The sequence below is a fragment of the Phyllostomus hastatus genome, unplaced genomic scaffold (genome assembly GCF_019186645.2).
Source record: "Phyllostomus hastatus isolate PE091 unplaced genomic scaffold, TTU_PhHast_1.1 phas_contig_80, whole genome shotgun sequence".
NCBI lineage: Eukaryota > Metazoa > Chordata > Mammalia > Chiroptera > Phyllostomidae > Phyllostomus > Phyllostomus hastatus.
The window spans coordinates 26,245,812-26,317,900 of record NW_025333960.1 but is presented as its reverse complement, the minus strand read 5'-3'; the positions used below and the strand labels follow the sequence as shown (position 1 = coordinate 26,317,900).

The 72,089-nt window shown below is 36.2% G+C and overlaps 1 protein-coding gene across 2 annotated transcripts; it reads left to right on the top strand.

Moving 5' to 3' along the window:
- Positions 1-43,404: 43,404 nt before the first annotated feature.
- DSC1 (desmocollin 1) lies at positions 43,405-71,155 on the top strand. Of its 2 annotated transcripts, XM_045850013.1 has the most exons (17): positions 43,405-43,709; positions 46,457-46,541; positions 47,800-48,002; positions 49,643-49,762; positions 50,844-50,999; positions 53,561-53,705; positions 54,852-55,018; positions 55,420-55,554; positions 56,953-57,138; positions 60,470-60,729; positions 60,880-61,022; positions 65,349-65,561; positions 66,023-66,265; positions 67,542-67,663; positions 68,399-68,653; positions 69,401-69,446; positions 69,527-69,655. In XM_045850013.1, exons 1-16 carry the CDS (start codon positions 43,647-43,649, stop codon positions 69,434-69,436), a joined length of 2,532 nt encoding a protein of 843 aa, XP_045705969.1. In that variant the 5' UTR covers positions 43,405-43,646; the 3' UTR covers positions 69,437-69,446; positions 69,527-69,655. The 2 variants fall into 2 exon arrangements, with proteins under 2 accessions (XP_045705969.1, XP_045705968.1); XM_045850012.1 differs by lacking the exon at positions 69,401-69,446 and having other exon boundaries at positions 69,527-71,155.
- Positions 71,156-72,089: the final 934 nt, after the last annotated feature.

The following is a 72,089-nucleotide window of genomic DNA, read 5'->3' as shown; positions in this document are numbered from 1 at the left end:
TTCAGTACGATGGTGAGTCTAGATTTTTCTTAATGTTAAGTGAACACTTAAAAAGTCCCAGATGTTAAGCTCCAATTAGAACATGTGCAAATGGCAGTCAACCTTCCTGCACTGCTAACCTCAGTTAGACAGTGGTCAGGTGGCTGGACCCAGTTTCGTTTTCAGTCACTGTCTTGGAAGACTTTTAAGTAACGTCTGTTGAGCTCTTACAGACTCTGAGCTAGATAACTTCCACATTTATTTTATGATAACTGTATCTTATTTTATTATTTTTCACTTTATATATGAGAAGACTGAGGCTTAGAAAGAGTAATTTTTCCAAGGTATATAGAATATCAAAGTGGTAGAATAAGATTTTGAATCTAGGCAGCTTTACTCCTGGATTTGTTACCTTACTGGGCAATGGGCTGGTTGCTATGGGGAACTTTCATGGTAATAACTGAAACTAGTAGGACACAGTTCTTAACTCCCCACACCCAAAAGATAAAAAAATAAAATACTATTTTGAAAATTGTTATACTAGGAAAGATTTTAAAAGCCATCTACCCTAACTTGAAGATGAAAGATTACAAAGGCCATTAACCTCAATTTGAAGACGAGAAAGTTAAGATGAAGAGACATTAAAATAATGCTCAAAGTCATACTGTTAGTAAGAGCCCAGATAAAACAACTGTCCTGATTCCCAATGTGGTATGATGTTTCAACAAGGTAACTTAGATATATACAAAGGTAATCAGGAATATATAGGGGTAACATGGATGTAACAAGTGAAGACTTTTGGCTATGTAAGTGAAATTCAGTCTGTATCACAGGCGGCAAACACAAGGCCGAATCCAGCCCTCCACCTTGTTTTATCCAGCCTGGCACCTTGTTTCTACCTGGCGGCAGTGCTGAGCTCTAGTTTAACTATTAAGGAGTAGTTATATTTATACAGTCCAAACATTGTGTTTGGCCCTTTGAAGGCAACCGCGAGGCTGATGTAGCCCCTCGTGAAAATGAGTTTGACACCCCTGATACGTTAATAAACAAAGTAGATACTAAAGGTCCATGTATTATTCAAGGCTAATGTACTGAAGGGCAATGGCTGGAATCTTAAATGTATGTGATCACTCAAAAAAGATACGAAGACTTCCAGTTTTCTCATAGGACGCTGAAAGCCGGAAAGAACATTACTCTTATTTTTACAATTGTGTCACAGAAAGTCAGACGAACTACAAATTTATGACTTGACTTTAAACGCAGGAAAGAGCTGAAGTCACAAGGCAAGTAAGTAACCTAAAAGATAAGAAGAGGAAAAAGCCCTGCAGGGTGAGGGGACGTGAGCAGTATGCCTGGTGTAGATGCAGCCAGGCACACTGAGAGAGGCCAGCTAAGGAATTCAGTTAAGGAATTGGTGGAATCCAGGACTTCCCACCTGCCCGCAGGCTCCTCCGCAGGCATTTCACCTGGCTCTCACAAATAGATTGGTGAAAGTCCTGAGAAAGAACTTACTGGTGTAGGCCTGGGGAAGGGGAATAGACATCCATGTAGGAAAGGTAAGAAGTCCTGTGCAGATCCTTCTTGCTTACCGCTCCTATGGCCTAAAACTGCAGGCAGAGGGCCAACAACATTGCTGCATTATGTCACTGGGGAAAACCATTCTAGCTGTGTGTGGGGAACAGAAAACCCTCTCTAGCCCTGGAGAAGGCCAGGGCCACGTGTAGGGTCCAGAACTATAACTTGTAGGTGGTGGGGCAGAACCCTAAAAATGTCACATCCTCAAGCTCCAGGGACACAGTGCTTCTATAAAACTAAGGATTAACCAGAATAACAGAGACTCCCCCTCCCACCCACCAAGCTAACAAGCATTGAGCAGCAAGTAATAGTGGAATAATGTTGGGGGAGTTGCAGGAGTGTGAAAAGTGAGACTTTCTCTGAGGCACAGCAGGAAGGGAAGACCTCAAGCTAAAGATGAAGCAAGTATGGAGAAAAAACCCTCTACAGATTAGTCACCACTTGTAGGGTAAGCGGAGGCAGTCTGGCTTCTTCATCTAGGTGTCTGGGAAATGAAGGGAAGCTGTGTTCCCATAGTCTTGGAGGGGCCTGATAAGTAATGTTCTCATAGCCTTGCGACTGGGTCTGATAAACCGTTCCCATAACATGAAGTGGGCTCGCATGCACAGAATTATGCTTTGTTATATAATTTTCTGGCTTTTTGCTGGCATTGTTTGTTTGAGTATCTAAGTGGGGCTAGAGGCTCCCTGTGGGTTACCATGCTGGGGTGCCATGCTGGGGAGCAAGGGTCATGACATGTGTCACACAGAGACATTCGGGGAGACACGCAGCTTGCAGCATGTGTGGCTTGTCCACCCATGAATCAAAGGCATGCCAGACATCCCAACAGCTCCATAAATATTTTGTGTCTGCATGAATACCATGACCCTGAGAGACCTTGAACAGTCACAACATACCACCCTAAATGCAAGATACCTTTAGGACAGTGAATGCTGTGTTATACTGATTGCAGTCATAGCATAGAAAACCCCAGAACCAATGCAACATCTTCCTAGATTGACTTAGCAACCTGAAATAAAGTTCTGGTACAATTAAAGGTATATTGCATGCAAGCAGAGAAACTACCTTGGTTTCTGTTTTTATACAAACTGTACAACTTTCAGCAAAAAATTATAAGGCATACAAAGAGGCAAGAAAAAGCAGCAAACTACCAAGATAAAAGCAGACAATAGAACCAAATTCATGTATGATAGAGATGATGGGACTATCAGAAAAAGAATTTAAAGTAACTATGATTAATATGTTGAAGACTCTAGGAAAAGATTGACAGCACACAAAAATAGATAGGCAATTTCAGCAGAAAGATGGAAACTATAACATGGAATAAAATAGAAATGTTATAAATGAAAAGAGTAGTAATAGAAATGAAGAATAACATCATAAGGCTCATTAGAAGATTTGATACAGCTAAGGGAAGAGTTAGTCAATAAGATAATTGGCATTAGGACAATAGATTACTCAAACTGAAACACAGAGATCTAAACTGTACTTCTCTGGTAGTGAGAATGCAAAGTGGTACAACTCCTTTGGAAAACAGTCTGTTCATTTCTTATAGAGTTATGCATACACTTACCATATGATCTAGGAATTCCACTAATTCTCCATGAGAAATAAAAACATATGATCACACAAAAAGCAATGTGGGAATATTTATAAGATTAATTAATAATTGTTAAGAATTGAAAAAAAACCACAAACATCTTTAATCAATAAACAAACCATGGCACAATGGAGTAAGAAGGAACAAACTCGATACACAAACAGCAGGGCTGAATCTTGAAAACATTTGGTGAGAGGAAGAAGCCAAATCGGCACACGAGCATACCACAGGATTTCATTTGCATGAAAGTCTGAAAAAGGCCAAACTACAGATTTGGAGAATTTATCGCTGGTTGAGAAGGGTTGTAGTAGAAGTTTACTATAAAAAGGCAACATGAAGAAATTTGGGGGGGTTGATGGAACTGTTTTCATAATTTTGATGGTAGAAATATGACTGAGTGTATTTGTGAAAATGCTTAGAACTCAAGACCATAAGGAGTAAATTTTACTCAAAGTTAGAAAATATGTTTGAAAAATGATGTAAATTGTTTGTGTTGCTGTACACAGGGTTTGCAATTCGAGTAGTTTTTAGGGCTGGTGATGTTTAGCAATTATATTCAACATAAAATACAAATTTGTTCTTACTTTTAAATGTTTGAATGGTTCCAGGGTGAAAACCCACGAGAATGCTTTCTCAAACACTCTGCCCTAATAGACAACACTAATTTAGAACTGGAATGAATTTCTCTCTTGTTCCATGACCTACCCAGATTCAACATAATGTGCATTATAATATTTACTAATTTAAAAATTAATAGTTTGTTTCTTAACTAATTAACATTTAGATTAATCTTTTCTTCTTCCTCACAAACACTCACTGTTACTATCTCTCTCTATCATTTTACGAGGCGTCTGATTGTTAATTCATTAGAGATTGCATGTGGGTGTGCTAAAGAGCTATGAGGTGTCTTGGAAACATGCTGTCCTTACCTAAATTTGTTCCAAGTGACATACTTACATGGCTTAGCTATTCAATTGACATTGCTTTGCTCCCCAAAGGAATAATGGTGAAAATTTTAATTATAATCAGCTTTATTCACATTTCTAAAAATCCTTTCAAATACTTCCTTGAATAATATGCACACATAAAAAAAGAATAAATGGATAGAAATTTCAAGCACTGTGGGAGCTGTTTTTCAACAAGTGTTCATTTTGGGTTCATTACTGATAATGTTATCCTACTGTCACTAATCAATAGCTTTGAAATATAGACAGATTAATGGAAATGCTCCATTTAAAGTGTGGAGGTGGTTAATGACAAGAGCCTCAGGTGTGACTCTCTTTTTTTCAATCTGTAATATGTAAATGTTACTAAAACCTTTTGGAGAAAAACCCTCTACCTACTACTTAAAGCCAAAGGGAATCACAGAAATAAGTTACAAAAAGGGATTCCAAAGATGCCAACAAGTTCCTGCTGATTGAAGCATAACACAGTTTTCTTTTTTAGTACAGGATCTAGGATTTAATTTTTAGAATCAACACACAATTAAAAAAATGAGACAGTTCTAGAACGATCATGGCAAAATTTACATATGCTTTTTCATTTTGATAGGTATATCGAGTTATGTCAGTAGCACCAAAATTTGTTATCTCAAGATTTAAGGATAAGTGAGGTTAGAACTACATGTCCAAAGCAGAATTCTTGTCTTTCTGGATGAAGTGCTCTCTTAGTCTTTCTTCTTTGTTGTTATGAGCACCTTCCGCTTCACTTAGACTCAAAGCCACACCATCTCTGACTCATTCTTTTCCCTGCTTCCTTCACCGCCACCCCTGTTTGTCATTAAGTTGCTCCTGTCCTGTAACTGCAATATCTCCTCAATGAGTCCATTTTTGTCTGATGCTCTTTCTGCCACTACAACATTTCTTCCCTCAAAACTTTTCACCTCTCTCTGAATGAAGCTTTGTCTTGGTTTCCTGCCCAGTGTCCTTTCTTCTGGAATTGAGGTCTTCTAGATTTTTTTGTTCTCATCCTGAATTTGTGTGGTTGCATTCTGTTCCCAGCCTCCCCTGTGATAGTCTATGACCACTGAGGTAAATATGACAATGCCTATATCAGATATGATTTATAGTTTTTTTTAATACCAGGGTAAACTGTTTCATGTACTCAAGTGGCGGAAGAAAGACACTGATCTTTTCTTACGTAGGAGGAATGTGTAGCAGTGTGAGGATTGCACTTGGAGAAAGAGAGGGAGGCAGTCTGAGTCTGGCTAATCTGAAGGGCATACGACAGTTTGGGGGAAAGGTAATGCAGGCCTGAGCTAAGGTGGCTGCAATGGGAAAGGAACAAGAGACAGGCCGAAATCTTGTTCAACAGACAAAATCTATAGGGTTCTGACAAGGACCCTAGAGAGAGAGTGATTAATAAGGAGGAGTGATTAATGACTATGAGGTTTCTAGTCTTTGTGATAAAGAGGATTGAAATGCCAGTGACAGATGAATGGAAGAGCAGATATTGGAGGCACTGAGCAGCACAGACAAGCTTTACATTTACAGAGATTGGGTTTGCATCTTTTCAGTCCCTTTATTCCACATGATAACAAACAGGTGTAATTACATTTTTCCTTTGTGCGTGCATCTCTAAACTGGGGTAAAAGTACCTACCTAAACAGGATTGTTATGAAGACTTGAGTGAGCAACTACATGAAATGCACCTGCCACACACACAGTGAGTTCTGGACCAATAAATTGAAGTTATTATTATTATTGCTATTATTATGATTATGCTAAGGAACTAAGCAGCATCTTAATTATTAATCAGTAGCTAATGACTGTCTATGTGTACTAGAATGGACACTGTGCAGCATTTCCATGAGGTGTTAACATTCTGGGGGGACTGACTTGGCTAATTAGGAGTCTAGCAGCCCATTCATGTAAGAGGATCTGTCTTTGTGAAGAGCCTTCCCGAAGGTTTACTCAGTTCATCTGGTTTGCTTGTGACTTGAAGTAATGTGGAAAGGATCCATAAAACCAAAAAGGAAAATGCAGAAAGACAGGTTGAAAAATCTAGGTGGGAACTGTCTGTGGGAGTCAGAGAGGACACATTAATGAGAGGCTTCATTAGGAGATGAGCTGGGAGACGAAGGGTGTGGGCAGAGAGAATCTGCTGAAGTCAGAGCTAATGCAGTAGACAGGGTGTGGTGTGTGAGCTGGCCGTGGACAGGTGCAATCACCATAAAAAAGAGGGAGGTGCCTGGAAAAGGCTGGCAGCAGGAGGGTGGGGATGTGGGAGGGACAGGATTGGAAACTACAAATGGGAAATTGCTGGGCCTCTGGGGTGGAGTTCTCCCTGTAAAATCATTTGCCGTTGCTGGGACTGGCTTGGGTGTCTGTCTTCCTTTATATTGTGGCTCTATTAAAAGGGCACTGCCTTCTTTCAGTGTTGGCTTTAGTCACTCCATTACTCACCTGAGGCAGCTAGAAGGCTTCACGCCACTCTGACAGTGAGAGGCTTGGAGCAGTTGTGTCTGTTTTGCTTGAGCAAGCACAAGCAGGATTGCACATCTCTGGGACATGGAAGATGGTATCAGGAATGGGACAAACATAATATCAGGGTGGGACAGAATTATTACTTGAAATAATTATATTGCAAAAATGTGTTACCCATGAAATTAAAGTGCATGATACATACATAAGCATGTATTTAGGCTTTTGTGATTAAAAATCTATTTTTAATTCAGTATTTTAAATTATAACCTATAGCACTGTGTGGTTGGTATGTAAGAAATAAGAAGAGGAGAGAGGACCATTGGGATGAAGACCATGGCTTCACTATATAAATTGAACTGGGTTCAAATCCCAGCTCTGCCGTTTAGCTGTGTGGCTTTAGGCAAGTTACTTAATCTCATTAGGCCTTACTTTCCTTACCCACTGAGAGTGACAAGTAATACCTATTAAAGGGCTGTTATGGGGATTAAATAAAATATGTAACGGAGCCAGGTGCAGTGCAGACTTAACAAATGACAGCTATTGTTATTTTTTAAGTTTTAAGTTAGTGCCTTTTCTTTCTTTTTTTAATTTTAATTTTTTTCCATTACCATTTAACCCCCCATACTCCCCTCTCCGCTGCAATCACCCCATTGTTGTCCATGTCCATCAGTCCTTTTTCCTTTTTTCTTGGTTCCTCCACCCCCTAACCTCCCCTCCTTAGCACTTTTTCTTATAGTTATCTCAAATGTATTTTTAAAACTATCAAAGCAGGAGTGTGATCTCACTTTCACAGAGGAAGGGCATGAGGTTATATTGGTTAAGCTATTTGCTGGAATCATAGAACTGATGGGCAGTAAAGCTAGAAGTCAAGTTCAAGTCTTTTGACTTTCTAGCCCAATGTCCTTCTCACACGTGATACAAAGACACTATTAAGAAATAATCAAGACCACCATTCAGCATTTATTCAGTCTAGTGTTCCATTTATCAATATAATATAAAAAGCACCACATATTCTAACTCTGTGAAATGGAGTCTGGTTTGGGGGCAGTCATTTCGGTTTGAGAAGCTTTTCATAGACCTGCTCAACCTTGAACATCTAGAACAACGTCCTCTTCATTCACAAAGAGGGAGGTGCCTCAGCACACAGGCATACCAGGGAGACGGCCAAAGACATGTGGCAGTGGGAGAAAGTATGAGCGGGTTGAAGACCTCTCCTGCTGCAGTCAGTAATCATTTCGAAAAGCAGGGAGTTGCTGCAAAGACGGTTTTCTTTTTCACCTGTGAAATGACTGCAGTGACTATTATCTGTGCATGCTCACAAAGAGACCCAGTACAGATAGATGCTGGGCACTTTTGTGAAGGCTCTGCCTACGTGGAAGCTTAATCTAGCTAGTTTAGGAAGTTTGGAGCTCACTGCCCTAACAAAAAAAGCCTAAATGTTTAAGTATTGCTAGAAAAACTCTGCAAAACTGGCTCTTCTTCAGCTATTCATCTTCATCTTTTTGTGCTATCCCCGTCAAACTCTATGCTTAAGCCAGATCAAGGTACTTAATGTCTACACAGCAGACATGTGCTGTTTCCTCTGCTCTTTTTTCCCTTGGTAATTCTTATCCCTCAGAGAGCAGTGTGAAGGTCATTTCCACCAGCTGTCTTCTGGACCACCCTCCCTGAAGCCGGGGCTAGACTTCCTGGTGTGTGCTCTGAGGCCCACTCCCTTTTCCTGGCCACGGCCCCTCACGTGCACTGTAGTGGTGTTTGCTCCCCCCCCCCAACCCCCACAAGACTCCTGTTCCTGAGGGCAGGACTCCCAGTTCTCCTGTTCACCACTGTACCCTGGGGCCTAACTCCATGCCTGGCATACGACAGCTGGATCTCCATAAATATTTGTTGAATGAGTAACTGTATGCATAAAAGTGTACTTCCACCGTTTGTGAAGCTGGTGTCTCAAAGAAGAAAATGGAATTTATAAGTTGGGCTTTCCAGAAAATTGTAGTCAGTTATAATAGTGCAAACATGCATGTTATTATCTCTACATTTTTTCTTTTAAATGATAATGAACATTTTTGCTCGTCTTGAGCATTTGTGCCAGTTTGGGAAAGCAAGCAATATTAAACATGACAGTAGGTGGCTCCTGTGTAAAAGCTGTGACAGTAACATTCTAGAATTAAAGGGCTTGCTTGGGCAGTTCTAATTTAAATACAATATAATGTAGAAAGTGAAAAAGTAATTTTAACTTAAAAATAAAGAAAGAATATAATCATCTTCAAAGTATAGATTAAATGAATATTGTGTTTGGTCCACATATGATTAAATTTGGAAATAATTGCAGGACATATTTTTAAGAAATTGATAAAAAACCAAGCATGTGTCCAAGCATCTGGTTATGGAGTATGTTTTACCCTAAATAGTCATACTTTGTCTTACTTGTAGATTATTTTGCTTCAGAAAAGTATTTTTGAGTCATGATTTCTTTTTTTTATTTAATCCTGACCCAAGGACATTTTTTCATTGCTTTTATAGAGAGAAGAAGAAGGGAAGAGAAAGAGAGAAACATTGATGTGAGAAAGAAGCATCGATTGGCTGCCTCTCATAAGCTCCCCGACTGGGGATTGAACTCACAACTGAAGTGTGTACACTCACTGGAAATCAAACCCACAATCTTTTGGTGTATGGGACAACGCTCCAACCAACTGAGCCACACTGGCCAGGGCTGAGTCATTATTTCTGAAATATTACATTCTTTCAATGTCTAAGGCTCATGTAAATTAAGCAGGCATTTAGTTTCATTTCTCCCTCATGAATCAGAAATGTCCTTTAGAACATGAAGATGAGGGCATACAAGCATGTGCTGGTTATGCTTTCATATTTGTTTTATCCTCCTGACAACTTGAACAGGGTGCCACAGTTAGTTTTCATTTTACAGAAAAGCACAGAAAGCACAGAATAGCTAAGCAGCTTGCTCAAGCTGACAGTCAGTTTGGGAGGGTCAGGCTGGTCTACTCACTCCTGCTCTTTCTAACGTACCAAGGATACAGCAGTTGCCTTTGGGTTAACTGTGTCCAGGTGTCCAAGCCCCAGTTTATTATTCTACCTGATGGACTGTGTTTGCTTTATTCAAATACACACCAGTACTGTCCCCAACGAAACCTGGCTATCAGCAACATTTATCATAGTGGCATATTTCTGGGAACAGAATGCCCAAGTCTGAATTCTGTCTCTATCTTTTATTAACTGAGTTAACTGAGCAGCTTACATAATCTCTGCCTCTCAGGTTCCTCACCATTAAATAGATATTAACTAACTCACTGGGTTCTTCTGAGGATTATACATCATAATGAGTGGAAATTGTTAAACCCAATATTGAACACAAAGTAAGTGCACCTCAAAATCAGATATTTTTTACATAAAGCTTGATCACATGTTTTATTTATCCATTATTAATAGTTGAATGTAATTATATTAAAATAATATTTTATTAAACAAATAACTTCAATTTACAAATTTATACATGACACTGAAACTTCTGGGCCCTTGATTCAGAATCATTAATTGGCTACTGACACTTTAGAATCTGTAAAATATACATACACATGTTTGCCATTTTCACAATTTGGAAGTGAATTTTCCTATGAGGCATAGTAAGATTTAGAAAATGTTTGAGACATAATATATCTTCTTGCATGCCTTTCACCTTTGATTACTCTTTTTCTAAAGGAAGAAAATAAGAGTAGATATTTTCATCTTACTGGAACTCATTTTTTTAAACTGTCCATGCTTTGACAATTTTAATTCTGTGACTAAAATATATAGCTATTAACTTGAGCCTAACTTACAGCAATCGCTATGGCTGATTCTACTTCTCACAGAGACCTCATTCCTGTCAAGAACCTCTTGCTTTGCTCTGCTCCTAATTTAAAAAATTTAAAGGTAAAAGATACGATAGAATCTTCCCATTCCTTCAAGCTGAATTTTTATAAAATCTTATTATAATTTAGTTAGACTCACCCAAAGAAATCTTATTGTATGGTTGAATGCATAATTTAAAGGGAGATGAGCACAAATGCAAATACTTCCCTGCTTTCCTGTGGTGTCTGAGAAATTCAGTTTGTTCTAGAAAGGAGAAAATTAGACAACTGTAGCTGAATTTCATTTTTAGGTGAAGTAAATAAACTCTGTAGTTCAATTCCTGATTTTGCCATGAATAAGATAAGAAGGCTGGGTGAACTTGCTCACCATTTTAAAATTAAATTCTGCATGCCTTTTTAAACTCCACTCTCAGATTCTAAACTGGCTTGCATCTGATGCCAGTAAAAAATGAGATTTGACTCCCTGGTCTCTTTGCCTTGTTTTTCCACCTGGGAGAAGTCTAGCTACTGATTTTTCCCACATTCTCAAGGCTGCAAATCTTCCCCCCGCCCCATTTTCAAAATATTCTTAATATGTATCTGAATGACAGCAGTTAGGATACTCATCAGCTAGAGCAACTCCACAAATTTAAAATGAGAACAGCAAAAAATTTACCAAACCAAAAGTGATCCAAAGACCTAGTTTTCATTTTAAACTTATTTTTTAAAAGCGGATATATGTGCATTCCTCTCACAGGACACTTACTTCTAACACAGAATACACATGGCGTAAAGTTCCAGAAATTTCTTCAAGCAGTGAAAGAGTCACAGATGGAGATACCTTCAACACTAACTTCTCTTGCTGTGCATTTTGCAGTTTTATAATATCAAGCATTCTCATGTGAGATTTGTTTCCTCCAGGAGGCAATAAAGTGACTTTTCTCTGCTAAACTAAAAGTCAAGCCCTGATGTAAACAGAGCTGTCAAACTCTCATGGTAAGAGACTTCCTGAAGTTTGTAGAGTTTAGACTTGCCAGACAAATCAAACAGTGTCAAGGTAAACAAGAGGGGTTTTGATACAGATACCAGTATGGGATCCCTCCCTGAATAATAATCAGTATACCGCCATCACTGCCCAGCTGGCATATTGCATAATGCAATCAAGTTATTCTGGATTATCTCAACCAGCAATCAGGACTTTCGCCTGAGTTAGTCTGTCCTCAGAGGACAAATGGGGCGAGTCTCAACATGGAGAAGCTCTGGGCTCAGATGCAGGGGTGGGGAATTTTACATAAACGGGTCCACAGAAACCATCTCCAGCAGGAAAACTGGGAGACACCCGGGGGCTGCTGTAACAGCTTGATTGACGCTTCTCTCTTCAGAAAACGGGCCTGACAGCAGGCCAGAAATATAACCTGCCCCAGTGTATGCAAATATTAACCATACACCTAAATTTTGCATTTCATTTTTAAACTTTATACATGCATTCTATTCATGTGTCAAATATTTTTGCTTTGGTGTAGCCTAAAAGTTTTGCTTTTAGAAAGTGCAATTAGTAAACGTGCATTTTTATTTTGACCAGCTGGTAGTATGTATACCTCAAGATGGGTTTGAAGGTGTCAACAGACTATTCTTGCCAAGTGGGAGAGGTGGCCTAATTCTTTGACCTGGCAACCCTGTGGTTGTCACCACTTTGTGAGCTTTATAATGAAGTCAATCATGAAAATTCAGCTGGAGTCTTGGAAGAAAATCAAGTTTCATCTGCTTGTATAAATCTGCAAGTCAGTGTCAGGTTTCTGAGCTCTTCAGATCAGGGAGATATCTGGGCTTGGAGTATAAAGACCCAAGAGAGGAGAGGAGGAGCTGGTGATACCAGAGCTGCTCTGAGGCCACAAGAGGACATCTGCGATTTGTATAGCAGGATCAAGGGGGAGAGAACATTTTCAGTGTCATTGTCTTGCTGAAAGCAATTTATTTCCAAGGTCCAAAGTTAAATTTGCAATAAAGAACCAGATTCTTGTTGAATAACTCAAAAGGAAGTGACTTTCTCCCTCATTTAAAGTAAATCAGAAATAGAGACAACATAAATAACATCTTGAAGAGTTTGCTTAGATGAAGCTATTTATCCTAAATAAAACACATGGTAATTTCTCTTCTTCTCCACTGTGGTGTTGATATCTGCATAATAGCATTAAATAGGAGATTAATGGAAGCATGGTACCGCTGTGGGCCTTTAAGGGTACAAGACAGTAAAGACAAAATAATGTCAGATGTTTAGAAAATGGTGTGTAATAATGCCACCTGAAATTGTAGCAGTCACTACTTAATACAACCATTTCCTGATGGGACAAAAAAGTAAGTATGTTCGGTACAGTTTAAGAATAAAAACATAAGAAAGCAATTCAGTAACTTAGAGACTTTTATGACAAATAATGTTTTGGGGTTGAAGATAAGCCAACCAATACAGGATTCTGAGAAGTTAGGTATGTAGTCAAAATGATGTTTCTTTTGAGAAGCAATTATCTTCATCTGTAGTTTGTGAATTTATGTTTTCCCATGATAATAAGTGAGGGAGAGACCAAAGCGAGAAAAGCAAAGGTATGTTTCAGCTGAGAGTGTGCCACATACGCAGTGATTCAGTGTCCTAGTCAGACAGGTGTGACTTCTTCTAAAAAAAAAAAAGGTTCACCCCACCCACCTGGAAATCCTCCTTTGCCCAAGCTCAGCATGCTGACTACTTTCTAGACATGTCACCGTATTTCTTCTGGATTGGCAAGGAAATTACATGAAAATGCTGAGCAGTACAGGTTAAATCATTATACAACTATAGTGCTGGCCTTGTCAGATAGATTCAGTTATGAGTGTAATATTTTTTCAGTTCAAGAACTAAACTCATGTATATATGACTTTTTGATTTGTTCTACATTTTTTCAGCACTTTATATGACCCATATATTTTTGAGGAAAATTGCCATGAATGTTTCTACTTACATTTCTTTTTTAAAAAGATTTTATTTATTTACTTGAACAATGATTAAAAAAAATAACAGCCCTAAAAAAAAAGAAAAAGATTTTATTTATTTATTTTTAGAGAGGGGAAGGGAGGGAGAAAGAGAGAGAGAGAATCAATGTGTGGACGCCTCTCACATGGCCCCCAGTGGGGACGCGGCCTGCAACATAGGCATGTGCCCTGACTGGGAATCGAACCTGAGATGCTTTGGTTCGCAGCCTGTGCTTAATCCACTGAGCTATGCCAGCCAGGGCCTTACATTTTTTTTTTTTACAACTAACTTTTCATTGATTTTTTAAAGGTTTTATTTATTTATTTTTAGACAGAGGAGAAATGAGGGAGAAAGAAAGGGAGAGAAACATCACTGTATGGTTGCCTCTCATGTACCCACTACTGGGGACCTGGCCTGCAACCGATGACCTTTTGGTTAGCAGGCCGGTGCTCAATCTACTGAGCCACACTAGCCAGGGCTACAACTAATTTTGTAGAATTACTTAGGTTAAATATATTTATGGTTTCTAGAAACTTTATGACTCATCTCATTAGTCACAGGTGAGAAAATAGAGGCCTATTCTACCACCACATAGTATTAGATTTTTACTAGGACAAAAATCCAGTCTCTACTACTAGTACTCCATTTTTTAAGAACAGAATTATTTCATGAGTTACATAAAATGAATAGAATTTGCAAATTATCACTAATAAAATCTGTAGAAAGATTAGGCATTTGAATTTATTTTATTTTTATCTACAGATAAGTAGATACCACCAGATAAGTATTTTATTTATTTTATTTTTTAAAATTTTTAATCATTTTTTAATTTTTCAGTTAAGGTTGACATACATTATATTAGTTTCAGGTGTACACCCAAGTGATTAGGCACTGTATAGCTTACTAAGTGATCATCAGATAAATCTCATACCCATCTGACACCATATATAGTTATTAGAATATTATTGACTGTATTGCCTGTGCTGTACTTTACATTCCCATGACTATTCTAGGCATTTGAGTTTAAATTCATGGTTTCCCAAATGACAGTAATCTGAATCACCTGAAAAATTAAAAAAAAAAAAACCAAGAAAATAAAACAGTTAAAAGACCCAAAACAGACTTACTGACTCAGAATCTGGTAAGGTTGGCATATTAAAAAACTCTCTAGAGGTTTCTGAAGTCTTAAGTGTGAATTCACATCTGGGAGACAGTAAGTGCTAAACGGGCCTGTGTTTGCTTTCCAAGTCAGTTCAACAGAAAGTAGGCTGAAGTAATGAGCTAAAGTATCGAGCAACTTAAGGAATATAATTGTAAAATTTTAGCTTGGCAAAAACCCAGTAATTTTTATGTTCAGGCTATTTCTTTCAAGGTTTTTTGCTGTCATTATTTCATTTGTGGTGTATGTAAAATAATCTTTGATCTTTATTAAAAGTCAAGTCTACTGAGTTACTATGTAGGAATTTACACTGACTTCATGATTAAAATAAATGTTAGAAGATTTTAAATTGAGAACCATTTTAACAAAATTCTGAGTAAATATGCAATAGTAATTAATGAAGTCTACATTTTTCAAATTACATTTTATTTAGTATGCTCTTACAGTTGTCCCAACATTTTCCCCTTTGCTGCTCTCCATCCAGCACACCCTAGTCCCTCAGGACATCCCCACACCATTGTTCACATCCATGGGTCATGCGTACAAGTCCTTTGGTTACTCCATTTGCTATACTGTACTTTATATCCCCATGGCTATTCTGTAACTACCTATTTGTACTTCTTAATCCTCTTACCCCTTCATCCATTCCTCCACACCCCCACTCATTTGACAACCATCAAAATGCTCTCCATATCCACGATTCTGTCTGTGTTCTTCTTATTTGCTTAGTTTTTTTTTTTTAGATTCAATTGTTGATAGATAGGCATTTATTGCCATTTTATTGTTCATAGTTTTGATCTTTTTCTTAAATAAGCCCCTTTAACATTTCATATAATAACAGTTTGGTGATGATGAAGTCCTTTAGTTTTATCTTGTATTCGAAGGCCTTTATCTGCTGTTCAATTCTAAATGATAGTTTTGCTGGGTAGAGCAACCTTGGCTGTAGGTTCCTGCTTTTCATGACTTTAAATATTTTTTGCCAATCCTTTCAAGCCTGCAACATTTCTTTTGAGAAGTCAACTGACAGTCTTATGGGAACTCCCCTGTAGGTAACTAACTGCTTTTTTCTTGCTGTTTTTAAGCTTCTCTCTTTATCTTTAATGTTTGGCATTTTAACTATTCTGTGTCTTGGAGTTGGCCTCTTTGCATCCATCTTGTCTGGGACTCTGTGCTTCATGGACTTGCATGTCTATTTCCTTCACCAAATCAGGGAAGTTTTTTTCATTATTTTTTCAGCTAGATTTCCAATTTCTTGCTCTTTCTCTTTTCCTTCTGGCACCCTTATGATGCAAATGTTGGACATCCTGAAGTTGTCCCAGAGTTTTCTTATTCTATCCTCATTTTTTTGGATTCTTTTTTTCTTATTGTTATGATTGGGTTTTTTTTGCTTCCTTGTCTTCCAAATCATTGTTTTGATTCTTGGCTTCACCCATTCTCCTGTTGTTTCCCTGTAAATTGTTCTTTATTTCAATTAGTATATAGTTTGTTTCTGACTGGATCTTTTTAATGCTTCTAAGATCCTCATTAATTTCCTTAAGCATCATTATAACCAGTGTTTTGAACTCTGCATCTGATAGATTGCTTATTTCCATTTTGTTTAGTTCTTTTTCTGGAGTTTTGATCTGTTGTTCTATTTGGGCCATGTTTCTTTGTCTCTCATTTTGGCAGCCTCCGTATGTGTGTTTCTGTTTATTAGGTAGAGCTGCTATGACTCCTCATCTTGGTAGCATGGCCTAATGTAGTAGGTGTCCAATAGGGTCCAGTGGCACAGCATCCCCGCATCCCCTATCACCCAAGCTGGGTAGTTGAGGTACACCCTTCATGTGGGCTGAGTATACCCTCCTCTCATAATTGAGCCTTTGTTGCTGCTGGCAGGTCAATGGGAGGGATTTACACAGGCTGGTCAGTTGCAAGGACTGGCTATGACTAGTGACCACCAACCTCCACCCTCCATGCAGGATCAGATATTCAGGGCAGGGTGGTGGTGCTCCACTGTGGTCTGTAACTGTCCACTGGGTGCACAGGCTCTGAGGTTTTCTGGGTTGTGTAGGCCAAAGTCAGGCCGTACCTGTGTTTTTCCTGGGGCTACCCTGCCTTGGCTAAAAAGCAATCTGAGATGGCTCCTACTTGTCCTAGGCTTGGAGATTCTCAGGCAAAGCCAAGCTGTTGATCTAGGCTGGCTTCTGTTAGTGCTGGGCCTGGGGTCACTTAGCAAAAGGTATGGGCGACTAGGGGCCCACTGAGGCTGGCTGTTGATTGTTTGGTAAGATTTAGGAAGTTGTGAAGCATAAGCCAAGACCTGCCATTCATTTGGAAAAGTCACGGTTAACAGTTTGGGTGAGCCCCTAATTTGGGTGGGACAGAGTCTCTGAAGATCTCCAGAGTGACACAAACAGTGTTAGCCAGGTTGATGGAATCTCAGATATGGCACCCACCTGCTGGCTCTGTGGCTTTCTGTGGGGAGGGCTCAGAAAAGAGACAATAACCTCTTCCATCTTTTCTATCTGTGAGAAAGCTGTCCCCCACCTCTCACCTTGATGCCAGATACTTCAGTTCCTCTCCATATCCCATGGTGCCTTTCAAGCTGCTACCTCAGTGCTGGAGCTCAGAGGGAGTGAGTCTGAGTAAGTCCATGTGCGGGTTCTTTAAGAAGTCCTTGGAACTCCAGAAGTTTCTTCTACCAACATAATCCCTGCTGGATTTTACAACCAAAAGTTATGGGGACTTATCTTCCTGCCACTGGACACCTGGGGTAGGGAGTCTGGTGTTGGGCTGGGACTCCTCACTCCCAAAATATCCCTTTAAAATTTTTATCCTCAACACATGGATGTGGGACCAGCCCATTCTGCATCTGCTCCTCCTACCAGTCTGAATGGATGTGGTTTCTTTAATTCCATAATTGTTGGGCTTCTATTCAACTTGATTTCTGAAGGTTTTGAGTGATGGTTGTTCTATATTTTAGTTGTAATTTTGATGTAGTTGTGTGAGGTGGTGACTTGTGCCACCATCTTGACCAGAAGTCCCCCCAGTTACATTTTTTTATTACTAGTATAAAGGTGTCTGTAGCTGACTGGTGTCCAAGAATAATATAAAATAAACCCAGATACCACAGCACCTTAGACCATGTTATTGATGAAATGGCATCATGGGTACAGACTAACTCACAAGCCAAGCTTGTAGGAAACATATTTCACATGGGATTTTATAAACCCCAGCATTCCAAGATCTTTTCCATTCTCTTTCTAATTGTGCCCCTGCTCGTTGCTTCAACAAGCTACATAGTTAAACAACCAAGAAAAATGGCTCTGATGGTGTCTGTTATATTTTAAGGTCCCAAATAGGCTGGAGCCAAGATACCTCATTCCTGAAGGACAGTTATGAATTCTAGGGGACAAGCACAGCATTCTCTCTTCAACACTCCTTCATTCTCCTGGGAGCAATGCTCCCATTCCTCTGGGAATTACGGTTCCTTTCCTTTTAAGCTTGCATCTTTAGAGGGAGATTTTAATCATAATATTCTTCTCATCTGGGCACAGGGGTAGACATATGACTGACAAATGTCTGTACAATATCTTGGGATTAAAGTTAAAAGGGAAAGAAAACCTTCTCATGTCTGCTGGTGAAGAAACAAGACAATCTTTTGTAGAAAGTGAAGGTGAATAGAGGCATGAAAAATAGGGCAAGGTAGAGAGAGTCCTGAAGGTGTTGGAGTCCTACCTTATCATCCTGTGAGCCATCTACCCCTCTTCTCCATCCCCAGTTCTTTGTTTTGGGGACTCAATAAGCTTTTCTTTTTGGCCTCAAAACCCAGTTTTTACTGGGTCTCTATAACTTGCCACCAAAAGAGTTTTAATTCAATAAAAATTCAACACTCCTTTAGATTTCATAGAGTGTTTAGGGAAAATCACATTATTTAACTTTCTCATATAATGCACTTTAAGGAGAGGGGATGGCAGAGCAATTTTATTACTGGCTAGTCTCACATAAATTTTCATTGCTGGCAATTCTCTGGGAAAAATAGGAAGTTAAAAACAGCAGCAACAAAAAAGCCTCTTCAAAAATTTAGGGTTAAGCCAAAAGAGAGTTAAATTAAACTATGAGAGTTAACTTCAAAAGTTATTGCTAAAATATACTTTGTATTTATCATTCACATAAATGTTAATATTTGCAGACCTCAGTCTCTTGTAAAGTATATTTGATACTGTATTTTGAGTTCAAAATACCAGCAATTTTAGAAAAAGCTTCCCAAATAAGTTAAATTTAATACTCAAACATCTGTAAATTCTGATAAGATGTTAGATATCTCTTTCTTCAAATGGACTTTATTTTAAATTAATTATATTGTGTTAAAAAATCTTCTGAGTAATTTGAAATGATGAATGACTTTGTCAAAGTCTGTCACATTCATCTCATTTTATCTATAATCTCAGTTTGTATATTATTTGACCTAATATATGAAACATTTTAAAACTTTCAAAGAGCAAAATATCCTCAGATGTCTTATATTCTGAGCAATTTTAATCATTTTACTTGCATTTTTATTAATTTATCAGGCTTGACTTTTAATGTTTACTATAATGTAAAGCATATTGTATTTTTATCTATCTGCCTAATTAACACAGACTTTTGTCATTTCGATCTAAAAATTTGAGTCCTTATCAAAAGACCAGTGCATTTTTTGAGTTTGCTAAGTGCCATGTTTCTTGCTTCATGTGAAGTCATGAAAAACATGTTGTAAGGCCACAGGTGAGGCTGACTATAATTTGTCTTTGTGACAGTCATGGGAAAAATCTCTGCAGGAATGTGTCTGCATTTCTCAGCAGCAGATACTTGCTGAGCAGCCACTGTAGGCTCAGTGTTTGAGATAGGAATTGTGAAAGAGTCAGGACGCGTGTAGGACATGGTCCCTTGGAGTTAATGTGAATAAAAAACATGAGACGACAACAAGGACTATGTTATACTTTTCATTAGAAGTTCAGAAAAGGAAAACTATAGGCCAAATCTGTTTCCTTTGAAAATATAGGAACTACACAGTACCAAAATAAGTGGCATGTATAGACAGAAAAAGGGAAGAAGAAGATATTTCCAGTACTTGGGCTAACCCCCTTCTAAAGAGGAACCCTCCTGTATAATACCCTAATCAAATGATTAGTTCATACCCATATATGTCCTCATTAGTGACAAGGAACTTGCCTTGTAGGGAAACTCATAATCAGAAAATTGTTTCCCCATGTTTGAGATTAGTCTGGACTAAAAGTTTTGGCACCATCTTATAGCTGGGCCTCTACCGTCTGCAGGCTGGTCATAGAATCAGACATCCCCTCAGGAGGAACTGAGCTCCTGTCTTCTCATTTACATTTCTTCAAACAAGGAGTGTTAGGGACCTTGAAGCTTCCTGGAATTGTATGAAAATTTCTGTGTCCTCGAAAGCTCTACATGGTGAAGAAGATGCTTTTACTCTTTTCCATCTCTTTGGAACAATGGAATCCATCTTAGACTTTTCTTTTGGTGTAATAAAGGGAAAAAGGAATTGAATGGACTGAGACCTGAACTTCTTGAGCACTTACTGTTTCCTTCAATGGGTTGTATAGTTGGGAGTACTTTACTTATTTTCCTGCACTTAATCCTCATAACAACATTGTGAAGAAGGTGTAATTATCTGTATTCTTTATGAGAAACTGAATGTTCGGGAGGATTATCATTAAGGGTTAAGCATTTTCTCTTCACCCACTCTGGCTTTCTAGCTCCTTTCTTTTAAGGAAAAGTCTTTAAATATAGAACTATGCACTTGTGTTAAGGTGATCTTAGTGATTGCATGTATCTCACCCAATCCAGATGACTTTGGGGATTGAAGTTGTAATTATGTTCCAACAAAACGTATCAAGTGGGATTGTCTGAGCAAATCTGGACCTGTGGTTGCCACAAGTTAAGGTCACTCCTAAGCCATCAGGAGGTCCCAGCTAGGAACACTGTAGCTTAAGGACTTGATCACAGTAATTACATCTTTCATTTCTAGCTTTCATGGCTCCTGTCTCTATGAATAGCAGTAGAAAGAATATATCAACTTACATCAAGATTTATTCAAGAAGTTTTTTCATTGTTTTCTCAAAAGATGTGTTTTTACCTAAATTCACCTGAATTCCTGAAAAAGTTGTGAACAAAAGAGGATGTCTTTAACTCCTTCAGGGTAACAGTTGAAGTGAAGCTCAGTCCTGCATGGCATTGTGCCCACCCATGATTAGACAGCTCACTGTTGGTCTCCCATCCACTCAGTTTCTCCAGGGTTGAACAGGTTGGAGCTGTTCTCCAACTCTTTGTTCAGTCCTGTGCAACTGCTATCTCTACTTATCTCAGGAAAAGGTGAAATTAGTATTTGTAGAGTCCTTTTAAGATCCCTACTGAAAGATGGTTTGACATTGTAAGATATTAAAATAAACATACCCTGGGACCCTCTCTGAATGTGAATACCACTGAAGAGATGAACTTCAAAAATCCACTTGGTAGTGTCTTCTAATGAATTTCATGAATTTGGATCAGCATATGTTTAGTCAACCCATAGTGAGAAATGCTCTCTGTGATTGTTACTTAACAAGAAACTAAAACTTGTTCTACATGTGCAAATAGACTGACTCATATTTTGAGTTGGGATAAGCACCAATAATACAGGTGGAAACTTGTTCAAATTGTCTTGAAAGAGCTGACTACCAAACAAAAGAACACTGAATTTGTCAGCATTATCCAAAGTGATTCAAGTTTGGAGAAAGCCAAATTATCAGAATCTTGTCCAGTTTTACTTTACTCTCTTAAAACTTACAAGTTTTAGGAACAATGCTGCCATTTTATGTTAAACTAAAGAACAAGGAAGTTGATGCTAACTATATTCTATTAAATAAGTTTATTATTATGTGATTAAAATACATGCAATTATGAAATTCAATGTGAAAAAATGATTTCAATTTATCTCTTTTACTTAATTCCCATCAATTTACAAATTTGAGACATTATTCTTTTGGCTCAATTATATTTTAGAAGATCTGATGTGCCCTGATACTATGAGAAGTGGTACAATCACTATGCATGGGTGGGCAGAATTAGGTTTATAGTTATAATACTATAAATTACTATAGTTATTTAGTATAGTATAAAAAATACTATAGTATATAGTATTTAGTATATAGTATATAGTATATATACTAAATATATAGAAATATATTATATACTATATAAATATCATATTTATATAATTATAATTATAAATTATTTATATATAAATATATAAGTATTTCTATAATTACTATATAAATATTAAGTATTAATAATATAGTATTATATAAATACTATAAGTATAATAGTATTTAAGCATACTTAAATACTATAAGTATTTATATAATTATACATTATATAATTATATATATAATATAATTATATATATAGTATATAGTAACTATACTGTCTTTATTTAGTACAGTATATTATAAAATACTATAAATAATTTGTATAAATACAAATCAATAATACAATAATTAATAAATAATGAAAGAGTAAACCCTGTTTTGCATACTCACAACTATAAACCTACTTTTGCCCACCCCTCTATGTTACTGAACTTAGTAACAGATACTTATGATCATGAATATTTTTTTATAGCTTGGAATTTGCAAATGTATTCTAAATCACAAAGCCTACTTCCAAAACAAAATACTTGATTGTGAGGAAATACAGTGAGATATTTATATAAACATTTCTTGCATAAAAGGAGAAAGATACTTTAGAGCACCTACAAATACCACACAAATACCACATGGGGTCCACTAGGAATCTCTGTGTGAAATAGAAAAAGAAGTTCTTTGTTGTGGCAGACACAGCTCAATGCCAGGGCACACAGCCGATGCAAGAGGTCTATGGTTGAACTTCATCACCCGCTCACTCTTCCCTAGGTACACTTATTCAGGGCACAACCCAAATAAATGTATGCAGTAGATTTTTGGAAAGAGAACTTATTAGCAACAACAACCACAACCACAATAAAATATGATACAGTTAAGATTGACCTGAATAAGATATATGCACAATCTATATGAAGAAAATTATAAAAATTTACTGATAAATACAAAATTAAAAATTGAAAGTTATAGCTTATACCTAAGTTGAAAAATTAAATACTTTGTAGACATCAACTATCCATTTACAGACTTTGGAAACTCCACCATTTGGAAAATACAGTGCTCTATAGCAGAGGCCAGGGAGTCCAAAATGTGTTTCATAGATCAGAAAACACAACCCCACAGAAATATATGACCTCTTAGACTTTCCAAGTTTATATAAACAATATTCACTCCCAACTGGGGACAACATTTAGGCACTAAGAAAAAAAGGTAAGAAAGCTGAAAGGCAGAGTCATTTATTACAAATAGACTGATACTGTTCGTAAGATGGAACTACTATTAGCAAATGGACCTATATATTACTGTTTATTTTTACCATCACTATCACCACCACCACCACTCTTCATCCCAAATTTCCCTAGTCTTCTAATCTTATTTCTTTTGAGGACTTTGACCAAATAGCCTGGCCATTTATTATTGCTGCCCAGGAGTTCGTGAATATTCATAGCTCAGACCACTTCTTCCTCTACACAATGTAAAGAAAAACAAAAACAAAACAAGTATACTGCTCTTGGCTTTACCCAGTGGGAGAATTTGCCTTCACCACCTGGGCCACCTCTGAGCAGGGCTGTGATATGGCAGCAGCATCCTTAAAATTAGCTCTAACATATTGTTCCAACCAGTGTGCCAGGAGCTGATTTTGTTTTTGCTTCTGTTTTTCCCCTATGTTATCAGTTGACCATAATTAACCTCCATGAGGTTATGTGTATTAGTTGGGGAAGAGATATGAATACAAAAGTAATGAATGCCATGAGAATCTGTGCCATCTGTTCATATAATTTACTTGTGTCTTCTGGGCCTCCTGGTGCCCAATTCCAAATATATAATATCCATCTAATGATTTTTCATGCTTTCACAAGTGAGACCAAGGTCATATGTCCTGGTGGATTTTAAAACATCCAGAAAGGCCCAATTGCATTACAGAGTCCTTCCTCAAAGAGGCCAAATTTACCCTTCAATCAATGGACTCTGGATCTGTAAGCTCACTTACATCTCAAAACTGGATGAGGAACAATAAATTTTCTATTATCAGGACCATCAGCCTTTTGCTCATCACGTCTTGATGAAGCAGTGTCCTGATGGCTCATCATCTACCTCAACTCTCAGAAAACCATCCTCTATTATCCATCACTATAGATATCAGTGTCCAGGCACCTTAATTATCACTCCAGCCTTGCTATGCATAATAACTATGTCCATGTTATATCTGGTTTCTGCTAGCATGAAATTTAATTAATTATCCCCATTGCTAGTAGGAAGTTGTGGGAGCATCTTGCACTGTAAACTCCAGCCTATTGAGGACAATCACTATCAATTTCTTCAGAGCCAGTGTCCCTGCATCACTGCACTTCTCACTTCCCGAGTTTCAGTAGTGCTCACTAGTCCTTCTCAAGGGAATAATTAGATGATGGACTCTACTATCTCACATAATAAACCCATTAAAATACTCCCAAATCCCTAAACTTCTGACCAACCTTCAACACCTCCAATTCATGTACCGTAGACCATTCCCATTCTCAGTAGCAGATTAGGACTGGTTCCAAGTATTCTTGAAAAACATTAAATCCTTAGTCATAGAAGACTGCTCTCCCATAAAAAATTCTCTCTTATCCAGTATCATATTCTACTTTCTGTAGACCAACGCTGACTCCCATCTGTGATCTCATAGTCCTGCCAATACAAACGTACCAAGTCCTTTGGTATATAAGCTATTTCTCTCCAGAAAAGAGATTGTATTTACCCATAAGGCTATGTTGAGACCTGTGATATTTAATCTATGTGTACCTTGGCTAGGCTATGGTATCAGTTGTTTGGTCAAACAGCAGCCTAGATGTTGCTCAGGTATTTTTTAGATGTGATTAGTCAATAGACTGAGTAAAACAGATTACCCTCCATATAAGGGTGGTCAGCATCCAATTAATTAAAGGCCTTAAGAGCAAAGACAGTTTCCCAGAAGTAGAGAAATTCTGAAGACTACAAAAGCGGCTGGAGTTTTTAGACTGCTGCTGTGAGGAATTTGGACTAAAGACATTAACTGTTACCTAAATTTCACATGAGCCAATTCATTAAAATAAATCTCTCTCTCACTCTCTCTTCACACACACACACACACACACACACACACACGTACATACACTATTGGATACACAGGGGTGGACAAAAGTAGGTTTACAGTTGTTTGTATGGAAATATACAATAATTAATAAATAAGAATATAAGAATACACTCTGTATTTCACATACTCACAAATGTAAATCCATTTTCCCACCCCTGTATTTTGGTTCTCTTAGTTCTCATTCTCTGCATAACTAAATACAACACCTAAATTTGATTTTACAGTATCCAGAAAAAGTCCAGTCATTGTTAATATAATGAGAACAGTTTGTGTGACATCAATGTAACCTGGCAGCCAAGTTGAGTGGATTGGAATGTGCACATGTGAACAATGACATCTTCACTGTACTAGTCAGTAGGGGCGGTAGACACCCTTGAGTGAGCATGTGTACTGTGTGGTCATCACATTCAAAATGACCAAATGAGTAGAACAATGAATCTGCATTAAATTTTGTGTTAAGCTTGAACATTCCTCTGCAGAAACTATTCAAGGCTGAAGCTGTAGGCAATTGGTGATTGTCAACAATGTGCCCACTCATGCATCACATCTTGTGCAGTTTTTTAGTGAACCATCAAATTATCAAGGTTACTCAGTTCCCCTCCAGTAACTTCTGGCTTTTACCAAAATTAAAATCACCTTTGAAAGGGAAGAGATATCAGACCATCAATGATTCAGGAAAATACAATGGGGCAAATGATGGTGATTAGGAGAACTGTTTGAGGTCCCAAGGTGCCTCTTTGAAGGGGACTGAGGCATCACTGTCCTATGTACAATGTTTCCTGTGTCTTCTTCAATAAATGTCTCTATTTTTCATATTACATGGCTGGATAGCTTCTAGACAGACCCTGTGGGCCTGAAGCAATAAGGGAGGACTGACCTTAAAAGAGGCTGCTTGGTTCCATCCAGGAGCATTCAACTTGAGGGTTTGTCTGGTAGGGCTACTTCCTGTAGTCTTGGTGTGGATTCTTCCAGAAGCAGAGCCTGAGGCAAAGTAGAGCTTTGAGTTCAGGCTGTTTATTTAGGAATTGATCCCAGGGAGCAGGAGTGGAGGGCAGGGGAGAGATACATGGAAGAAGGAAAAGACCATACTTAGGCACATTACTGAGTTTGTCACCAGCACAGATGACTGATGCTCAGAGAGACTTATGAAACGCCTCCTAGAACTGTCTGGCCAGAGAATGAAAGGGAGATTATTTGCCCATCAGCTTGCACCCTCGATTGTTCAAGATTGTGCTCCGTATTGCACCCAGATGAGCACCATATGGACTCACTACTTCCACAACATATCTTGAAACTTGTCACAGAGAACGAATTACTTGAGAGGTAAAATAATAAACTTAAACATTCTGTTTTCTGACCATAATAGATCTCCTCTAACTCAATCCTCTCAATTTCTTATTTTAATTTTACCTGCTTTCTAACCCCTAATGTTTGATTTCTGCATTTTGTTTCATTCACAGTGCCCTCCTGGTTTCATGTAAGTTCAAATCCTGTCTCCATCACTTGCTAGCTCTCTGACCTTGGGGAAATTACTCAAACACTCTAGGCCTCAGTATTCTTGCCTACAAAATGGCATAATAACAGTATCAACTTTTTAGAGTTGTTATGCCGATGACTGGAGATGGTGCATGAAAAACATTTAACAGTGTCTGACACATAGATATCAGTCACTAGATGATAGTGATTATGATTATGATGGTGATTATAATAACGACATTTGTCCAACTACAGTTCATTACTTCATCTACTCTGTTACCTTTTGACCCTTGGGTTTCTTCTGGTCCTGACCAATAAACTTTAAACCTACATCTATAGTCTCTTCATCTCAGTTGGACTATTGGAGCAGAGTTAGACACAATTACCCAAAAAAGAGCACATTAGGGTTTATCCTTCTTCAGGGTTCCTAGCTTTAACTAGATTAACTCTGCTGTTTTTCACACAGTGGGTATCTCAAAGGTCTATCATTTGAAGTTGACTTCTGTCCTAATCTTACTTTTGTTCTGCAATGATGTCCTTACTTCTGAGAGGGAACTGAAATCCTGACATGGACTACTTCAGAACCACCCTCCTCTCCTTGCTTGTTTACACATACTTGGGCATCTTATCCCTCTTCTTTCCTTTCCTCCTGTCTCAGAAGATATGTTGAACCATTGTCTAAATCTAAGAATTTAACATTGGTTCTTGCTTCAATGAATCAATGAACCTTGTGTTACCTAGATGTGCTAGTCAGTGTGTGAGACTCTTCCTCAAAAGAGCCTGGAACCTGACTGCTAGGCTTTCAACCTTTGCCACTTTCCAGCCACGTACACCTGTTGGGTGCTAGGAATCCTAATGACTGTAGTGACCACTACTGCTTCTGGAGGTGCTGTGTTTCACTGGGGAATATCATTCCTTTATTACTACCTGCACACTCCTCAGATTCATATTTCTCAGATTGCACTACCAAAATCCATCATCTTTAGTTCTGTAATCTTGAATTTTATTTTTCTCTCATTATTTTCACTCTCTCTGATTGAGCTCATCCATGTCCATGTCTTCAACTACTTCAAATTTAATGTAACTGTTCCTACATGCAATGTTTGACTTCCTACTTATTATATGAGTTAGATAAACTGACTCTATCATCTTCTACACCTGAATCGGCTCATATCCCTGTACTCTCCCTCAGTAAGTAATACATAAGCCAAAATTTTGCAAAAATCATTCTGACTATTCCCTTCCCCCCATATTCTTCTCCTGCTGCTATTGCTTTATTTATGATTTCTGTTCTTTAGGCTGAACAATTGTAAGACATTCTCTACTTGTACATTTAAAAATGCAAATCTAATAATGGTCCCTGGCTCAACAATTTTAGGTAGTTCCCTGTTTTCCTCATGTCACAGAAAGTAATTCTATTCAAATTATTTCAATTCAAGCCAATCAACTCAAAGACCATTGCACAAGCCTTACTGTGAGGTATGGAGTACTAGAAATGCAAAGACACATACAAACACTCTTAGTGCATCTTCTGGGAAGAAAATAGAGTGCTTCAAATACATCTTCTGTTTCACTTTAGATCTCTCAGCCTTGCCCTCCTCTCATCTCTCTCCCAGACATGCATGGTTCCTGGCTGACTTAACATAGACACAGAGAGAGCTTCTTGCCTCCTGCTCACACAGACAGCCTCTTGTCACTTCCCTTCCATATTACAGACACCACATAAATTTGGAGTGACATAAAGTCTTGAATAAATTATTGCTTAGAAAATAGTTTAATTTAATAAAGTTTAAAACATAGCAACATTGATTATAAGCAGAACCTAAATAAGAATGGCTCCACTTTGGCATGGGGAATAATTGGGGATTTATTTCTTATATGTCTGTTGTATTGTCTTTAGTGGCTTTCAGCTTATAACAGTAGGAGGTATCTGCATAAACAAAATTCTTCTGATAAATCTAATAGCTATTTATTGGAATGATTACATTAAACAAATAAACATACTAAGAATATTGCTTAGTGGTATTTATTGATATTCTCCTAAGTCATTAACCTAACACTAGAATTTAACATTTAATACCCTCAGTAAAATAGAAAGCAGTCAAATGACTTTTATTAAAATATTCTCTCTCTTACAAATAAAGAGTTAACCAAAACAAAATAAAACAAAATGTCCTGCAGCCTTAACATCAGGATGATGCTTGCTATGAAATGTACTTACATTTTAGGATCATTTATGAATCTTTGCTGAAGACATCAAAATGTCTTGACTATTTGACTTGTGTACTAACAATTCATAAAATGCAAGACACGTGTGTCTATATTCATGAGCTTTGTTTTTAATTTTGCAATCTTGTATTATGAGACTAATTCAGACTTACACGAGAATTGTACAAATAGTACAGATATATTGTATACCCAGCTCTCTCTTACATTAACATCTTACATTCCTACAGAACCATGATAAAAACTAAGAAGTTTATCTTGGTAAAATAATATTAACTAAACTATAGAATTGAGGAAGCAGGGTCCTCCAATTTATTTATGAGTATCCTTTTTTTGGTTCCAGAATCTAATCCAAGATGCTATTTACATTTAATTGTCCTGTCACCTGATTTCTCCAATCTGTAAGAGTTCAAGTCTTTCTTTGTCTTCCCTTGCCTCAACATCTTGAGGAATACTGATCAATAGTTCCAGAATGTCCCTCAGTTTAGGAATCTATGATGTTTTATCATGATTAGATTGAAGTTCTGCATTTTTTGAAGGACACCACAGAGGTGATATTACCTTCTCAGTACATTGTATCAAAAAGTACATGAACCTGGTATATATTATTGATGGTGTTGGCTGTTACTGTGTAATTAATATGGTCTCTGACAGGATTCTCTATTATAAAGTCATTATTTATTCTTTTATAATATAATACTTGGGGGAGATACTTCAAGGCTATGCAAAAATGCTATTCATGCTTAAAGTTTTATCTACATATTTTTGCAACCATAGGTTGATTTTGCATATAGCAATTACTGTTGTGCTTTCTAACAGTAAATTTCTATTTCCTTCTTTTCTCAGACAGTTATTAGTAATTAAAGGTCATCTGTAAAGAAAAATTGTCTATTTACTCCCATTTATTTATAAGTCTATTTATATCAGTATAGGCTTGTAATGTTAATTTTAATTTTGAGGATATAGTCCAGTTATATGTAATTATTTCATTCTTCTTGTTGTTTTAACTTGGCCATTGGGAACTCTTTCAGGTTGGCTTCTGTGCTTTTTGGCATGCTGCCATCCTTTTTTCTTTTTGAAAATTTCCCTACTTTCTGACATCTTAAATGGCTCTAGGATCATCTTGTATTTTTCCTGCCCCATTGCAACAGACTTGCAATCAATCAGTTTTCAAGGATTTCTGGATTGTTTATTGGAGATTTAGAAACCAAGATTTGGGCACTGTGGCAAAATTGACGAAGGAAATTCCCATGATGATATTGAGGAGAATTCTCAGGCCATCAGCTATGCTCAAGGCCTACAGCTCCACAAGGCCCAGCAGGAGCAGGTGTAAATGAAACTGAACAGCTGCTTGATATGTCTGATCTCATCAGTTGTCATAATAATATAGAAATTAAACATTGACTTAATCAAGGTTTGAGAGAGACATTGTATGTAAGGTAGAGAATTACAGATAAGAGTACTATGAGAGAGGTAATCACATACTGTATTTTTTGGACTCTAACATGCACCTCCCCCCCAAATTTGGGAGGAATAATGGTTGTTAATGCTGCTGTTGAGTTCTGTTTACATTTACATTGGTGAAATATTACGTTATATTACTAAATATTTTACCCCATTTTTTGCTTCAAAAATTTTTCCCTGTTTTCCTCCTCTAAAACCTAGGTGCATCTTATGGTCCAAAAAATATGGCACTTTCTACAGTAGCAACTCTATAAGTAATAGTCTAAATTTAAAAAATTACAATTTCTGTAAAAACGCATCATTTAGCAATGTGGTAGAAAACAGCAGAAAAATAGTTTTAAAAGTTGAATGCCAATGCTTTTAAGGAGTATGTTTTAAGATTTAGGAGGAGTGAGGCAATACATTTCTCTATTTTTAAAATTAGTGTATTTGATATTTACATGCCTCTTTGTTATAAATAAAAATAAATTTAAAAGGGAAAATAACACAACCACAAAAGTTACAATAGATAAATATTTATGTGTCTGCCTTTATTTCAGGAGAAACAAATTCAAAGAGAAATCCACACTAAGAGTTATACTGGCATTTTTTTTTCTCCATGTCAAAAGAATTCTAAAAATGTCCAGGCAGATATGTAAAAACTAAAGGAAAGTAAAACAAAACATGTTTGATAAAAATAAATAAAAACTGTGACCCAAGAATATTATACTCTAACAAATTGTCTACTTCATGTGAAGTCAGTAGAAACCCAATTTCAAATATTTTCAAGTTCACAAATATGGACCTACCCTGAAAAATAGTATTTTCATAACCAGGTTGAAAGCACATGTCACAAATTAAGTAAGTGATTTGCAAAGAAGTTTTTGAACTTACTCAAAGTATGTGAGTATAAGAGGCAAGACTAACATTTAAATATTTAAATCTGGTTCTGTTTGACCTTACCTATTATGCTGGGTGAGGGCTATAATCCAGGAGCTTGGAAATGTTGCCCTCTTCTTCCTCCTTTTTTTTCTCTTTATATTCATCTCTTGCTTTCTATACTTGAAAAAAGAAATAAAGAAACAAACAATTTAACAGACTTTTCAGCAAGGAAGAAGAGAGAAATAATTTATTATGTGTATATTTCCCAGTGAAACTGCAGCAGCAGCAAAAGGGACAAACTCTGTTTCTTGGGCATTGTGCTGGATTCCACAATGATGGACAAGACTGCCATTATGGAGGGCATAGTCTAATGGGAAAGGTGGATAAAGAGACAAAAATAAAAAAATAAGTAAAATACAGTATTAGGTTGTAATAACTGCTAAGAAGGAAACAAAGAAGGGGCTGCAGAGAAAATAATGGAGGCCATGGGATCTACTTGAAATTGGGTGGCCAGGAGACACTCTGAGAAGATGATTTAGGCTTGTTCATGGTAGACGAGAATGAGCTAGCCCTTTCTGCTATCTAGTGATTAGGCATTCTACATGGAGGGACAGGCAGTGATGAACTCAAAAGAAAAAATGACTACTGAAGTGTGTGGTCTCATGTGGACAAGTTAATTTCTCAATACTTAATAAAGGTTTTTTTTGCATTTAACAAATATTTTTTTGGTTCCCCTTTGTGGGAGAGAGAGAATCCCAGACACTGGTTATACACAGTCCCTAAACACAAAGAGTTTATCTTCCAGGAAGGAAAACCTGCAGGTCAACTGAAGATGACTCACCAGAGTGAAGACGCTTTATCTGGGAAGGGCACCCAATGCCGATTTGGGTGTGGGTAACAGAACCTGGAAAGGCTGCCCACATAGGTGATGTCTAAGCAGAAACCTGCACATCAATAGGCCTTGCATGTAACAGTGCATGGAAACACAGTGGTGTAATTATCTTTTCTCATTGGATAGAAAGAGTTAAGTAAGTGACTTCAACAGTGTTATGGGTTGAATTGTGTTCCCCCCAAATTCATATGATGAAGTCCTAACCCCCCAGTGCTTCTGAATACAACCTTATTTAGAAACAAGGACATCGCAGATGTCATTAGTTAAGATGAGGTCACTAAGGTGGGACCTAATCCAATATGACTGTTATTCAAATAAAAAGGGAAAATTTAGGCACAGAGACACATCCAGAGGAAAGACAATGTGAAGTGGCACAGGGAAAGACGAGTTGAGGAGAGAGGACTGCAGCAGCTCCTTCCCTCAGCAGGAATCAGCTCTGCTGGCAGCTTGTAAACTGTGAGATAATACATTTCTGTGGTTTAGCTCACCTGGTTTGGGGTATTTTTTTACAGTAGTCCTAGAAAACCGATTCCAACTATAGCACATTCTGGAAAAGGCAAAACTAGAAATAGTAAAGAGATCAGTGGTTGTCAGAGATAAGGAGAAAGAAAAAGGATGGTTAGGCAGAGCACATAAGATTTTTTAGGGCAGTGGAACTATATATGGTACCATAACGATGGACTCATGTCCATACGCTTGTCCAGACACACAATGTATGCCACCAAGAACGAATTCCAATGTGAACTCTGGGCTTTGGATGATGATGATGTGGCAACATGTCATCAGTTGTAACAAAGAGCACTCTTGCGTGGGATGTTGATAATGGCGGATGCTAATATGGGGGGGAGGAGGTGTATGAAAAAGCTCTAGCTCCCCCTCAACATTGCTGTAAACCTAAAGCTGCTCTAAAAATTAATTTATTAAATAATGTTACACCTTGTTTCATAGAGCCCACAAGTTAAAATATACCACAAGGTATGTGAAAGCAAAATGAATTTTCTTAATTCAGTAAATACAAAGAAATATACTCTTTGTTTAAAGAAAATTATTCAAAGGTAAATATGCCAGATTTGTACATTATATTTGATAACTATATTACTTCTATATCTTATTGCATAAGTAACTAAGGTATTCACCATCAATCAATCTAAAACATACTTTTTTTAAAGATAAGGTTTTCTCCAACAATATTAATCCTAGTCATGTTTTCATTATACTGGGCGCTGCACTCTGCTGGACTTGCACATTCTGAAGGTGGGTGCAACCTCACTGGGCACTTGATTGTATTCTTTTATTTAGACATTTGTTGGAATTTATTATTATCAAAGAAGTGTATTTTCTCCACATGACTGGATGATAAAAATAACAAGGTAATTCTTAAATAACAAGTAGATATTTGTATACATAGGATAGGCTCAAGTTTAAATATTTAGGAGCATGAATGAGATATCGTTAGAAATCATAAATACTCTGAATATGCAAGGGAGTTCTTTCACTGTATTTCCTCCCTTTCACTTCTCTATCTAGTAAAAAATGTACATGTGAAATACAAAGGGAGGGAATAGATTCACCTCTTCGTAATCATCAAAACATCCAGAAGTGCCCCCAAATTGCTATTTTTTATTCTAAGCTTCTGTAGATATCAACTGATTGGACAATAGGTGTCTTCCCAGGGCTGCAATGGTTCCTGGCCCAGAGCAGGATTGTGTCAGCTGACTGTTTAAGTAGGCCAGTGGTTCTCACTCTTGGCAGCACATAACATCACCTGGAAGGGTGTTTTCTTTTCTTTTCTTTTCTTTTTTAAATGAATGTGTGTGTGCTCCAATCCCAGAGATTCTGATGTAATTATCTGGGTGAGGCTTAAATATCACTTTTTTTTTAACTCTACAACTGATGGAAGTATGTTGCCAAAGTTTAGAACCCCTATCTGAGGTGGTGTTTCTCATCCTTGGCTACTCATCAAAATCACCCTGGGCTTTTGTTAAAACTATAGATTCCTAGGCCACTCCCTCAAGAATCTAATGCTATAATTCTGAGGTGATCTAAGGGTATCTTGTATTGTTACAAGCACCCTTGGGACTTTTGATAATTAGCCAAGTTTGAGAAACCCGAGGACATCCAATAAAAATGCAAAACAAGCTAGACTGGTCTGCTTTTTGCTTTATGACAAAATTTCCTCAGACTCATTTTACTGCTGTGTGTGTTTGTGTATGTGGATTTGACTCAGCTGTCAAGAGCATTCAAAAACCAATTTGTGGTATTTACTTTATACAAAATGCACATAATACATTAAATAGTGGTAAAATATTTGTGTATATGTAATTGCTTTAAACACACATACACAAATACCTTTTAAAATGATATTTTTGTTTGTGAAACATTTATTTCTTTATAATCAGATTCTACTTTCCTTATCAATCTGAATCACCATGTTCTAGCCAAATTTGGTATTCTTAGTTGACATTCTTAATGTCCGGCAGCATTGGATCTAAAATGCATATATTCAAGCACATTTCCTTCAATTTCCTCCAGGCCTTCCCTGTTTGAACACCTCATCCTCATCTTCATTTGGAAGATAACAGCACTAATTGGGGGTGGGGAGGGAATTCCATTCTGCTGACCAGCCTGCTCAAGTGGCTCTGCCCAATGATACTCTCTACAAAACTGCTTCTTGTTCGACAGGTATCTTTCAACCAGGGATCAGATTGTAACTACCACATCCAGGTGGGTGGGGTAGGGATGAAAAACTCCTATAATTTCATACTTTAAATATTATATGCAGTATTCTTTTTTATAGTTGTTCAGCTACAGTTGTCCCAGTTTCCCCCATCCCTTGCTCTCCCCCACCCACCTCCCCAGTCAGTCCCCACCCTGTCATCCATTCTAATTACAGTATCTGTTACACACATTTGTACCTCTCAAATTGACAAGGGGTTCTAGAAATATATATTTCATCTAGAAAGGTATTTTTGTAACTGATATTCAGGAAATATGAAGTTGTGGCTACAGGCACAGTAGAATTTCAACATGTAACCAACAAACCAAACAGTACACGTAAACAAAACAGTATCATCATCAACAATAACAAAAGAACACATTTTGAAACAGTAACAAATTAGGTTTCCTTTCTTTATTTTTCTTTACTTCACTGTATTCTTCCTTTTTTACCTGTGGATTTTTTCACTTAGATCTTCCAACCCTCTGTAGTTATTTTTTTTCAACTTAGTCTCAATATGTTTATTTTGTTTTAATTCTTCTACTAGAAAGTAAAATGTATTAATATTTCCTCCCTCCCTTCCTTCCTCCCTTCCTGCCTTCCTTCCTTCCTTCCTTCCTTCCTTCCTTCCTTTTTTCTTTCCTCAGAATTGGAAATAGAGTCAGGCTGCCTAAGTCTAAAAACAAAACAAACCATATAGAATAGGCACTTAACGTTACACTTGCTGGTTAACAACCAACTCTCCAGAATAAAATAAAAATGTAAACATAACCTCTGATTTTGAACATATGTGGTGGTCACTATGGAAGACCTGACAAAATACTGGTTCTGCTGCAATCTGAGTCCAAACTCCAAGGAAGTTCCTAAACTCAGCATTTTCTAGACTCACTTTCCCTTAATTATCCTATTGTAGGGGAGTTGTCTATAAACAATTGATTGCAGAAGCCCTATAATGCAATGATAATTTGAGCCTGGTGGCTAATTGAGGCTATTTCATAAAGTGAGTCTGCTGTACAGGGCGAGGTTTCTTTTGTATAATGGTCATCACTCTTATTCCAATTACATAAAGGGAACCACAGTTAACAGACGTAAAGTGTATTTTTAAAGTAGTTTAGTTGAAAAATATTTATGGGTTATTATCTCCCCTTACTCCATCACATAACTATTTTATATATTATATACTACATATGAAAGTTAAAACTTTTATATATTTTATTAACAAAAATAGAAATATAGATGTCTAAGAAAAGATTTCTCTCCATTCTAGATTTTGTCTATTTTTTTGTATGCTACAATGGATAATATAAAAGATTTTCCCAATATTTAACTTTTCTTTTAATGGAAATTCACCACTATGAGGTATGCAGAATTTAGAAGTCTGAATAATATATTACAATCATAAGCCCCTATCATCTAATTCTAGGAATTATAATTATGAAAAAACACTATTTTACAGCTTGATTTTTTTTATTTTTCACCAATTTACTATTCAAATCAGTAACCCAGATCTAAGAATTTAGCAGAAAGACATAAATTTGTCTCTAACCAAAATTAATCATGTAATCTCAGGCACATCATTTTTCTTTGAGTTTTATGATTTGGAAATGAGGATTAAAGAAAATGTATGTACATGAAAAGGTTCTGCAAACTGTAATTTAGTATTTTAATACTTTTAAGAAGATATTATAAATATTAAAATTTGAAGAAAATAAGGAAAATCTGAATAACTACAAGTCTTAGGATTTCCATGGTTCAAGGTCTTTAGCATCAGGGACTTAAAAAATCAATTTAACAAAAGTTTTCATCCTCTTTGGTGAAAGTAATTTTACATTTATTCAGGCTTTCCCAGTTAGGTCAGGACACAGGTAAGGTACATAGCATGAAGGTATTATTCCAAGTTGATTTATGGTACTTTTCTTAATGGGCTCTGAAACAGACATCTGTTTTACCCTGTTTCCCTGTGTTCTAGCCATGCAGAGCTGCCTCCTCATGTTGTCAATCGTGCACTCTCCCTCCTTCGTGCCACTCTTTATTGTGCTACCAACATGGGAAGACTTTCTCTCTTCCTTTATTAACTCCTTCTCGAGACTCATTTCAAATGTCAGTTTCTGGAAAGATTTCCCTGCCTCTTCTGCTCTGAGTTGGTTAATTGTCACTCCTTTGTCCTCCCACCAGAGAGAGAGCTTGTCATAGTCAGATCGCCTTTCACTGTTATTTGAGCAGACCCTGATCTTGTGCAGGGGACATCACAAGCATTCAATAAACTGGTGGAATCAGTCATCCCTCTTTTATCTTTTCTCATGTCTTCTCGCTTTTTCACTCCTCTAATTTATTTAACTCGTATTCATTTAAAATATTTTAATAAGCATATTATTTTAAAATTTATATGGGTGTTTTCTGTTAACTTTTTGCAATCTTCACTGTCTAATTTTGTGCTGTAGAACTTAAAAATCATAAATTTTGTGGTTTTGTTATGATACATCAAAATGTATGCAGATATTTTATTTAACAAAGACTAGAATTGTAGAATGCTTCATATTCCACTTTTAAAATAGTACAACTAAACTCTTCCTTCAAGCTTATATTCATGTTCTATTATCCATTTTCTACCATATAAAATAGGAATGTGTCAGGCTACCCATAAACCAATGAGAGTTGCAGCCTGCTTCTGGTCTATTACCTGGTTCCTCCCCTCTCCTATGATTCTCTTCCTAGCCTTGGTTTTCTTTTCTCTCTTTCCCCATATGTAATATATATTATATAAATTAAAATTTACATATTTAAAATTATAAATGTACAATATATATGAAATTTTATAATATCAGGAAAAATTAACACAATTCAAATCATGAATAGTCCTCTCAAGTTCAAGCAGAAGAAAAAAAAAGAAAAGCCCTGGCTGGTGTAGCTCAGTGGATTGAGCATGGGCTGGGAACCGAAGTGTCCCAGGTTCGATTCTCAGCCAGGGTACATTCCTGGGTTGCAGGCCAGAACCCCCAGCAACCGCACATTGATGTTTCTCTCTCTCTCTCTATCTCCCTCCCTTCCCTCTCTAAAAATAAAATAAATAAAATCTTAAAAAAAAAGAAAAGAAAAAAGTCACCAGAAGTTAATCATTGATTTTATGTCCTAGCCTGGCACAATATCCTGTCATCAGTTGTTCATGGTGTGAATCTGTATATCCTTCCTGTTCATTAAGATCAATAACCATTCTTTTCCCCACCATCAGAACAGTCCACAGGACATAATGGTTAAAACAATGCATTCCCTAGAATTCAAATCATTTGGTTATACTATCAGGACTTTAGCAAAATATACCATAATGTACTTCCCTTTCAGAATAGTGATAAAATATCAAAAGAGTCAACATAACACTGGAGCCTAAGTTAAGGTAAAGCTGAACTTTTTCTCTGGACCTGAGACCTCTGATCTGTCTTAGGAGAAACACAATGTGCAGGCACTATGCACATCTTCAAAGTACAGGCAAAAGTCATCAGAAACATTTTGCTTCAAATTCACACGATGAAACTTTTATCAAAAGTCAACCCAATGTACAAAGCGTTACTCTGCCCACACAGGACAAAATATTTTGCTTGATCCTGCAGAGCAGTTTCTGCTTTCCATTATCATCTTTCTCATAACCTTCCAGAATTAGTCATGGTTCATGGCAACCATTGTCAAGACCAGCAATCTAATCCTTGCCTTCACTCTTAGTCCTGAAAAGCAGCAGCAGGGCCATTGCAATGACAGTCTGTTTTAAATTAACCTTAGGTAAGAACAAATTCTGAGGGACATTTCATGAAACACTATGCAGGATCTGAGTAACAGACATTTATTTTCTTATATCCAAAACAAGCTACAGAAACCTTAGGGAATGGGTTTGATTTTTAGTTCAATAGCAAAGAAATTAGAAATGTATCCTCTGCACATGTATCACATTTGCTATATAGAAAGGACAATTTTTTTTTCTATCTAGACAACAAATCAATTAGTAAAACTCTGGGTGAATTTTGTGACTGCTACTTCAGAAAATACCAATAGTTTTTCAGGGAAGATGAACATTTCAAAGGACTTATAAGGCAAAAACACTTTTGCAAGTTATCAGATTCAATTGCAAGGATATAAAAGGCTAGAAACTAAAAGTGAAATAACTTTCTCATCTCAAAGTCCATTGGAGAGTTTTAATTATTAACTTGCTTGGTTTATTTCAAATGTGCCAACTTCCACATAGTTTTAAATGTATGCCAATATGTTGAAAGAGCATATACATCATTAAAAAAATTCAGTAGCTTGACAGTTGTGGAAAATGCTCAACATTATAACCAAGCAAATAATTCAGATTATAATTATAATTATAATGTCTTAATTATCAGAATAGCAGGATTATTAATGAAATAATAACATTCAATCTTGGCTTATATATTTATTATCACATCCATTGTCAGTAAGAATGTACATTGGTACCCTGCTTTTGTGATACAAGTTGGTTTTATATGCCAAGAGCCATTAAATATCATTTCTTTTGACCTAGAACTTCTACTTGTGAGATGCTCTGTAGAAGCAGTCCTATATTCAGAAAAAATTTTATCTATCAAGGTGGTCTTTACAATAATGAAAAATTGGAAACAACTTGAATACCTGATATTAGGGAGTGGCTAAATCAATTGTAATATATTTATTTGAAGAAATTTAATACAGTCACTAACTTTTATTGAAATAAAAATAAAGGCGAGTACAGTAGACATATTTTGATTTGCCTATCTAGCCGATATTCCTCCTTTTTTGGTTAATAGACCAGAGCTGTCTTTGGGAAATGACTCCTCAACACTTTTTGCCCCTGTGTCTGACTCATCCCTTCCCTTTAGTCCAGTGGACAAGATCTGGCCAGTGGGATTATTTTTGCTCAAATTATTAGAAACAAACCCTGGATTTTCAACTTTGGAATATTAAGGCAATAGGATGTCATCTTGGAGCTTCTAGTGACCATCTTTGCCAAGAAAACTCAATAACAATGAAGCCAACACAAAGGCAAAACTAAGACATGGAGAGAAACAGCATCATGGTAACATCATTTGGTCACTTGGCTTGAGCTATGCTTGAATTTTGGATATCCCCGGACTTTTCCTTACATGATCTAACAAATTCCTTTATCCTCAACAATTTTTTTGTCTGTTTCTCTTAAGCCAGTTTGAGTTTGATATGTGAACTGAATAGAGAGAGCTCTAAATTATATAGAGACCTAGGCTGACATTTCTTTTTCTTAAGTCTGCTAACAGTTATGATACTAATGGAAAGTGATCATTTTATGTACAATTAATCAGTATTCTATTATAAATAGAATATTCTATTCTATTAGAAAACAGCCTTAAAAATCATTGCCAGAAATTATTAGTACGTATGTATTATTTTAAATTTTTAATAACTTTTTACCAGATAAAAGTTATGAGTTTAGTGGAATTGAAGGGACTTTCCACTGAAGAACCTTGAACTCATGGGATCCAAGATTTTTACTCTCCCATGTTAAGATCACACATCCCTTTATACCCCTGTATATGCCTGTAGTGTCTCTTCTCTTTGGTCATGTATGTTTAACAGAAGAGCCTTGTTATAGCTTCCTTAATATGTACAGCATTCCTTCCAGTCCGGAGAATTTTAGAATAAACTGTGTCCCCTGACAGAGATAAGAATTCTATTGATAAGTGGCTATGTTAGGTCTGGAATTTATTTATACCCAGCACTTTCTGCAAGTTGGTTGCATATGAACATGAAATTTGTAACTGTATTTCTGTAAGACACATACTTTGAACTTCATAAGAAAGCACATTTTCTTGATATGCATTAAGCTAAAAACTAAAGAACTACAAGGGCCATATAGGTCTTTAGATTTAAATCATTCTCTGTATGACCATAAATATGTGGTGGAAAACAGATCATGCAACATTTTTACATATTTAAAATAAATTCTTCTCTTCTATTGGAGTCTCTGCAGTAAGAATGTAATTATTACTTATTCTTAGTTTCAGCTATTATTACTACTATTTTATGACAAGACTGAGGCATAAGGGTTTAAGTAACTGGCCCAACAGTATATTGCTAATAAGTACTAAAGCCAGCTGTTGTGCCAAGGAAGTCTAGCTGCAGAATCTAAGCTTTTAACCATTCTACTACATTATCAATTATTTAATTAGGTTGTTCAACATAGATGAAAACAAAAATACAAGTCACATAAAAATAAAATAGAGCTCTTTCTTTTTTAAAAAAGATATTAAAATATCTTTTTAAAAATAGAGCTCTTTCTGTTTTCTAAAAAATATTTTTAAATGTTTTATTTATTTATTTTTAGAGAAAGGGAGGGAAGGAGAAAGAGAGAAAGAGAAATATCAATGTGTGAGAGAAACATTGATTGGTTGCCTCTTGTATGCACCCAGACTGGGGCCTGAACTGGCAACCCAGACATCTGCTCCAACCAGGAACTGAACTGGTGACCTTTCATTTTGTGGAATGATACCCAACCAACTGAGCTACACAATTCAGGGCAAAGATAGAGTTGTTTCTGAAGAATATGATGGCAGGAAATTGGAAGAGATTAATTTTGTTTTTATTTAGTTTGATTTTAAAGTAATCAATTTTATTATAATAAATTATTTTATTATAAAGTACTTAGATAAGGAAAATTTTGTGTATAAGTAGAAAATATGGGAGAAATATTTCTGATGTGACCAGTTTGCAAGCCAATGGCTTGGAATTAACTTTTGTACAAGTATTTTTTGTTACTTTCAAGAGACATAATGGGAGAACAGAACATGCAATGGCAGCCTAAAAGAAGTAGGATCAATAGAGCCAATTTTGCAGAACCATGGAGAGTATTGTGGATTCACTTGAACTTAGCAATACCTTTCATCTCTTCAATAGGTCAATATATGCTAATTTTTTCAGTATCACAAATTTAATTTTTATAACACATTCTTTCTCATTTTCATTATGTAGGAAGATGTAATGATGACTTCATTAGATGGAAAATGCATCCTCATTTTCCAGGACTGGAAAGCTGAAGAACTTGAATCTTTGAATTCTTTAAGCTACAGGCATATACATTTAGACATACACGTACATAAATATGCTTAAACCTGTACAGACAGAATTACTCTTGGATGTACACTTATAAGCTTAGGTTTCTATATTCCCATTCTTTTCTTTTTCTCCAAAATAGCATATATAAAATATTTAATTAAAGTGATTTTATTTTCTTATTGAGAAATCACATTTCAATGTAGACACAAAATACATTTACTGGCAGCAACACTTTTGGCAATAAAACACTACAAGATATCTTTTAGTTCTTGTTCTAGAGTTTTTATATCCCAAATCTTTCAGGCCCATAATTACAAAGAAGCAGTTATACTATTATTTTCACCTCTATATACAAGAAAGAATTGCACTTGGTGTCAAATAAACAAAAGAAAATTTTTCATCCTTCTTTACTCAACAGCCTGGGTATTGGACTCGACCTTCACTTTTTAGTTAAACATTAGGTGTAAATGTAAGTAGTAAGAGCAGGGAAGAGTAATTTCTGGTATAAAAATTTATAAAGTAAGTAGTTTAGCAGCCATTTTACTTAACTGTAGAATAACTCTCACATAAGAGCTCACATGCCAGTATTCTAGAATAACTGTCTGTTTTTTCTAAGAGGTGTAGATTATAAGCACTTCTGAACACATTTTACTAGTCTCTAACTTGCTTATTGTCCAGCAGGACAGAATTCTCACATACCTGACCATCATTTTCTGTTCCTTTTCAAAGCGACTGCACTTAATGGCAGTCAGACTTAGGTTCAAATGTTCACTTCTCCATTATTTGTGGTTTAATGGGCAAAGGATAATTACTTAATTTCTCATGGTTTCATCATTTAAAAGGAGTCCTCATTGGACTATTTGGGAGGATTCACTGAAATGCCTGTCATGGTTCCTGATTTCTTAGCAGTGGCTCAGAAAGTAAGACTTACAGTTCTGTTTCTATATCCCAAACTGAACATTTGCATTTGAAAATATTTTCTCTCATTTCCTAAATTTCATCATTGATGTCGTATGCAATTGATATTGAACTCACTAAGTTGTGAGAGGAGAAGCAATGCTAAAGTCCTCATTGAAGCAGTCATTGTTTAAATAACTAAAGTGGATGAAATACTGTACTTTTAGGTTAGGGTATCCTGCAGGTAATGTACAAGTAACTAAGATGAATAGAGTGATTTTAAAAACAGTTGGTCTCAGATTGCAGGTGCTTTTGATTAAAGATGCTCAAAAATAATATTGCTTCATAAGTAACAAAAAGAATACAGTAACAAATTCCTACATCAGCTATTTCTTTATTCCTTTACTTTTATGAGGTCTATACACATTCTGGTAAATTCCTTGGAATATATGGAAGATCAAAGCACAGTGGACAGACAACAAAAGGAGTGGGCACAATGCCTCTCTGAAGTTACTGCTGTAGACCAGTGCCAGCTCTCTGAGGACTACAATGCTGTAGGAGCCAGCCTCCACCTCAGTGCTTAGATGGGGAGATAACTTCTGATGATGCGATTACTTGTTCATATGTCCCCTGATTTGCCAATGGCAGCTGGTATCACTTCCTTGCATGGAGTTTGTGCACAATTGTACCCAGGGGCAAGATAGGTTAATAAGGCCAAGAAGGAGGGAAGGACGTAGGAGTGGGTAATAACTGGGGAGGACATCAGAGCATCAACCTGGGGGAAAAGGGCGGAGGGCCAAGGACTGAGGGTGTTCCCTCCTGCTTCTGCTTATGTGTCAAGTGGTAGGAGAAGTTTTGAAAGCTGCTGTGAGGAGGAGCTAGTGACTGGGTCTGGGGCTCTTTTGTACCCCACCCTTCCCAGTTGTAGGAAGCCTCTTTGCGTTCAGAGGTAATTGAATTAGATGGAGAAAGACTGACCCAGGAATAGGAGGGAAGCGCGTCTCCTGCTGTTCCTCCTCTTGTCACCACTTGACTCCTGACTCTTCTCCAGATCAAACTAATTGCACCAGTGTGGCAGCAGAATACCCTGCACAGTGCCAGCCACTGCGGACCTGCATTGTGCATCCCCAGCTGTCCTCTTACCCAGTCACCATCCCTGACCATTGGGACCGCTTCTGATGGCTGTGGCCTCTGCTGCCCCAGGGAGCCTCTTCTGCAAGCAGCTCCTTTTCTCTCTCCTGGTGAGTAACCACCAAAAGGTTAAGGAATTCAAGCAGGTTGCTGGGTGCTTTCTCCCTCCAGTTTGGGCTTGAAAGAGAGTAGGGGTGGGAGTGGAAGGCAGAGAAGATAAACTGGGAAAAACAAAAACAGATCTCAGAAAAATCTGAGGAAGGGTTGAAAGACTTAGGACCCAGGAAGGCAGATATTTCATTGACTCTTCAAGGGCCCATGGCCAGATTGTCCATTTTTTTAAGGGAATTCCCTGTTCAGTCTTGCTGTGATGTTTTATTTTTTTAAAGGAGTAGTGGAATGAATTTATTCCTCAGGCATTTGGCCCAGAAGGTTCTGAGGTTTGCTTTTGCTGCTAGTCATTAAATAAGCTGTAGCTATTTAACAGGCTTAGTTCCATTAAGCTGTGAGAAGCTGAAAAGGATTCTGGGTACTTAAGATGGGAATTATCCAAGACTTTCTTAATTTTACACAGGAGGAGCTAGCTAAGAGAAGGGTGGAGCTCTTAGTTCTCGCAAGGGGTTTTACTTCAGAAAAATGTAACAGTTTTTAAAACAAATAACATTAAACTAGCTTCTACTTTGGTTTTCAATAGCTTTGTAACTGTGTACTCAGCTGCTAATTTTTATTTTGATGGAGGGGGGCAGAGGGGCACTATCTCACATATCTGGCATTTCTAAACAATGAATTTTCTTCTCTTTACATTTTGGCAAAATATTTTAACCTCAAATTATATTTTCAGAATTGAATGATTTTATTGTATGGGGATAAGTAGTTTTTCCATATAATTAATACATGATGTGGGATCGATGGTCTTGTTTTCACCCTGTAACTGCCTAGGTGGGGGGAAGTGCAGAATAAAACTCGAAAACCTGCTTGAGTCAGTGTGGGTTAGTTAAAATGTGATGAAAGCTTTCTAGGGATTCTTTTGTTTGTGGTCTGTGTTCTGTTCAGCACCTTTTGATTCATCCCTTGCTCATCCATCCCTGATCCTCATAGAGACCAAAAGAGTGTCTGACTCCTCCTTCCTCCAATTTGCTAAGCTGCTAATTTAACCTGAAGACTTGTAATAGTATTTGGGGAGCATTCCATTGGCTCTGCTGGCAAAGGCAGAACCAATGAAGTAGGGGTTCTGAGCAAGAAGGGAAGAAGATGGGTGTAGGAATGGGAATGGGAACATCCTACCAGCATAATGTGTATATATGTATATGTGTGTTTATGCATATATATGTATGCAGATGTATATATTTGTATATGTACGTATATTTCTAATTACAAAATACTCTTTCCACATTATTTAGATCATCAAGTAATAGAATATTTTATGCTTAGAAATGTTTTTAGATAGAGTTTAGTTCATTCCTTGGCATTAGGAATGCAAATATTAAAAAATCAAAGAAATTAAAATGTCTCATGTTTTAAAAAGTGGCTATTTAAATTAAAACTAAAGACAAATAAATATCATCTTTTTAATTTCAGTCTTTGGTAATATCTGCCTAATAGAGTTTTTGTAAAATTACAAACTGTAATCATCACCACATAACAATGTTATGGCCAACAATGGGACCACATACACAACAGTGGCCCGTAAGATTCTAGTGGAACTGAAAAATTTTTATCACCTAGTGACATTGTAGCTGTCTTAACACCACAGTGCATACATTACTCGAGTGTTTGCAGTGATGCTGATGCAAAATAAACCTTCTTTCCTGGAACTACCTGGCTTTAAAGTATGTTTTTTTTATTGACTTTGAACAGAGAGAGAAAGGGGAACACAGAGAAACACTGAATAGTTGTTCCACTTATTTATGCATTCACTGTTTTTTTTCTTGTATGTGCCTTGACTGGGGATAGAACCCACAACTTTGGGATATCAGAACAATGCTCTAACCAACTGAGCTACGCGGCCAGGACAAACTACCTAGTTTTTTAATAAAGACAATGGTTGTGTCTTGAATTTATTTAAATATCTCTACGCCATTGAAAGCCACTCTCTATATTTTGAAATATGTATATTTTTAGATTAGTTTGTGAATGAGATTATTTAGACTGACATTTATGTCAGGCCAATCTAAAGAGTGGGTGTTGTTCTTTAAAAGGTGAATTTTTTTTCAAATAGTTTTAGATTTGACTTATACCCTCAAATTTTGGGAGTCTGTGAAAATGATGATTTGTGTACAAATATGTGATTGTTATATTCCAGAGCTAAGTACTTTCTTTATGCTAAAAAAAAATCAGAATGAAGCCCTTGCTGGCATAGCTCAGTGGATTGAGCGCGGGCTGCGAACCAAAGCATCACAGGTTTGATTCCCAGTCAGGGCACATGCCTGCGTTGCAGGCCATGGCCCCCAGCAACCCCACATTGATGTTTCTCTCTCTCTCTCTTTCTCCCTCTCTTCCCTCTCTAAAAATAAATAAATAAAATCTTTACAAAAAATCCAAATGACACTTAAGAATGCCCTTAGAGATGATAATGTCTATATAAAATCAGTGGTTTGTAATACATTTTCTTAAAATTATATGATATGATTTAGGTTCTGAGAAGTGCTGTTCACTTTAATTTTTTCATTGATACTAAATGACAGTGGTACCCCTAAAGCCACTTTCTTTGCTGTGTCCTTTAAAAGTGAATATAAAAAAAATCAAAGGATTAGAAGACTTCTTTGTTGATAAAATTGACAATACTTTTATCAGTAAGACAAAACTGTAATGTGAAAGTTTGTAATCAAATGTAATTTGTACTTTTTTTCCTTTTGAGGTTTTAATATTGTTTTGTGATGCTTGTCAGAAAATTTCTCTTCGAGTTCCTTCTCATCTTCAGGCTGACAGACTGGTAGGCAAAGGTGAGAAACGGTATTAAAAACTTCATAGTTTTAACTGCTACATTTAGTTTCTGGCTACTGTTGTAAAGTTTGGGTTAAAAGCCATATTGTAGATACTTGGCATTAAAATTCAACATAAATGAAAGATGAACTGCTTGTTTTTTGATGGTTAGAAACAACTAAAGTGCCAAGTTCATTGTATACTTTTCATGCCAGAAAAATTAGTAAACATTAGAGGGCTGAGTTCTTTTAGTGTAGTTCAAACTAAGCAAGACAACAAAACCAAAAGCATATTTTAATGCATATCAACTGATCTGCTGCCAAAATTCCAAAGTCAAGATTCTTTAATTGATTACATATAAAACAGATGTGTCAAAACTTAAATGCCTCTGAAGAAAATTGGTGCTTGAGATTGATTGCAATGCACCAGTACACAGCAAGAATTTATGTGATCTATTTCACAAAATAGCTTGTGATGGCAAATAAAATTTCAACTAGTCTTGCTATCACAGTCCTACCGGAAGCATAGGGTTCTGAGTCCAAATATAACATGCCTTCCATCAAAGATTTTCATTAGCTTAAGTTTACATTTAGAAAAATACATTTTGAATTCAGAAGTGGTACCTTTCCAAGATAGATTGCTTGGACCAGTGTTTTAAATTAATCCCTTATATTTTCTTAACACATTTCAAAGGTATACAGTCTGTACTCTAAAGATAAACAGTAAATATGCTAAATGTATTAAATATGGATTTGTGAAGAAAATATTTTGACAACAAACACAACATATACTAACCACTGAGTTTATTAAACCTCCAAGATACATCATAAAATGATTATTTGTAATATTATTGAGCAATATTATATAAGTACAGACCAATTTTCATATTTTTTGCAAGATTTAGTTATCAAAGATTATTGTAAACAATTTCAAAATCTACTGATGTCATAGTTATACTATATATAATATAAAATGACAAATTTATATATGTACAAATCCATAAGTAAAAGCTAAAGTGGAAATAATAAATCCAGCGACACAAAGAAAATATTAGATGTTTATTCATAAATTAATTTATGATGAAAGTAGCAGAAACTGTGACTTCATTAATTTAATTATTTAATTTTCATGACCCCTCAGTTTTAGAGCAGCAGGTACTCACCGAATTCCAAGTGTGACTTTCTGTTTCTGATGCACTAACTTGTAGTTGTTATTCCTGTAAAACTTGTTCTATTCCTGTTTCATCTTACAAATTGCTGTGATATTTCTTCCCTACAGTGAATCTGAAGGAGTGTCTCCAGTCGGCCAGCCTAATCCTGTCAAATGACCCTGACTTCAGAATTCTTGAAGATGGCTCAATTTACACAACACGTGACCTCATTTTGTCTCCCCAAAGGAAGAGTTTTTCCATTTTTCTTTCAGACAGTGAGAAGCAGGAACAGAAAGAGATAGAAATTGAACTGGAAGCAAGAGCAAAGAAGGTATTTTAGGCAAAGATTTGACTATATTAATGGGCTTATGTGAGTCCTTCATTTCATAGACTTCCTTCCTTATTAAAAATCACTGTTCTTTAATACTCACTTATTTGTCTATTTGACTGATAATTAACACATGTAAATACTAGACTGTTTTAAGGAGTAGTAGAGCTGTATACAAAATGGCATAAACATGAACAACTCTGCAGCCAGGGGGCAAAGTCAGAATGTCAGAGCTTTCAGACAGCGCTTTGTGGGTGGCACTAAGAACAACCAGCCTGAAGAACAAGGTGAGGGTGGGTCTAAAATAGTGCAAGCTGATTCAGGATGGAGGCGTAGAACTCCACCCTGGGTGGCTCACTCTCTCTCAAGTGACTATAGGGGTGTGCGTCTCTCTTTAAAGAGGGAAAGAGATTATCCAAAGCTTATTCCTACCTTAACTGAAAATCCCATGGGATCCTTCTGTTCAGAAAATGGAGTAATGACCAATCCACAGGATTGGTTTGAATGTTCTGACCCTAGTCTCACTTTCTTGTAGTGAGTGGTGGTGATGGAAGAATGGGAAGGGAGCAGGTTACTGGAATTCACACAAACCTCACTTTAAGCCAACTCTGCACATGAATTTGGTATTACAAAATCATTTATTAAGTAATTTGACTTACGATACTTTCCCAGCCAAATTCCTTTTGATTATGAGAACACTTCTTCATTTAATTTAGAATATGCTTAAAGCTTACAAAACAAACTGAACTAACAAGCAAAACAGAGACAGACTCATAGATGGAGAACAGGTGACAGCTAGTGGGGGTGGGGGGAAGGAGGAAGTGGAGGGACTGAGCAAAAAAAGAAAAAGGACTCACAGACATGGACACCAGTGTGGCAATCACTGGGGGAAGAGGGGTATAAAGGGACTAAATGGTAATGGGAAAAATGCAATAAAGATTAAATAAAAAAAACATTATTCTTATGTCCAAATTTTAAAGCCTCCATACTACGTAAAATAAAACATACTTGAACAAATGCTTACCTGTATCTTTATAGAGGTATACAGATGCTTTGAAATGCAGATAGTGTTTTTAAAATTTTTGGCTGTACCACTTCTAGTGGAATAAAATCAATTCTTAAATATTTGTAAATGAATGATCCATTTTAGGGGGTCTATTCTCAAGATGGCCTATTTTGCCAATGCCTTATAAAGCTCTGGTTGCTTAACTGGTTAAATCAAGAATTAAGTGAGGAACTGGTTCTTAGTCTTGCATGTATATGTGTGTTTATCTTATCAATAAAATAACTAAACAGAAATAATTTAGGAGTTGGTTATTCACAATATTGTTATATGCATCCCTTACTTATTTTCATGTGGTATACATGATCCAGCACAAATAACACCCCTTTTTTATTACTAAATCTTTCATTACAAAATCATGAGCATGTAATTCTGTAACACAACATTATCACACTCAAGCACACCCTATGACATTTCAGGTGAAATGTTCATATTAAAACTGTAAATTATTATACCCATATTATTACCATACCAACCACATTCAAGCAGGTGTTACTTTGGCTGGACCCTGTATGCATAAAAATCACAGTTCCTAGAATGATAAGTAATGCTGTATTTCTTTCTCTCTCAACAAATGCAGGTTTCTAAAAAGAGACATAGCAAAGACATGGTCCTCCAGCGCAGCAAGAGACGGTGGGCTCCTATTCCATGTTCACTGATGGAGAACTCGTTAGGTCCGTTTCCACAGCACGTTCAGCAGGTACGTTTCGTATTGTTCAATTTTACATGTTGGAGGGTTTTTGTTGTTGTTGTTGTTATTGTTGTTTTAAAATCTCAATTTGACTTGCATAGTATTTTGAATGAGGGCTTGAACCCATTGTTAATTTTAAGGATCATGTATTCACCAGAAATAGGGTCCTGTAGAAGTGAGTCTGTGTAATTTGCTACTTTCCTTTAGAAACCAGATTTAGCACTTAGAAAAAGTTTCTTATTTTGAGTTTCTGATGATCTTGAGTCTATACCCTGATTTTCCTAAATATCTTACTAGACTTTAGCATTCAAGTACAGAGAACATGCTTAGAGAGTTTACATAATTCGACTCTCTATTTATCACATATCCTTACCAAAAAAAAGTCCAACATTTCTGTTTACCAAAAAGGTGGCATCACTGCCACACAGCTGTATTATAAACATAAACCAGCTTTAAAATTGTGCAATTATTGAAGAATTAATTATGGGAGGAAAGTTGCATTATTTCTACTTTTTTAAATTATAAAAACTTTCAATTCTAAATAACTCAAAATAACTGAAACTGTTGTTATAATTCATAAGGAAATAAAAACAAATGAATAAGAATTATAAAAGTAACCATGACTGGTGTGGCTCAGTGGCTGAGTGCCAGCCTTCTAACTGAAGGGTTGCCGGTTTGGTTCCCTACCTAGGGCCCATGCCTGGGTTGCAGGTCGGGTACCCATTAAGCAACCACACATTGGTGTTTCTCTCCCTCTCTTTCTCCCTCCCTTCCCCTCTCTCTAAAAATAAATAAATAAATTTTAGAAAAAGAATTGTAAGAGCATATTTAACTCCATGAGTATTCCATAAATATGCAGATAACATAAAAGAATGTGAACTCAAATAAGTGATAGAGTTTGAGGATTTGCACATTCAGACTATGAACAAGAATTTTAAAAATATAGGGCATACTGATTAGATAAACAGAGGAAAGAAAGAATATGTTAGTAGGGAAAGAGCAAGTGACAAAAAATGTGACAAAAAATGAACTATTACAAGATGTTAGGTTGAAGATACTTTTTATTCTAAATTGTCACTTGTTATTACAGGTCCAATCTGATACTGCACAGAACTACACTATCTTTTACTCCATAAGTGGACCAGGAGTGGACAAAGAGCCCTTGAATTTGTTCTTCATCGACAAAGATACTGGGGATATTTTTTGTACACGAAGCATAGATCGTGAGCAATATCAAGAGTTTCCGGTGAGATTATTAGATTACTTACACAGAATTTTGTTTATTACTGGTTTAATATTTTCAGTGTTGTTTATGTATTAGAAGAAACATTTGATTTCATATTTTAAATATTATCAATATGCAATATAGACTTCAATTTCTATTGATGCTATTGATGAAGAAAGACAATAGACATAAGGGAAGAAAAGTGGGGGATACCTATAGAAAATATAATGACAGAATTCTAAAGGATAAATTTTGCTTTGTAGAATCCTAGGACAGCAGTAGTAAATTTTACTGACCTCAAAGTTTCCTATAATAATATAGTTCAGTTATTCTCAACCTTGCCTGTACATTAGAAATGACATCAGAACCTTAAAAAATACCAATGTCTGGTCTATGCCCAGAAATTCTGATTTAATTGTTCTGAGATTTAACTAGAATGAGATGATGCCCAGTCAGTTGAAAATTTGAAGTCATCCAAGGTGAGTCTAAATGCAGCCGAAGTCAGGCTGAGATCCGCTGCTCCAGCTTCAGTAGCATTGTGCTTTTCTTTCTCTCCCTTTGAGTGTCTTTAGCAACAAGAATCTTGAGTATCATTTTATTTCCTTAGTAATCCAGAATAAGTTTACCAATTCACTTTATTCTATCTATTCATGCCCAAAGAGCACTTAAAATGTAGTTTGCCTTCCTCAAAGGAAAAAAATGAATAGAATTGAATGCAAAAGCTGACTATTAAAGAATTACCCAATGTAAGGCTCCATGTTAGGTGTTTAGACTCACAAATATCCATAAGACTCAGGCTCTATCCCTGAAAACAATTATAACTAATAGAGACATAAAATAATTCCATAATTTTCTCTAGCTCAAACTCTCAAAATGGCAGCAGTTTAAAGAAAAAAACCTCATATCCCTGGCTGGCGTAGCTCAGTGGATTGGGCGCGGGCTGCGAACCAAAGTGTCGCAGGTTCGATCCCCAGTCAGGGCACATGCCTGGGTTGCAGGCCACGACCCCCAGCAACCGCACATGGATGTTTCTCTCTCTCTCTCTCTCTCTCTCTTTCTCCCTCCCTTTCCTCTCTAAAGATAAATAAATAAAATCTTAAAAAAAAACAAAAAAAAAACCTCATATCAAATCTAGGGGGAGAGGGAGGGAGGCTAAACAATATGACATTTGGATGTGATGGTGACGATGATGATAATAATGGTGATGATGATGGTGGTGATGGTAGTGGTGGGGGATGGTAATAATATACTCCTGTATTAAATGCCTCAGTTCAGAATTTATTGAGAAATAAGATATAGGGATCAGACTGATGGATATCAAAGTGTAAGTTTTATTACTCAAAAAGCCCATCTGCGGGTTGTTGGGGTTAAAGTGAAGAAGGGGACAGATAGAACATGGATGGTTATTTCAAAACTTGCTGTCTCAGAGCTTGTCCTGGAAATGCTTCTCCATGTCAACAAGACCAGTGAAGATACATGTTGCCCTTTAACCCAACAGTGAGGGTTTTGTTGTTACTCTGGTTGAAGCTAGGCAGATCGCTGAAGAGTGTGATTAGGGAATGTCATGACTGGAGCAGTGCTTCAGGGAAGCGAATCTGACTCCTGAGCTGCGCATAGATGGGAGGAGGTCACTTAGGACAATTGCAGCAAAACTGGCGGAATACAACATGAAAGTTGGTAGGAGACGTCTGGAGTCACATGAGGATGACTGCATTGGGAATAGAAAAGACACATGACAGAGACACAAAACTTCCATAATTGCTAGAAATTGGCAACAGATTAAAAAGACTAATGAAAGAGAGGGAGAATTTAGATACCTAGAATTATAATTCTGGATTATTTTAGAAGATGGTTACAGCAGGGAAATCAGAAAGCTAGTTGTGTGGTGAGGAATGGAGTTAATACAGATTTCACTCTGGGCAGGTTTAGTTGGGCCTGTCAGTGAAGAGAATCTGTTTGACTCAACAACCATCCATTAAACACTTACCCATGCATAAAACACATAAGATTGCAGAAGCAATTTGATGGTGTTTAAAGGGAAAGGACATTAAATAGTTTCATTTGAGGCCAAGATACATCATTTTGAAGTGGAATTTGGAATGTGTACGTGTATTTATTAGCATTTTATTTTACACAAGAAATTCATACTTATGGTAAAAACTAAGAAAATGCAGGTACATAGAGAAAAAAAAAGCATACTTGAATCACGCAGAGGTAGATAGTATATCAATGGCAAGGAAAAAAATTTATATTTTTATAAACTTACAAAAATACTTGTTAATTAGCATAACTGGTGGAAGTCCACCTGCATTCTAACAAGTAGAACAACATGCAGTTAGTGCAGGGAATGGGGCAGCCTCATTCAGCTGGAGTGAGTGGTCCTCGGGAGAATAATGAGAATGCTGAAAGAAGGCTGAAGTCATACGGCAGGCATCGAGTGTGCTGGTTTTTGTCTGTCTGTTGCATAAGTTCTTAGTTACATACATGTACCTTTCAAACATGTCTTTGCCCAACCGCTAGGTTTAATTTTGTGCATAGCTCGCTATTTAAGAGTAAGCTGATGGTGTTTGTTTACCTTTCAGATATATGCCTATGCCACAACCGCAGATGGTTATGCACCAGAGTACCCACTCCCCTTATTATTCAAGGTTGAAGATGATAACGATAATGCCCCCTATTTTGAAACCAAAGTGACTATCTTTAATGTGCCTGAAAATTGCCGTATTGGTAAGTTCGCATTTTAGGAAAACACTAGATTTTTGCTTCAGTTGAATTACTCATTAATGTTTTAAATACAGTTATGCTAAAGATATTTAAATGCTTGACTTTCAAGAATATGCTACAGAAAACTTGTAGTCTTATACTCTTCAAATGCAAACTTTTTGTGCTCATTTTGCTATGCATATATAGAAGGCAGATAATACATAAAGCTACTAACTTTGTTAGATCAATCCACAATGAACAGGAATATATGACAAATGCTGTATATATTTTCTGATTTGTGCACGTGTCACAGATGTGTTTATAAAGCAACGAATAATATGAATACCTATGAAGTCTCAACACATTTTCAACGATTGAAACAATATCACAGTATGAAAATGCTAATCTGACTTATAACAACATACACGTTGCTTTACTTGGCATATTTTCCAGATAAACTGAAAAAAAATTTAAACGTGTTTGATGCTGTGGGCAGCCAAAAATGTGATCTTTGTATAATCAGGGGCATAACAACATTGCCCAGCTTTTCACAGAATCTGCAAGAAATGTTCTCAGTTCTTTGATCCTCTAGTCTGTTGCCATTACATGTGTGTATTTATTGGTCTTTCATAATAAGTGGTTTGTTAAAGCAACATTCTACACTGATTTCTGGGCCATAAAGCCTGACCCTTGATACTCAGACTCATACATAATGTTTTTGCCTAACATTCATTAATAATTACTGTGCATGTTAATAATTCAGCATATTTATTAAAATGTAAATGCACAAACTCTTTGTTATCCTATAAAAGGTGGTACTATTTCTAATAACATTATCAAGTTGAACTATAAAAGAAACAAGATCTACAGAGAGGATCCCAACCAAAAATGGCCCATGAACTGGGGTAGTGGGTTGGGGGAAGAATTTTAGAACCACTCTTACCAAGGGTGGGGTGAATGTCCTCATATATGTAGAATACAAATCATGTTCTTCACAGTATTCACTTAATTGAAGTTTCTAAGTAAGAGAAGGTTAGAGTTTGGAGAGTATTTATACTCTTGCACTTATTATACTTGTGTTTTTTGGGAATATATGCTACAGCAGTGCCTTAATTATTTTTGTGATATTGCTATTTTAAATTATTGACGATATTGGATTTCTTTAAACAGGAACTTCAGTGGCAAAAGTGACCGCCATAGACCTCGACGAACCTGACACTCTCCATACTCGTCTGAAATTTAAAATCTTGCAGCAAATTCCAGATCACCCAAAGCATTTCACTGTACACCCAGACACAGGCGTCATCTCCACAACGTCACTTTTATTGGATAGAGAAGTAATGAATTAATTCGTTTTTTCCCAAGTCACTACACTATATTTAAGATGATAAAAACTCCCAGAGAAATAACAGTAAGCCCTTTGTGGCCTCTTCTCCAAGCTTGCTTCTGTGCGGGCTGTGGTTAGGGCTTCTCTGGACACCTGTTTTATCTGTATAGAGAATTTGGGAAGGTACGAGGTATTAGATGAGGTCTCACTTGAGATCATTGACTTAATTTGATATGTGGATACTGAAATAGTAAAAAAATAGCTTTTAAATGTTGAGACATTATCTTAGACACGTTAACTTTCCATTGTCCCGACTAACTGACCAATCTCTTGTTCTATATTTAGTTACGTATTTTCTTTGGGGGGGGATGGGGGGAAAGTTCATCAATGTTCCTTTTTCCTTTTATTCAGAAATGTGATACATACCAGTTAATAATGGAAGTACGAGACATGGGGGGCCAACATTTTGGCTTGTTTAATACAGGAACAATTACTATTTCACTTGAAGATGAAAATGACAATGCACCATATTTTACAGAAACTGCTGTGAGTATGTTTTCTGTGTTCTTTTATCTAAGTTCACTTACTTTTTCTGAAAACAAATCTGGAGTTTGGTAGCTCTGTGAGGTTACACATTTTAGTTTTAGTAGCTACCATGTACAAATAACATAGATAAAAAAATACAATTTCTGTAGAAATCACTGAAGTGCCAGTTGTTCTGGATGCTAGGGAAATAACTACTCTCTTGGCCATATAAAATCTTCTTAGCCCCTGAAGATGTTCATGTATTCAGTGCATTCTTGGATGCCAAGTTATGGTATCAGATTCCTTGGATTTAAATGCCTTTTATGGAATGGAGGAGAAGAGGCCCTGTCTCTGGTGTCATTTGTACTTCAACATCTTAAGAAGAAAAAAGACTAGCTTTATATCCTTTGCTCTGCTGGGGAGTCAGTAGTACAGGCTGCCCGTGGCCATCGACATGCAGGCTCTTCCCATGCTGAGTGTGAACAAACGTTCCCTTGGGAACTACACTGTACAAGAAATATAGATAGCAGGAAAACTCCAGGGAATAGTTCTTTCTTGACCTTTTAGTAAGTAATCTTCAGTTTTTCATTAATCTATACCATAGTACAAATGAAAGAATGGAAAACCTGCAGTGCTAGATCCATCCATACTATTTTTATATTAATTGCTATACCTTGTAAGGATAGGCATTATTCCATATTTTATATGAGAAAATGGAAGGTCAGTTAAGTGCCTAGCTTATGATCTCATACATATGCACCACGTAAGAGGAAAAAGTGGGGTAAGACTCAAGATCTGTTGTGCTCCTGTGACTCCCAAGCTGTCATCCTTCTATGAATTGATCCTGCATCTCTAGAAGATTCTGATTTACTAGTTATTTTAGTCTTTTAATATCATATACTTCCATAACCTTATTTATTTTTTGGTTATGGGAAAAACTATGATTTAATTTCTCAAAAAAAGGAAAAACTCTTTAAGATGTTTGCTAGAGAATCAAAGGTAAATTTTTAAAAATTGGCATAATGGGTCATCTAGTAATAATAAGAAATCATTGTAGGTTGTAATTAGCCATGAATATTAAAGGCTAAATATATTAATAGAAGCACTTGCTATGTCTAAGAAGGTAATAGACTATAAATATTATGGGTTCAGAATAGAGGTGAATGTGAGGGCTTGGATATGTAGGAAAATTGCCAGCGAAGTTGCAAAGTTAAGGCATAAGTTGCTTTTTCAAAGGTGGATAAGATTTGAAAAAGTAGTAAGGAAAGAAGTAAACTCTGCATCACACTTATAAATTCTTCCCAATATATGATTGCACATTTCTATATTCCTTTGCTTTCTTTTACTTTAAATATAAATTTTAGAGGAGAAAGTCATATTGTTAAAGCTATAAATTTATAACAAGAGACTTTTTTTTAGTATTTTGCAGAAGTGGAAGAAAACAGAATCGATGTTGAGATTTTACGAATGAGTGTACATGACCTGGATTTGCCAAATACTCCTTCCTCAAGGGCTGTGTACCAGATCCTACAAGGAAATGAAAATGGAAACTTTAAAATCAGCACAGACCCAAATACAAATGAAGCAGTCTTGTGTGTTGTCAAGGTAAACAAACAAAAACAATCAAGCAATCCTTTAAAAAATTCTAACTTAACTGATTCATAAATTTCCAACTTAATTGATATGTAGACATTTATATATATGTATATAAATTTCTGTGTGCACATGACTAGTGAATTATAATGAAATGATTACATTGGCTTAAAAATTTATTATTATTATTATTACTATTTTACCTTCATTTTCTCTCTTAGAGGAAAAGCATGGCAGGTACAAAAATTTACTTGTACTTGTACTACAGATGTGACAAACCAAGGCAGAGAAATATTGAATTAGTAATTAGATATTAGCTTTAGAGGCATTCTTAGACGCCCACGTATCCAAAATCCTTTTTATTTTATTTTACTTATTTTTTATTTACTTATTTTTTTTATCCTCACCATAGGACATGCTCATTGATTTCAGAGAGAGGGGGAAGGGAGGGATAGAGAGAGAGAGGGAGAGAAACATCAATGTGATAGAGAAGCATTGATAGATTGCTTCTCTTATGAGACCCACCTGGGGACAGAACCTGTAACCCCTATGTGTGCTCTGACCAGGAATTGAACGCACAACCTTTAGGTCTACAGTACCTAAAAGTCCACTGAGCCACACCTGGTCAAGGCCAAAACCCTTATTTTATAGAACACAAGACAGAGAAAAATGGAAGAATCACTATTTGAAATCAAACCTCCTGACTTTCCATTCCTTTCACGATCATGTTACACTTTTGCCTCTCTGTAGTCTATTTGATAAGACACTTTACTAAATATAAAGTGGGTTTGCCTATTAATCACCCTATATTTTGAGGTAGCCATGGCTTTAGAATTTTAAAAATTCAATTTCTATTATGGGCACCTAAAATGATTATTTTAACTGAACCTGATTCTATTCTAAGTCCTTCTCCCATTGTTCACACTAATCTGTAACATACTTCCATCATTATTTTTTTATAGACTGCATTGTCTTGGAAACTTTATGTACAAATTCTGCCTCTCTCATAAGGTTTATAGAAAATATCTTTTAATTATTATATTGCCACACTGGTTGGTGTGGCTCAGTGGACTGAATGCGGACCTACAAACCAAAGGATTGCCAGTTTGGTTCCCAGTCAGGGCACATGCCTGGGCTGTAGGCCAGGTCCCCAATAGGGGGCATGCGAGAGGCAACCACACACTGATGTTTCTCTCCCTCTCATTCTCCCTCCCTTCCCCTCTCTCTAAAAATAAATAAATAAATCTTTAAAAAAATTATATCACCTGTTCTTTCTCTTTCTATTTCCTTCCCCTTCCCCTCCTCCCGTCTCCATCCTCCTCCCCTTCTCCCCCTTCTCCCCTTTCTCCTTCTTCTCCCCCTTCTCCTCCTTCTCTTCTCCTCTTTCTCCTGCTCCTTCTTCTCTTATGTTTCTTTCTCTTGTTTTCCTTTTTTTGTTTTCTTGATAGACTTTAATCTCTAATTATTTAACTATTGTTTAGGATTCTTTCTGACTATTCAGTTCGGGACTGAGCATTTTGATCAGAAACAAAGCAAACCAAGTATAATGTGCTTTCAAAGGTGCTGCTTAATAATATCATTATATCTTTTGACTCATGTACTCAGATAACTGCTCCATTATTGCCCAATGTCATATGCTGAGAGTCTAATGATAGCTTGGAGGGGGCTTCCGTTATCTTGTTTATCACTGTTATACCATTTGATAAGTATAGTAATCTGCTTGAACTGGAATAAGCCACACCTTAATTCTGTATTACTATTCATATTTAAACTAATAATGCAAAAAATGAAGACAAGAACTTTCCAAAGAAAAGTGAGAAGAAAATTTGATTACATTTTAGTTTAGTTTAGTTTAGTATTTTTGGCTTTTTAAACTCAACTTTTATTTTGCAAGAATTTTAGATTAATGGAAAAGTTGCAAAAATAGTACAGAGTTAATTCCCATAGACCCTTTCTTTGCTCAGCTTCCCCCAGTGTTAACGTCTCACATAACCATGGTATGCTTGCCCAAAGAATTTAACATTAGTATATAGAACTATTAACCAAACCACAGATTCTTTATATTTCATAGTTTATCCACTGATGCCCCTTTTCTTTTTTTAAATTTATTAAGGTGACATTGATTTGAAAATTATGCAGGTTTCAATTATACAACTCAATAAAAAAACATCATCTACACACTGCATCGTGCACCCTCCGTCCCAAGCAAAGTCTCTTTCTGTCCCCATTCCCTGCCCTTTGCCTACCTCCACCTAGCCCCCACCCTCTTCCTCCCTTTCCCTCTGGCCATCACCACACTGTTGTCTGTGTCTATGTGCACAGACATAGTGTGGTGTATGGTCTATGTATGTATGATTTTTGGCTAATCTCTCATCTCCTTTCATCCAGTCCTCCCACTTCCCTCCCCTCTGACAGCTGTCAGTCTGTTCCATATACCCATGCCTCTGTTTTAGTTTGTTCATCAGTTTATTTTTTTCATTAGATTCCACATATAAATGAAATCATATGGTATTTGTCTCTCTCTGACTGGCTTTTATAAGGGGTTAATGTTCAAAATATACAAAGAACTCACACAACCCAACACCAGGAACATAAACAATCCAATTAAAAAATGGGTAGAGGGCCTTAATAAACACTTCTCCAGAAAGGAGATACAGATGGCCAACAGACCTGTGAAAAAAAGTTCAATGTCACAAAGCATTGGAGAGATGCAAATTAAAACCATAGGGAGGTATTGCCTCACACTTGCCAGAATGGCTGTCATAAATAAATCAACACACAACTGGGGAGAATGTGGAGAAAAAGGAACGCTTGTGCACTGTTGGTGGGAATGCAGCCACTGTGGAAAACAGTATGGAATTTCCTCAAAAAATTAAAAATAGAACTGCTTTTTCACCTTGTGATCTCACTTCTAGGAATACATCCTAAGCATCCTGAAACACTAATTTGAAAGAACATATGCACCCCTGTGTTCACTGCAGCATTTTTTTACAACAGTTAAGGTCTGTAGATGTATAGATTGAAAACTGGTACATTTACACAATGGAATACTACTTGGCTGTACAGGAAAAGGAAATCTTCTTACCTTTTTTGACAGCATGTATAGACCTGGAGATAAGTATGCTAAGTGAAAAATTGATTAAATTTTAAAAACAACAATTTTGCATTTGATCATTTTTGTCATTGTAGGGAGCTAATTATGAGTCTTGAAATACATTAGCACTTTCTTTTGGTAACATTGTATAAAAATGATATTTTCTTTTGTGCTAGAGCTTGGATTATGATGGTAAGTCTTTTATATATAGTGTTATACATCGATTAATTAAAGTATGTCCTTTAACAGCCATTGAACTATGAAGTCAACCACCAAATTATTCTGAAAATTGGTGTACTTAATGAAGCACAGTTCTCTAGTGCGCCAAACTCTCAAACTCCTACTATGTGCACTACAACTGTCACTGTTAAAATTAAAGACAGTGATGAGGGCCCTGAATGCCAACCACCAGTAAAAGTTATTCAGAGTACAGATGGCCTCCCAGTTGGCAAAGAACTCTTTGGATACAAAGCATTGGATCCAGAAACACGCAGTGGTGAAGGTTTAAGGTAATGTATTTTTCAAAAAGTTCCCTATTTTTAATTGTGATGTAAATTGATTTTAAGTTTAGGAAAGTTATATGTATTTTTTAAAATGATAAATTTTGAGATTATATCCAGTTTTTGGTTTGATCATTTATATTGATTTCTTAAAATTAGGTATAAGAAGATAGGAGATGAAGATAACTGGTTTGACATTAATGAACAAACTGGTGACTTGAGGACTGTAAAAGTATTAGATAGAGAATCAAAATTTGTAAAAAACAACCAATACAATGTTTCAGTGGTTGCAACTGATAGAGGTGAGTGCAATTTTCTAGAAATGAAATGTAAAATATAAATATAGGGTATACTTTATAGAAAATCTTGGGATGAAATTTATTTATTTCCAGATCAAAATTTTATACAAAAAATGTTTGCATTATGATTGTTTAATATTTTGGAGACCACCCCAATTTGGTTCCCAGTACATCAATGACACAAAACTGAGAAGTGGGAGTTTAAGTTTCACGGTCCCTGTTACTTGAGCTCTGCCTTGGACATGTTGGCATCCTCAGGGATCTCCATTTTTGGACAGGAGTTTAGATTTAGATCATTATGACTTGGACAGGCTGAAAGAATTCAAACTGCCTAAAACAGTTGGGTTCAAGGCCAGTTGGTTTGGAGCCCCTCTTAATGGGGAACAAAATTTTCCCCTATGGCCTAAAGGTATGCTCACACAATGACTCTTGAACAAGTCTTTTGCTATACCCTGCAATCCTTTTCCAAGGTTAGTTCTAGAGCCTATCTTGAGAAGAAATGTTTTCCAAATGTCATGAAGTAGTCTCTCAAAACCCTTGAGAAGGACACTCCAGGAATTAAACCACTGTGAACAGGTAACATTGTGGTGGAATTAGTGTATTTACTGACTGTTGGTTTTTCTTTTTGTAATGCAAATGCCTGTCTTAAGGCGTGTTTGCTGAGACATCCGCTTCAAAATGGCTCTTTTGAATAAATACATTCATTGCCAGCCACAGGACTAGAAAAAGGAGCCAGGCTGCTTTTCCCATCCTTGTTCTTTAAATTCCTGCTCTTGTGTTTTAAAATCACTGATAAACAGTGAGCCTGTGAAACCCTAGGCATCCCCATCCTGACTCAAGGCCCATGACAGAATTTTCCTCCTCCATCTGCATCCCTACCCTACTCCACCCTGTGACCACACTGGATAGCTCCTGGTGTGCCAAGAAATTTCTTGTTTTTGAAAAATAAGTAATAAACTTGTTTTTTCAAAGTTTCCTTTGATAAGTGGTTGGTCTACCCACAACATTGGTCATCAACAGGCTGAGATCTTTTAATGTAATTCTTTTAGTATAGGTTAAAAAAATCTGCTAAAGAATGGGGACAACATTAACTGAGAAATAGATTTAATATTGTCATTACTCTATAGTCTTAGGTGACTTGCTACTCCTGTATAAGTAAAAATAAAATCTGAATGGTTCAAAACCACAATTACGCTGTCAAGCAATAATTATATTTGCTCATTTATTCCATAAATGTTGATTGTCTAGGCAAGTTACTATGAAAACTAAAATTCATAGACAAGGTCAAAATCTCACATGATATTGATTAAAGGATTATTGTAGTCTCATAAGCATTTCTATGGTATGAAAACTTTCCCCGTAAGAGAAAGTATAAATATCATAAGAAGTGAAAATCAGTTAAAAGCTGTCCAGATTAAAGGATAAAAGTAGGAGTTTTCACAGAAATACAGAAGCTTGGTGAATGAAGTACTATTTGGAGAGATGGAAAACATGGAGAACAGAACTATAAGATATTAACTTTGTGTTTTAGTGCTAAAAGAAGTACAGTGATTATAACCCAAAGAAATGAAATGCTAAATCTAAAATGTAAGAATATATGCCCCAGGCTTATGGATAACCTGGATATGATCAAGAAGAAGTAAAGATAGGGATGTTAAATGGAAAACCATATTGGTGACATGAAGGGTTTTGTTTATTAGAACTTTATTCCATCAATATATTCTTCCAAAGGCCAAATATATAAGTAATTGTTTATATTTCCACATAAACATTTAGTTTTGATGCTCACAAACACTTTAGGATGACGACCTAAATGTTCTTGTAGCTTTTTTAAAAGTCCAGTTTATTTCCTGGTCTTTCTTGTGTCAATCATCTTAGTCAGGCTGGTTTTCCTGCTGTCACCCTGGAAAGCACTCTTTAATACACCCTCTGCCTAGAATATCATTGACCTTTCTATTTGAGAGGAAACAATGCCTCTTATTCAGCTCTCTGCTGACTTTCAGTCACTTCCCCCACTACCCACAAGCAAATTGGACCCTTCTGGTGCTGATTCCCAGGTGGGTGGGTTTGTGTATGTTCTAGTACCCTGTGGGTCCCTCTAACAAACTCTTCTGTGAGGCTGGGAGTTTCTCCTGCTGCTTCCACCCTCACAGGTTTTTTCAGTCAGAGGTTTTGAGGCTTTATTTCCCTGTGCTGGGTCTCTGGGCTGTGTGGTCCGTCTCTCTCCCCAGTTGTTCCTCCTGGTTCATCTGCACGTGAATGTGGGACTGCCAGCTCTGCCAGCCTCCACCTTGCCTCGAGTCCTCTTCATCCTGCTGCCCATCTCCACCCCTCCTTCTGGTCTAGATGAATGTTTCTTTGTTAACTCCTTGGTTGTAGGACTTCTATACAGTTCAATTTTCTGGCAGTTCTGGTTATTTTTTGTTTTTAAATTTGTTGTCCTTTTGGTTGTGTGAGGAGACACAGTGTATCTACCTATGCCTCCATCTTGGCTGGAAGGCCAATCTATGAGTCTTCCTATTTTATCAAGCATTCATTTTTAATAATATACTTAAAATAGAGACTGAGATGGGATTTCTCTCCTTGTTCCATGGAGAGAAATGGCTCTTTGTTTAAAATTTTAAAAATAAAATCAGGCCCTGGCTGGTGTAGCTCAGTGAATTGAGCGCAGGCTGTGAAAATTCCCAGTCAGGGCACATGCCTAGGTTGCAGGCCATGGCTCCCAGCAACTGCACATTGATGTCTCTCTCTCTCTCTCTCTCTCCTTCCCTTCCCTCTCTAAAAGTGAATAAATAAAATCTTAAAAAAAAATAAAATCAGCACACGTGTTGGCTCAGATTGTAGTGTCTATAACTACATTTTTTTAATCTTTAAAAATAGTTTCTTTTTCCATAACTCACTTCTTTTTTAGTTTAGTGATTTTAAAGTTATTTGTATTCAGATTCATTTACAACTTTCTGGCAGTGTGAAAATGTTTCTATGCTATTTCAGATTTAATCTTACAGGAGCTATATCCCTCTTTTATTTATAGATATTTTAAAACTTATCAGATAGAATGGTTTTAAAATAGGTATATATAGTAATTATCTTTTGTAAGTAATTAATTAAAAATCACTTTTAATTGATTGATTTTGTAGTTATTCAACAGAAAAAATTACTGAATTATACTACATTATACAGCTTAAGTAATATTTCAAACTAGAAAGAAAAAAATCAGATTTTATTTGCATATGATTTATAGTAGTCCTCATGATAAACAACATAAATGCTCCAAAACTTAGACCAGCATTAAAGCAAAACACTGAGAAATTTCATCAATTATTATTTTATTTCAGTTTTGAAAATTAACATTTATTGTACTTTGTTATCTTATCACATATAGCAAAATTTGAGCATGTTTTCTGAACTTAATTATCTATTAACACAACTAATAGGCACTATTTTACTTAAAAATATTTATTGAAACTTGTGGGACCCAATAATCCAATAATAGTGGCCATCTAGTAATGAGTAAGAGTCCCTATCCTCAAGAACAAATTAATTGATTTAGGGTGGGGATGCAAACTTGTGTTTATGGTTTATTTAATTAAGTTTTTGTTTTACAGAGTATAGAAAGAGTATGCGCGTTCTGTTCAATGTGTTAGTATTAAGTTATAAGTTAGCCAAGACATACTGGGCATTTCACTAGGCTCTCAAGATGAATTTGACTTAGCTCTGAGGATGAACAATGTTCACAGTTCAATGTGTGAGCCGCTGATAAGCCAAGTGTTATGAGAAATGAAAGGAGAATATGGCTGCCATTATCCACACAAGTCACAGAAAGTTTCATGAGGAAGTGATATTTGAGTGGATTCTGGAAGGATAATGAGGTTTTTTCAGGCAAAGAGGAAGAGAAGAGTATTCCAGGCAGCAGCAACAAAATGTATCAAAACAGACATGAGAAGGAGCACCCCAAGTGGGTCTGATGACCAATTTTAAAGTTTGAGCAAAGAGTATGTGAGGAAAAGGGTCAGGAGAGTAGGTTGAAGAAGTGATTGATAACCAAATGTAAAGTCTTTTTATCTTGAGCATGAACATAGCTCTTCAGAATGACAAATGTAAAGAATCAGTTTTACTTTCAACTGTTATTCTGTTAGTGATATTATTCACAATCTCATACCTTTTAGTTTTAAAAAGCACCTGTCATGATTTTGTACTTGTTGTAAAGTGATCTGAGAAATGTGGAATTCAAGTTCAGACAGTTAGTACAAAGCAGTCAAGTGTGTATCATAGAAATGGTGGAAAACAAATTTGTAAGTGAAGATATGTCTTATTTTCAATTTTTCTTAGATGGCAGATCTTGCACTGGCACATTAGTCGTTCTGTTGGAAGATCATAATGATCATCCACCACAAATTGACAAAGATGTGACAATTTGTCAGCATAATCAGGATTTTGCTCTTCTCTCACCTACGGATCCAGATGGACCTGAGAATGGTCCACCTTTTGAATTCCGTCTGGATAATTCTGTCAACAGACTTTGGACCTTAGAAAAGAAGGATGGTGGGTAATTACGCTAAATCTTGTAATCAATAGAAACTTGAGATGGCTGATGGTTTTGACTTTCACCTAACTTTATGATGATAATTAAGGATTAATTTTAAGAAATTATTTTAGTGATCCCATAAGAATAATACCCAGCTATTGTAAGTAATAATGTATTTATGAGGTTTAGACTCTTGTTTTGAATATATTTTAAGAAAACAAATTTTCTTAATATAATATTTGAATAACATGTTAAGTATAGACTAGTCTAATATAGGCATAGAGCTATATCAATTAGTGTTCCTTATTTATCAAGAATTAAAAATCATTTTTAAGAAAAAAAATGAACCACTGGAAAGTTTCTTCTAAGGTAAACTCTGTGCCTCCTATCCCTGTTCCTCACCCCAAGAATACCAGTCAGAATAATATTATTATTGAAAGGTGATATCAATACATATTTTCTTCTGTTTTTCCCATAGATAAAACTGCATTGCTTCGTACAAAGCAACAACTTGATTATAACATTTATAGTGTGCCTGTTGAAATAAAAGATAAACATGGTCTTTCTGCAAAACACGTATTGTCAGTCAGAGTATGTGACTGTACAACACCATCTGAGTGTAGCATGCCTCTGAAGAGAGAGCGTGATGCCGACGTACCAAAAGTCATACTTGGAAAATGGGCAATTCTTTCCATGGTGTTGGGTTCTGCATTGTTGTTATGTAAGTATAATTATCTAGAATGCATTAGCTGGAATTTTTCCAATATTTTTAAAAACATGACAATTCTTTATATCAATGACATTTATAGCTTTTGGTAAATGTGCTCTTTTTAACAATCTTGCATGTAATAGAAGACTTAGGGTTCTGAGTCATAGAAGAAGAAACATATCATTAAGAACAGATTAAAGTAATTTTCAGAGGTGTAACCTTAATTCTTCCCATAATTATCTGTGAGACACTGGTTAAATCATTTCCTCTTCTTAAGTTCTTTTTTCCATATGTAGGATGAGAAGGTTGGATAAAATTAATATCAAGATTCCCTCTCATACAAAATATTAGTAGTGAATGCAAAAAAGAATTAGTGAAAAGAGTAGCTCCAAAATTTACTTAGAGGTTTATGCTCACTGTTATTAATATGATATAGCATATATCTTAACAAAACTTTATTGAGTGGAATGAATGGAAAATAGTCATATGGTGAGCTACTGAGGGAAAGCGATTCATGCAAAGAATGTTAAGATTTTGCATCCTGAGAACTGTTTTTCAGAGATGCAAAAGTGATAGAAATCATTGCCCACACTTCCCTCCCTCTCTCCCATCGTTCCTCCCTCCATCCCTCTCTCCTTCTTTTCTTTCTTTATTAACAATCTATTTGGCTACACACATTCTATTCACATTTATAAGTTTTTGTCACAGTTTTTGCTGTTCCTAATTCATTGATATGAGTTTCAAGTTAAACTGGTTGTTTCTCTTAGAGCTGTGTTAGTGATGTACGATTTCAAAACCAGTCACTGATTTTATGTAATTGCCTTTCCTGTTTGTATTTATGCCTAATACATAATATGGTTATGCCTAAAACCATTTGTTTTATGACTCCAAGCCCATTAAGAGTATGTGTTTTAAATACTAATAATACTAGCTTAAATTTCAATCAAATAAAGTTAGTATTTCAGTGTGGAGAAAATAAGGGAAATATTTAAGTTAATTCTGGACCTGGGAAGAGAACTGTTAATAAACTGTACTCATTTAATCTTCCTTACTTTTTTATTGATCTATTTCTTATTTAGTCTAATAACATAATCTCACTAAGAGATGGTCTGTATACTAATACATTTGTTAATATTCTGTTTTAAATTATATGACCCAAGGGTACTTTATGGAATAAAAATTTTTAGGTTCTCCAAAGAACCTTTTAAACAATCATATGATTCAAATGATTTAATATATATCAGCATCAAAAAATAATTCTACTTACCTAAATATTTTTATTTTTTAGGTGCCCTTTTTACATGTTTCTGTGTTACTGCTAGGAAAACAGTAAAGAAATGTTTTCCAGAGGATGTGGCCCAACAAAATTTAATTATATCAAATACTGAAGGACCTGGAGAAGAAGTAATGGTAAACCATATTTCACTTTTTTTTTGACTGTGTGGTGATGCAATGATGACAGTTCATTATTATATAATAATAGTAATAATAATACATCTAATGTTTATTGAGCACTTACTATGCCAAGCAAAGCTCAGTGCCATACTTGTGTTAATAAAATTAAAATTCATAATTCTGTTGTATTAGTTTTCTAGGGCTGTCATAATAAAGTACCACAAAGTGAGTGACTTAAACAACAGAAATGTGCAGTCTCACAGTGCCGAAGTTTAAAAGATCAAGGTGTTGGCAGGAACACGTTCCCTCTGAAGGTGCCAGAGAAGAGCCTGTCAGGCCTCTCTCCCAGCACCTGGTGGGTGGTTCCCTAGCTGATGGCAGTATAAATCAAATCTTCAAATGTCATTCTCCTTGTGTGCATGTCTGTGTCCAAATTTTACCTTTTGGATTAGGGGCCCTCCCTAACTGATAACTTCATCTTAATTTCACTAGTTACATCTATAATGACCCTATTGTCAAATAAGATCACATTCTGAGGCACTAAGAGTTAAGACTTCAATATACAAATTTTGTGGGGGGGACACAATTCAACCCATAATACCTAACATTTGGGTACTATGATTATCCTGATTTTAGGTATGGGAAACTGAGAGGCACAGTAAGTGATTTGCCTGTGGTGTGAAAGACATAAAGGCAAATTGTTAGTTTCAATTTGATTTATCCATTTTATAATTCTAACTTTATTTTTAGGAAGCAAATATTAGACTCCCCACACAGACATCCAACATCTGTGACACAAGCATATCTGTTGGCACTCTTGGTGGCCAGGGAGTCAAAACACAGCAAAACTTTGAGATGGTCAAAGGAGGCTACACTTTGGATTCCAGCAAAGGAGGTGGACAGCAGATCCTGGAGTCTGTCAAGGGAGCAGGACAAGGGCTGACAGATACCGGCAGATACGCATACACCGACTGGCACAGCTTCACCCAGCCTCGGCTTGGCGAAGTAAGTGCTGGTGTCTCTGAGCTCATATCCTGTGAAAGTTAAACACTGCTCATAAATCAGGATTTCCCAAACATTTTATTTCTCCTACGCCTGGAATTCATCACTTTTTAAATATTGAGTTATTATAGCTAGGGATGACAAGTACAAGCCCAAAAAGAAAAATGATTTTGTAAAGTTCAATGTTTAAAATAAGGATTACAAAACTTTGTCTGGGAGTGGCATATGTAGTCATGTTTAGGAAGTATAAAAAAACTGATAGTTTCTTCCCTAAAAATTTAAAGAAAATATCACCTAGAGTGAAATATTTGTTAGAGAATAGTACACAGATCATAAATTATACACAATTTTTAGTGTGTTAAATCCTTCATGTGGTCATAAAATCCTGGCTGTCAATATCAACCAGATAAACTTCAGCTTTTATTTGGGGTTTTGGTTCCTTGTTTTATGTTCAGATTAATCATTATAAATTAATATTAACCAGTTTAATATATTACATTATTATAGCTATTTAATAGTGTATAAATGATAAGAATCCTAGCAAATATTGGTTTCCCCAAAACATGTGAAGCCACGGAGATCCAGTTCAACTATACAGCTCTTATGTTCAAGTGGGAAATAGTAAGTTGGTTGTATGATATACGTGTAGCTTTAGTTTTCATAAATGTTTTCACGGGGAGCATTTAAATATTTGCGATATTTTAAGAATGACTATAATATAGACCAATCATGTGCATTTTTTATATGTAGGAATCCATTAGAGGACACACTCTGATTAAAAATTAAACAGTAAAAGGTAAATCAAAGACATTATTTTTATGCTAATATATTCAAGTGTTTTTAAAAAATAATAAAATGTGATCTTTTTTAATACAGAAAGTATATCTGTGCGGACAAGATGAGGAGCATAAACATTCTGAAGACTATGTTCATTCATACAACTATGAAGGAAAGGGGTCCATGGCCGGCTCCGTAGGCTGCTGCAGCGATCGGCCGGAAGAAGAAGGGCTTGAGTTTCTGGATCATCTGGAACCCAAATTTAGGACACTAGCAAAAACATGTGTAAAGAAATAAATGTGCCTGTTTAATGGAGTAACATCTACAAGGGCATATGCAGGAGTTTAGTGAATGTAAAATGATAGCAGCGCCTGCTAATGTGTTTGTTTATTGGAGGTAAATGTCAAGACCTGTAGAGAAGGATACTATAAATAGAAAGCTCCCTAAGTTCTCCTTGTCTAGAATAACTTCGGTGTTTTCTAGAAATAACTGTTCCATCGGCTCATTTTCTTGTATATGCCTGTACATACTGCCCTTTCCAGGACTGTACTTTGCTCTTCCTTGTACCTTCTGTTACTTTGCGTGCTATGGGAGCATATGTAGAACAGCTGGGGATTGTGGAGGCTAATAAAAATGAATTTCTATTTTAGATGAAAATTAAATGCTTTCTTTTAAATGTTGGGGAAAATAATCTATTAAGAAATGGTCTTTGGTGCCAGAGAATTGCTCCCTCTACACAAGTGGCTATGTACTGAAGGCTTTTTAAGTCTTCTTTGGTGCAGTCTTCAATTTGGTAAATAATAGCTCATTTCTCACTACATTTTTCACCTGCAGAGATGCTCCTAGCACTGTTTATTTTCAGGATGCTTCAGAGCTTGGTACTTGGATCTCTGCCCATGGGAATGCCTCATCAAGTTCCTATAGCTTCTAGGGCCATTGGAAAGACATAGGCCAAAATAAGTCCACAGCAATTTGAGCCATGGAGACTTTACATGAAAGCATTTCCATGAAGGAATTGCAACCTTGATGCCCATGGGTCGACTTAGGTTCACAAATATGGTTTCTTTGCTCATCATGGTGTATAATTACTTTTTAAAAATATAAATAACTTTGCAAGAACATGCATTCACTAGTTTGCCACAGGTCCACAATCTTTAAGCGTTTGTGAAATAAGCCCAGTGGGCATTAGGTTTGAAATTCTGATCCACAGTACTTAGACCTTTGAAGATGCTAAAAACTGAATGACCCTTCATTCATTGTGGAACCTAATACTCAGTTTACATTTGTAGTTACTGTAAGAAAATAGAAAATCACAAAGCATGGCTGGAGTGCATATGTTAAAAACTGAAACCTATTAAAGCAACACCAAATATTTTTGAATGATAGATGAATAAACATGTGAATTAATAAATTATTTTAAATGCATAATAATTTAATAGGATACTATATATTATTTATTTGAAAAAAATTTAAATAATATTTTAAGAGTCTTCTGTGCCAGACTATAAATTTATCATTGTTCATATACAGTTTCAGACTATAAATTTATAAACAATTAATACATCACACAAATTTCTCATGCAATAAAAACTGTTTTGCATGGGTGGGTGGCTCAGTTGGTTGGAGCATCATCATGTATACTGAAAGGCTGCAGGTTCCATCCCAGGTCAGGGGACATACCTTGTTGCAGTTTTGATCCCTGGTTGGGGTGTGCCTGGGAAGCAAATGATTGATGTTCTTTTCTTACATCAATTTTTCATTCTTTCTCCCTTCCTCTGTCTCTAGAAGTCAATAAACATATCCTCAGGCGAGGTTTAAAAAATAATTAAAAAATGAAAAATAATTTTCATATAACTATGAACCAATTAACTATTAAAAAGTGAGTGGTTACTTTTGAAATTTTTTTGTGATTAGTCTCCTTTTTCTCAGTCACAGCTTCTAATCAAAGGTGTTTCTTGACATGAAATTAGATATTAAAGCAGAATAAAAAAGTGGTGTTAATAAGTAAGATTTTATTTTATAAGCCATCCACATTCTATGATTTTTATAGTCATTGCGAGGAAAATAATTTTGGGACATAATGCAATTTCTGTTTTCTGACATGCACGTTATTCTGACAACGATACCAGGTTTGTTAATTTTTTAAATGTAATGTTAAAAATTTGGAAATATATCATAAATCAAGATAAGTTATATTCATAAATGTAGGTGCAGAATGTTTTCTGAGCAATTAAAAATTGCAAGCCAAACATTAACTTCTATGTTTTCACTTATATTTTCTTATTTTTTACATTTGCTTAAATGTAGAAGAGAAAATTTATATCTGACCATAAAATACAATTAAAGGCCAAGAAAAGACTTCCTGGACAGCAGGAGAAGATGCTCTAAAAGTATTACCAGAATTATTAGATAGTATGGGAAATTGATTTATATTAAGAACTTTTGGCTATTTAAAATGTTTTCGAATGTTATCAATGAAATGTATTTCACAGAGAAACTGTGACTGTCTTTTGCTTTATGTAGAAAATTCAAAGTTATTCTCTGTTGACACTCAAAATTAAATGTTAAGTGTGTAATTGAGGAAATATCTGACCTCCACTGTACTCTTTACAAATTTAGTTTACTAATAAAATGTATTTTATGGATTATTTCATATAAATTA

Excerpts from the sequence above, each read along its gene's own strand:
- DSC1 (XM_045850012.1), top strand. The coding sequence starts at position 43,647 with ATGGCTGTGGCCTCTGCTGCCCCAGGGAGCCTCTTCTGCAAGCAGCTC. Across the intron at positions 49,763-50,843 it reads TTCCACAGCACGTTCAGCAG|GTCCAATCTGATACTGCACA; the intron begins GTACGTTTCGTA and ends TTGTTATTACAG. Across the intron at positions 61,023-65,348 it reads AGTGGTTGCAACTGATAGAG|ATGGCAGATCTTGCACTGGC; the intron begins GTGAGTGCAATT and ends AATTTTTCTTAG.